The sequence below is a fragment of the Coregonus clupeaformis genome, unplaced genomic scaffold, assembly GCF_020615455.1.
Source record: "Coregonus clupeaformis isolate EN_2021a unplaced genomic scaffold, ASM2061545v1 scaf2714, whole genome shotgun sequence".
NCBI classification, from domain to species: domain Eukaryota; kingdom Metazoa; phylum Chordata; class Actinopteri; order Salmoniformes; family Salmonidae; genus Coregonus; species Coregonus clupeaformis.
Window position 1 is genome coordinate 5,897 of NW_025536168.1, and position 61,170 is coordinate 67,066.

General features: G+C 44.0%; 2 pseudogenes; one reads left to right on the plus strand and one right to left on the minus strand.

The window, feature by feature from the left end:
- The first annotated feature begins 9,183 nt into the window (after positions 1-9,183).
- On the plus strand, positions 9,184-15,119 carry LOC123489046 (annotated as a pseudogene).
- Positions 15,120-17,373: 2,254 nt separating this feature from the next.
- LOC123489047 lies at positions 17,374-60,583 on the minus strand (annotated as a pseudogene).
- Between the last annotated feature and the right edge of the window lie 587 nt (positions 60,584-61,170).

A 61,170-nucleotide genomic window follows, 5' to 3' on the forward strand; every position in this document is an offset into this window, starting at 1 on the left:
CGGGGACTTGCTTCCATTCCACAAGAGCATTAGTGAGGTTGGGCACTGATGTTGGCCGATTAGGCCTGGCTGCAGATCGGAGTTCCAATTCATCCCAAAGGTGTTTGATGGGGTTGAGGTCAGAGTTCTGTGCAGGTTCCCTCCACATCAAGTTCTTCCACACCGATCTCGACAAACCATTTATGTATGGACCTCGCTTTTTGCACGGGGCATTGTCATGCTGAAACAGGAAAGGGCCTTCCCCAAACAGTTGCCACAAAGTTGGAAGCACAGAATCATCTAGAATGTCATTGTATGCTGTAGCGTTAAGATTTCCCTTCACTGGAACTAAGGGGCCTAGCCCGAACCATGAAAAACAGTCCCAGACCATTATTCCTCCTCCACCAAATTTTACAGTTGGCACTATGCATTGAGCGTTCTCCTGGCATCCGCCAAGCCCAGATTTGTCTGTCGGACTGCCAGATGGTAAAGCGTGATTCATCACTCCAGAGAACAGCGTTTCCACTGCTCCAGAGTCCAATGTCGGGCGAAGCTTTACACCACTCCAGGCCGATGCTTGGCATTGCGCATGGTGATCTTAGGCTTGTGTGCAGCTGCTCGGCCATGGAAACCCATTTCATGAAGCTCCCGACGAACAGTTCTTGTGCTGACGTTAGCTTCCAGAGGCAGTTTGGAACTCAGTAGTGAGTGTTGCAACCGAGGACAGACAATTTTTACGCGCTATCGCTTCCGTTCTGTGAGCTTGTGTGGCCTACCACTTCACGGCTGAGCCATTGTTGCTCCTTGATGTTTCCTCTTCAAAATAATGACACTTACAGTTGACCGGGGCAGCTCTAGCAGGGCAGAAATTTGACGAACTGACTTGTTGGAAAGGTGGCATCCTATGACGGTGCCACGTTGAAAGTCACTGAGCTCTTCAGTAAGGCCATTCTACTGCCAATGTTTTCTATGGAAATTGTACGGCTGTGTGCTAGATTTTATACACCTGTCAGCAACGGATGTGGCTGAAATAGCCGTATCCACTAATTTGAAGGCGTGTCCACATACTTTTTTTATATATAGTGTAGCTTTATGCTCACTCTACCTAGTTGTATGTAATGTACAGTATGTAAACTTTGTTTAAACTCAGCTGTCTGTATTCTGTCTCTAAATGTTGTCTATCACTAGCAGCACCATATCACCAAGTAACATTTTGAGTATGGGTAAATGTACTTGGCGAATAAAGGTGATTCTGATTCTGTAAGCCTATATCTGTATAGCAGACCGAAGTAGCCTATCTGACAAGAATAAAGAAATGCATGTTGGTGTCGTAGTATGCAGCCGGCATATCGCGCGCTCTCTCTCTGGGGCTAGGTCTAAGGTTCTCTTCCTTTATATTTATATATGTTTTATATTAATACCATACAGTGGACGCCTAAGCCTATAGGCCTATGCATGCAATGCCCTGATGCATTTATTTCTCAAATCTCTGACAGCTGAACCAACCGTGAGGTGGACAATACCTGTTTTAGGAAAGTAAAAACCAATAAAATAATAGGCTATAAAGTTTTGTATATGCTACACATTGAAACACAAGGAATAGTGTTTTTTCATTTGTTATAAGCTGTTTTTAAGGATGTAAATGTGGCTCATTTGGCCAATATCCCTTGTTTATTGATGGCGTTGGCTGTTTGGCTGACGCCTTAATGGGTTAAGCACACAATGCATATCAATGACCGATACATTTCTTAAAATGTCTGATAAATTAATGCTCCATCATGCTGGAAAAGGCATTGTTCATCACCAAACTGTTCTTGGATGGTTGGGAGAAGTTGCTCTCGGAGGATGTGTTGGTACCATTCTTTATTCATGGCTGTGTTCTTAGGCAAAATTGTGAGTGAGCCCACTCCCTTGGCTGAGAAGCAACCCCACATATGAATGGTCTCAGGATGCTTTACTGTTGGCATGACACAGGACTGATGGTAGCGCTCACCTTGTCTTCTCTGGACAAGCTTTTTTCCGGATGCCACAAACAATCGGAAAGGGGATTCATCAGAGAAAATGACTTTACCCCCAGTCCTCAGCAGTCCAATCCCTGTACCTTTTACAGAATATCAGTCTGTCCCTTATGTTTTTCCTGGAGAGAAGTGGCTTCCTCGCTGCCCTTCTTGACACCAGGCCATCCTCCAAAAGTCTTTGCCTCACTGTGCGTGCAGATGCACTCACACCTGCCTGCTGCCATTCCTGAGCAAGCTCTGCACTGGTGGTGCCCCGATCCCGCAGCTGAATCAACTTTAGGAGACGGTCCTGGTGCTTGCTGGACTTTCTTGGGCGCCCCTGACGCTTTCTTCACAACAATTTAACCTCTCTCCTTGGAAGTTCTTGATGATCCGATAAATGGTTGATTTAGGTGCAATCTTACTAGCAGCAATTTCCTTGCCTGTGAAGCCCTTTTTTGTGCAAAGCAATGATGACGGCACGTGTTTCCTTGCAGGTAACCATGGTTAACAGAGGAAGAACAATGATTTCAAGCACCACCCTCCTTTTAAAGCTTCCAGTCTGTTATTCTAACTCAATCAGCATGACAGAGTCATCTCCAGCCTTGTCCTCATCAACACTCTCCCCTGTGTTAACGAGAGAATCACTGACATGATGTCAGCTGGTCCTTTGCTGGCAGGGCTGAAATGCAGTGGAAATGTTTTTTTTGGGATTAAGTTCATTTTCATGGCAAAGAGGGACTTTGCAATTAATTGCAATTCATCTGATCGCTCCTCATAACATTCTGGAGTATATGCAAATTGCCATAATAAAAACTGAGGCAGCAGAATTTGTGAAAATGTATATTTGTGTAATTCTCAACTTTTGACCATGACTGTATAGTATACATATAGAATAGGCTACATACAGTAGGCTAAAAAATACACTTTCCAGTGAAACTGACTCACCAAATGATGCGCTCGTGCCAATATCTCAAGAATCGCTCAAAAGTGTGTTAGGTTCTACAGAAAGATTAGTCTTCTCTTTTCAGCAGTAGGCATTCGCTTTTCAAACGGTAGGCCTAAAGTTTTTCTAGCGATTGTATTTAGAAATTTGTGAAAGGCTAACTGACAGATGCAACCAACCATAAAAACATAATCCATAGACGGCAGTTCCCATTCCAGTCAAGACTGGCAGCCATTGCTAGTCAAAGTGCCAGGGTTAGAGGTTCCAAAATCCTTCTATGGATTATATCTATGGCCGCTAACGCAACATGCTGTTCTATATTTGGCAAGCGCTGCCCAAATTGCAGCCTTCCCGACTGTGAAGTACTTGTGATAACTTAATCCACAGCTATTTTTTAGAAGATATTGATCCTCTGTAGCTAAATTATGCTCTCTGGTGTAATATTTATAATTATTTTATTTACAGTGCATTCGGAAAGTATTCAGACCCCTTGACTTTTTCCACATTTTGTTACTTCACAGCCTTATTCTAAAATTGATTAAATTGATTTTTTTGCTCATCAATCTACACATAATGACAAAGCAAAAACAGGTTTTTAGAAATGTTTGCAAATTTAATCAAAATAAAAAACTGAAATATCACATTTGGATATTCAGAGACTTGTCCGAAGCCACTCCTGCGTTGTCTTGGCTGTGTGCTTCGCCCCAGTCTGAGGTCCTGAGCGCTCTGCAGCAGGTTTTAATCAAGGATCTCTCTGTACTTTGCTCTGTTCATCTTTCCTTTGATCCTGCAGCTGAAAAACTTCCCCACCACCATGCTTCACCGTAGGGATGGTGCCAGGTTTCCTCCAGATGTGATGCTTGGCATTCAGGCAATAGAGTTCAATCTTGGTTTCACCCGACCAGAGAATCTTGTTTCTCATGGTCTGAGAGACTTTAGGTGCCTTTTGGCAAACTCCAAGTGGGCTGTCGTACATTTTCCTGAGGAGTGGCTTCCGTCTGGAGCTCTGTCAGAGTGACCATCACCTCCCTGACCAAGGCCAGTTTGGCCGGGCGGCCAGCTCTAGGAAGGGTCTTGGTGGTTCCAAACTTCTTCCATTTAAGAATGATGGAGGCCACTGTGTTTTTGGGAACCTTCAATGCTGCAGAAATGTTTTGGTACCCTTTCCCAGACCTGTGCCTCGACGCAATTCTGTTTCGGAGCTCTACGGACAATTCCTTCAACCTCATGGCTTGGTTTTTGCTCTGACATGCACTGTTAACTGTGGGACCTCATATAGACAGGTGTGTGCCTTTCCTAATCATGTCCAATCAATTTAATTTAACACAGGTGGAATCCAATGAAGTTATAGAAACCTCTCAAGGATGAACAATGGAAACAGGATGCACCTGAGCTCAATTTCGAGTCAGGTGCATATTTTTTATAAATGTGTTAACATTTCTAAAAACCTGTTTTCGCTTTGTCATTATGGGGTATTGTGTGTAGAATTTTATCCATTTTAGAATAAGGCTGTAACGTAACAAAAAGTGGAAAAAGGGAAGGGGTCTGAATACTTTCCGAATGCACTGTATGTCTGTTCAGACAGGAGTAATATAATTTTGCCCAAAAATAATTTATAGCAACATTTTGGCCAAATTATTAATATTTATCAGCACCCCTAGCACCCCTACTTCCCGCTGCTCTCTCTCTCTCTCTCTCTTTTCTCTCTCTTTATCTCTGTCTCTCTTTGTATCTATCTCTCTCTCTCTAAACTACTGCACTGACCTGCAAAAAACCCAACTCAGAAGGAACAGGGCCAGGAACTACATCTTCATTACTACCGCTCTCACTCACTGCCTTCTGGGCAACAATAAACCAAACGGCAATCAATCACTCGACATAATGACGAAGTGTTGAGCTTTAAATGTATCACCACCAAACATTAACGGTGTATTAAACTTCACTTGTAGTAGAGTTCAAGCCATGTCTTCAAAGTGACAAGTGGCACATAAACTGGTGCACGCACACACCATATACACGTTAGAAACATGTAATAAACGTGTAATCACCCAGACGGAATGTTGACATTTTACTTCCCGTTTCCTTACTGACCTGGTTGTCTGGGAGACGACCCTGTGGCAGAGAGAATAACCCACCTAGTTAAAAAAAAACATTCATTTCCCAACCAGATGCTCTGTCACACACTCACTCTTTACCTGTGTAATGGACAACACATGTCTGGCCCTTCTTTGGGAAAGTCCTTGCTGTTGAAAAGAAAACAAACAACAGTCAGTAGAATGTAGTGTGTATGTGTGTGTGGCAGGCTTTAATCTCCCTTGTGTGTGCGCAACTTTTACACCCTGCACCCTGATACAGTAAGGAGCTAATAGATTAACAATGCCTGGCTGGATTAAGTATGTCTGTGTTGTTGTTATGTCTGAGCCAGCAAAGCTTTAGCCTTATTCATGTATAGTAGACCTCTTTCCAACCTATTCAATCCTAATGTATTAATCATTTAAATAAATATATCAACTGGTTATTATTTATATAGTCCCAGAGACTTGAAGATCTGAGTGTGTGAAATGTCTCAAATGAGAGAAGGAAAAGGTGAGCGAGGGGATGCAAGGAGCCACAGATGAAAGGCAGAACAATACTTTGTCAGAGTGTAAGCATGTGGTGTACAGATGTATTGTAGGTTTTGTGTCTGCCGGAAAAACTTGATTTACCACAGAGCAGTGATTTCCTATGGGTCCTCTGTTGTGGTATTGGTGGTGTGGCAGACACTGTAATAATAGGATGTGTCCTAGCCATGACATGATTTGATTTAATGTTGTTACATCAAATCATTAGCTGGAACAATATCTTATTGCTTTTGCTAAAAGCATACACAAATGTAGCTATGCAGTTTTCTGGCTGTATGATAGCATTAGAATCTATCCTACTTCAAAAGATAGTTATTACCGACAAAAAGCAGCAATTCCAAGGCCACTACTAGTATAACGACCTGGTCTGAGAAGAAAGCTGGCTGGCTATAATGCCGAGAGTTCTAGAACGTCATCGGTCTGAATGTACAGACCGAGGGTCAGTGCAATCCGGGGTCCTTGGGACGTCCCTACCCTATAACCATTTTAAAAATGTCAACCTCACTGGTGTGGGGACGTCCCAGCGGTCCCGGATAGCATGGACCGTAATACATGCAGCCCCACACGTTATGGAGTATGTACATTTTTTTAAAACATTTAGTTAGTGAGTGCATACATTTTCATACTGGCCCCCCGTGGGAAACGAACCCACAACCCTGGCGTTGCAAGCGCCATGCTCTACCAACTGAGCTACATGTAACGTTAGGCCTAATAAAATTGTAACTAACTACTTTGCAACGGCTGTAAATCCGTTAAACGTTACCACAGTATATGATAATACTGCATTTCCCACAATTAATAAACATTTGCAGTACAACAATACAAAATCTAAACAGACGCCAAAATGTAGCAAAACAACTCACCATCTCCTGGGGATATTGTTTCAATTTCCACACCCATTATGATAAAAAGCCGACTGTGTTTGCTAAAGCATAAAATAAAGCAGGTTTGGTTTCTACTGTCTAGTCTATTTCGGTGGCTAAAAAGGTGCAAGCTGCGGCAATGCCGACCACTGATCCAGTTCACTCAACTCTGAGAAATGCAAGATAGCGTTTGCCTGGCTACCCAGAGTAGACGCCTTGCTCTGGCCAAACGCTACGCTACGCCACGCCCATGGGCGTTATGTCGCGTTCATATACTAGTCGGAACTAGGAAACTCGGAAATTTCCGACATGCTGACTGGTTGTAGTTATCCACGTGCCGCGTTCAACGAATCAGCAACTCGGAAATGTCCGAGTTTCTAGTTCCGACTAGAATATGAACACCGCATAAAACCAGCGAAATTATTGAGCGTGTTGTCAGGCTAAGATCACAGAGTTTCTAAACCCAGAGGCGCAACATCATGAGACTTCCGGGAACGCTTGCGAAACACACCAAACTGACCCGGCCGGGGTTTGGGGTTTGAGAAATCAATGAGAGAAGTGAACAAATCTTCCTTAGTTATTAATTTCTCGAAATCTAAAGGCACAACCTAGATTCGAGCCAATGTCTTAAATACTAACATGTTATTATTCCAACCTTGTGAAAGTGACAAACTGACACGTTTTCATTTTCGTCAAAAACAACTTTATATGGAAGGAGAGCCTTTGAGTTGACGGACTGCACATGCGCAGTTTGGCGTGAGACGATCATAGACCTGATTACGTATTTCTACCAATTAAGTTTATACACCTAATTGGTTTCTACATGAGCCTATGCTGCGTTCAAATGCTAGTTGGAACTAGGATATTCAGAAATTACCAACTTGCTGATTCGTTGAAAGCAGCATGTGTATAACTACAACCAGTTAGCAAATCGGAAATGTCTGAGTTTCCTAGTTCCGACTAACACTTGAACGTGGCATTAGCTAGCCAATGTCGCCATGACATCGCCTACAAGTGTGATCTGGGATTTACATTTACATTTACATCATTTGTGACGCTCTTATCCAGAGCGACTTACAGTATTTGTTTATTTTTCATACCCCCGTGGGAATCGAACCCACAACCCTGCCGTTGCAAACGCCATGCTCTACCAACTGAGCTACATCCCTGCCGGCCATTCCCTCCCCTACCCTGGACGACACTGGGCCAATTGTGCGCGCCGCATGGGTCTCCCGGTCGCGCCGGCTACGACAGAGCCTGGATTCGAACCAGGATCTCTAGTGGCACAGCTAGCACTGCAATGCAGTGGCCTTAGACCACTGCGCCACTTTTCTATTGGAAAATCAGTTTTAGCCAGTGGAGGCTGATGGGAGGACCTATAGGAGGACGGGCTCATTGTAATGGCTGGAATGGAATCTATGGAATGGTATCAAACACATCAAACACATGGAAACTACATGTTTGACTCTGTTCCATTCATTGCATTCCAGCCATTATAACGAGCCTGTCCTCCTATAGCTCCTCCCACCAACCTCCACTGGTTTTAGCCTATCTTCATACTGTACTGTCTTTGCTTGGATTGCATTAACATAGTCTTCAAAAACCTCAGCATTGAGCTACATGACCTCCTCTCAAATCTCGTCCTAGTCTCAGTTTTGGGGGACCAACGTTTACAGCGCCTGAGTGGACTGATCTGTGACTGAACACTGCTGTTGACAAGAATGCCCCTATGTGGTCAACACATAAAATACACCAGACTTCCTATAGACGTCTAATCCCATTATCAAAGACAGTCCTGAAGATAAACTAAAACTGCTTCTCCAATAGCTAGCTAACGGTGCTTTCAAGCCAACTGGGAACTCGGAAAAAAATTAGTTCAAATCATGACGTCATCGGGTCTAACAGTCGTCTCGAGCTGAATGGTGCGTGTGCTGGCTGTCAAATCAAAGGCACTACTTTGATATAAAGTTGTTTTTGACGAAAATTAAAACGTGTCAGTTTGTCACTTTCACGAGGTTGGAGTAATAACATGTGCCTTTAGATTTCGAGAAAATTAATAACAGGAAGAATTGTTCACTTCTCTCAATGACTTCTCAAATCCAAAACTCCGGCCTAGTCTGTTTGGTATCTTTCGAAAGCGTTCCCGGAAGTCTCGTTATGTTGCGGCTCTGGGTTTAGAAACTCTGCTATTATGCTTTTGTATTGCCTCGTTATTCAATTCCGGTTCATGATAGCAACTTTCACACCGGGAAAAGTGAAATAAACGTGGGAAATGTGATAAAGGTTTATGGTTTCTCAAGAAAACCGAGGCATGTAATTTGCAAATGCAAGTTTGTGCATAGAATTTCGTGACAGAATAATTTATTCGCGATTATATCAAGCTAGATAGCTACTTCACCAGCTTGTTCCTGCTGCCTTTAGTTGCTAGCTTGGTTATCTAGCTGCATGGGTTTGCTGGCTAGTCAAAAACGTTGACAGCTAACGTTAGCAACATAGCTAGCTAGTCAGGTAGCTAATGATTTTCTATTGTTGGGGAGCTAGCTATTGCAGTTGACGGCAGCAAATATTTGCTGTAATAGTTAGCTCTTCACTTTACCGTCATAGTTTAATTGCATTTGATGTGAACATAGCTAGCTATGACAATGTAATTTTAGTTGGCACAAAGTAATAATAACAATTTGAAGACCTGTAGTTAAAAGGGATTGATTGGTTGTCTCTCACTGCCAAATCCTTAACGTTACATATCTAGATCTACTTCTAGTGTAGTGACTCCTTGAATCAGTTGAGTTAGTTGAAATAGCTAGATTGCTAGTTAATACAGTTTGAACTCACAAGATACAACACTGATATCATTATTTGTCTTTAATGCCTTGAGGACTGGTGTGTAATATAACCTACCTGATCTGCAAGGCTAAGGTCATTCAGACTAATCAGCTCAGCACTGGCCCTGAGGTGTTACCTCCCTCAGGCAGAGGGGATTAGGGATTTTACATCACCAGAGATGCATGACAGGAGAGGCTTGTCCTATTCTTAGTGTAGGATGGCAGTTAAAGTAGCTGGAACTGGTATTCTGCACGTCAACATCCACCTCACTACAGATATCCTCTGCTCTCATCAATGCTATTGAATGAGTAATTGTTTCTTCTTCTTCAATGTTACTGATCAGTGAGTGATCATTTTTTCTCTCTCCATTTGGATTAGTCCATACTTGTCATTATGGAACTGGGCAAAGCCAAGTTGCTGAGGACAGGTCTGAACACGCTACACCAAGCCATCCACCCTGTCCACGGAATCGCATGGACGGATGGGAAGCAGGTGTGCCTCACCTCCCTCTACTATGCCAACGGCGACGTGAAATTCGGCGACACCAACGTCATTGGTCAGTTTGAGCATGTCTTCGGTCTCTACTGGGGCCCTCTGTGCTGTTCCGGCTCTCCTGCCCTGTTGGCCGTCCAACACAAGAAGCATGTCACAGTGTGGCAGTTGCAGCTCAGTGCTCTGGAACAGAACAAGCTGCTCTGCACTCAGACCTGTGAGATGAGCTGAACCTTTCCCCCTGCTGTCTGAGGGATGTGTCTGGCATCCCAAGATGGACATCCTTTCTGTCCTCACCAAGAAAGATGCATCTGTGCTGTTCTGTGTCCGTGTGGACAACCGCAGGGTGAAGGCTGATATTAAAGGCAGTGGACTCATCCACTGTGCCTGCTGGACCAAAGATGGCACCCGGTTGGTTGTGGCCATAGGAAGCGCCCTTTACTCCTACATCTATAACGATGTTCAGAAGAGTCTTTTAGCCTGCTCCTTCTGCCCTATCTTCGACGTGGGTGGGTACATCTGCGCCCATCGAGTCAACAGGCGAAGCCCAGGTGGCAGTGGCTACAGAGCTACCTCTGGATAGAATCTGCGGGCTGAACGCAGGTATAGCCTTCGACGTGCCCTCAGATTCCGAGTCCTCCCTACCTGGACATTCTTCTCCTATGGTGATGTTGGACGAGGATGGCTGTATAGACCCCCGCAGGAGGTCCTTTGACTCTGAGAGGTCCTACCTGTCCTGTTCTCCCTTCTGGCGGCCCCTATGGACCTCACCCACCTTCTGGCCAAGCACCGGCGCTCCGACCCCAGTCCACTCATACACCTGCGCCGCAAGGACCACCTGACCGGCTCCGGACAGGGATTCGTCTCACCTTATCCTGGTCACCTACGAACGGAAAGTCACCAGCACCAGTAAGGTCAGCATCCCTGGGATCCTGGTGCCAGACATCGTGGCCTTTGACTCCAAAGGCTCCACGGTGGCGGTGGCCTCCAACACGTGTAGCATGGTGCTCGTCTACTGCATCACGCCCTCCGCTATGCCCAATGTCCAGAAGATCGCCTTACAGAAGAACGAGAGGCCCAAAGGCGTCTGCTTCCTCAGTGACAAGACGTTACTTCTCATGATCGGCAGACAGAAGTCCAACGAACCTGCCTTCCTCCCCTCCTCCAACACGGACAAATACATCCTGCGCCTCGCCTCCAAGGAGATAGTCTACGACGGAGAAACCCCGGCGTCTCCCTCCCCGAACCGGCAATCCCCTGTTAATTTCTGCCCGAGGATTAGGCGCCACTCGGAGCATGTCTTCTCTAAAGAGGAGCAGCAGGAGCGTGTGGCGATCAAGGAGTTGGTGCTGCCGGGAGGAGGTGTAATCCAGTCCCATTCTCCAGGGAGCAGCAGGAGGAGGCTGGTGGAGGAAGTGAGGAGCCCGGAGCCCAGCTCATTCGACTTCCCATACTCTGACCTCTGTCGCCCCTCTGACCAACCCAACTCAAGCGCCTCCTCCATTACGGTCGAGAACTTCAACATGGAACCCATCAACCGGATGAGAGGGTCAGTGCAATCCGGGAGTCGAGTCCACCCTGCTCCCCATACTACAACCCTGGGGATAAGCCCCACACAGAGTTCCCCCACCTTGCCCAAGACCACCCCCTGACCCCCAAAGAGAAGGAGAGGAACCTGGAGCAGCTGTCTCAGAACATGGAGAGGATATTTTTCGCTTCTCTGAGGTGCAACAGTGTCTCACAGAGATCAAGGACTTCACTCAGAACGGGAAAAGGGGACTGGGGACTAGTTACCCCAATGCCTGTGAACCTCCATCACGTTAACATCACATGTCAGGTAGGGGTTACAACTTACAAGAGATTTTCAGAGGCACATTTTTAAGATAATGCATATTTATTGAAGACCTCACTTATTTAAATCATAGACCGCACCTATGTACAATAAAGTTACATAAGACACACAAAGGAATGTATGTAAATCACACAAATACATACTGAATGCCATACTGTAGGTAGGCCATACATGAAGCCCTTAGTCAGCATTCAGCAGATGTCAGATTAATGGGCTATTGTTAGCCTTGCTGGGCCTTGTCTGAAGGTGAGGAAGGAGATGTACTGTAACGTGCTCCCTGGGCTAGAGTCTGTAATCCACCATTGGCTTAAAATAGACAGCATGCTGACAGCACAGTGTGTATGCTATTATGGTGTTCCCAGAATAAGCGATAAAAGTACAGTTTGTGAAATGATGCCATAGTTGCATCCATCAATAACTGTCTGCATTCTTGAGGTCAGAATTGTACTAACTACCCCCCCCCCCCCCCTCACTCTCTCTCTCTCTCTCTCTCTCTCTATCTCTTCCCTCTCCATGCAGAAGCAGCTGTCTGAAAATGTGTTTATAGATGAGAGAAGACCAGTGTTGCTGTGTGAGGGGAAGCTGTGTCTGAAGGTTCTTCAGGAGCTCTTTAACCTCACTGTAGTGGAGATGATGTATGGTAGGCATCTAGCCCATGGGCTTTCCCCACACCAATAATAACACATGGTTGTGGACTTGAGATTATTTGTTTTCACATTATGTACACTCCCCTCTGTATTTATTTGGACTTCACTGTTTCATTTTTGGCTCTATACTCCAGCATTTTGGATTTGAGATCAAATGTTTCATTTGAGGCAACAGTACAGAATGTCACCTTTTATTTGGGGGTATTTTGATACATATCTGTTTTACCGTTTAGAAATTAAAGCACTTTATGTATCTAGTCCCCCCATTTAAATAAGCTCTTGGACAAATTCACTTAGTGTATTAAAGTAGTCAAGTTTAGTGTTTGGTCCCATTTTCCTAGCATGCAATGACTACATCAAGCTTGTGACTCTACAAACGTTTGTTTTGGTTGTGTTTCAGATTATGTTTTGCCCAATAGGAACTAAATGGTGAATAATAATAAAATAAAATGTTTCTGAACACTTCTACATTAATGTGGATGCTACCATGATTATGGACAGTACTGAATGAATCCCCTGTTATTGGTAATGGTTAGAAGTTAGCATTTATGGGGGGAAGGTATGATCTTTGTTCCTCTGTAACGTTCTCACTCATCATTATTCACGATTCATTCATGATTATTCATAATCATGGTAGCATCTTCAAATGGGGGGTACTAGGTACATAAAGTGCTTTCATTTCTAGACGGTAAAACAGATATGTATGAAAATACCCTCAAATAAAAGGTGACATTCTGTACTGTCGCCTCATATCAAACATTTGATCACAAATCCAAAATGATGGAGTATTGAGCCAAATGTAGATTTTTTTTGCTTCACTGTCCAAATAAATACGGATGGGAGTGTATATACCCCAGGCTTAATTCTACCAGTTATTTGAGGTTAAAGGTAGACTCAGCTATATGACATCATCATTCACAGCGGGGTGACTTCCTGCTTACCTGAAATCAACACAATTCAAATATGCAAAGACTGCCATTATTACCTCTTTCAATGTGGGCATGCCTCAAGAGGAAATTGGGTATAGTGGCAGTCTCTGCATATTTGAATTCGGTTGTGGATTTCTGTAAGGTCTGGGGCCAACATTTGCTGTCAAAAGACTTGTAGTACAAAAGGTTAAGTGCGGCTGTCTTTGCCCTATAGGAACCAAGAGGTAGGGTTGGGCAGTGTTTTCAGAAGTGTGTGTGTATGCGTGCATGGTTGTGTGTATGCCTACTACTGAATTCGGACGGGGATAGGGAAAAAGGATTTCACTCAGGTTTCCAGGAATCCATTCATATAAGAATAGGCCTATAACCTATATCCTCAGCCAATAGTCTAGACTGAGGAGCTACTCCAACACTAAGCATCTCGCAACTATATCAAAATAATTACAGTGTTGTTTCACTCCACATAAACAAACATACATGAATGCATTTTAAACAACAGTATTTGTCGATAAACAAAGTGCTTCAGTTAATGGGGGGGAGGCTAAATATGGGAGTGATTATAGGGTTGGCTTAGATTGAGGTTTAAAACAGAAGCAGCTTACAGTCCCACCACACCTTCCCTGTGTTAGTTCTGCTAATATACACTCTCAGCATGCTCCCCTCGCAACACACAGTATTTATAGAATATTTATAACGCCACCTCATTCAGGAGTTTCACTGTTTGGGTTATTACAGCAAACTTAGAGCCGGATGTTGTGGTTACTTTGATTCCAAAACAGCTGTATTAGATAGTAGACACTTGCTGAATTAAAAGCTTAGTACAATCTATTTGAAGGGATAAATTAATGTAATCTGTAACCAGGTTTCCATTCAACCATTTCATGCAGATGAATTACCTGACGCATAAAATAACTCACGACTGGGCTGATGGAAACAAGAAATGTCGGTCAATTTCATAAATGTCGACAATTTGTTCCTTCGACATGGTGGTATCTTTTTGTGTCGGTAAAATGTATTATGCGAGAAATAGCGATGGATACGCCTTTTGCGCAAATATTGATATAATAACCTTCATAGCACAGTAAACTTGGAGTCACGCGATGAGATCTTGTATGTGGTCTTCCCACTTGGGAAAGCATGTAGTTTTATTAGGCTACAGATGAAATAGTTATGATGAACTTCACAGGGTGGTGAAAGTTCATGGTGATGAGCTTGATGCTCCTTTCCAATACATATGGAGGGTCTTATTCTGGTGATATGATGATCGATGCTTGGCTGCCGTTTGACAACAAAAAAATAATCTTGCTCTTATCCATAATATTCTCATAATGTAGGCTAGCATACCGGCACTGTATCTGCGAGCTAATGGCTAGAGCTATTAAACACAGCCGTTTTTTGTGACAAAACCATCGGTAGAGTTGAAAATGCGATGGAAACACATACATTTTTAAGTACCTTTTATGTGCGCTACGACATCACGCACTGCTTCTTATCCGCAAACAAGGCAGTTTGGTGGAAACCGACCACTGATGGTAAAATGCGCATATTTTCTTTATGCGGATTTTACAATATTTGCTTGAAAATCTGTCACCAATTGGATGACTCCTGGTTAAATATAATTTAAACCGTCTTAAGCATGGAGAAAATAAAATATGTGTTCAATAAAAACTTCCTAAGCTAGCGCTTAAACTTGAAACTACTGTCTCCTGTGTGTTTCAGGTCCGTTGTGGATAGTCCTAGTGGCGGATGCAGAGGGCTTTGTACCCCTGACTTTTAAACCCAAAGAGGAGTTGACAGTGAGGAACGGCAAAAGGAAATCTCCCATCAGAAGCCCTGGCAGCCCAGACACGTGCCCCTCCAGCCCTGTCAAATCTCCCTCAAGCCCAGTTAAATCTTATGCGAACACAGAGACTTGAACAATGCCTCGCCCCAAAACAGACACTTCAGCATAGTGGGAGAGAGCACAGAGCACGGGGACTAGCATAACACACAGAAAATGTCAATGCTTTATGCATACATATCTAAAAACTGGATACAGACAGACTCAACCCCTCTGCATCTTCTTATGAACAAGCAGTACTGGGTGGAAAATTCGCTTTTTTCAGTTGGGGAATTATTTGAGACAAATGTACTTTTGAAAGTAGCACCTTTCAAACAATGTTTACATTTAGTGACTTTTGGAGATTATATTTGTCTTTTTTTGTCTTTGTATTATATGTACATCCGGTTCAAGATTAAGTAAAAAAATATATATATATCAGACCAATGAAGTACTGTAGTACAGTGTTTTGGCTGGCCTACTTCGGGAAAGCAGCCACCATATCCCAAAGAGATTTATCCTGTTTGTGTGTTGTATGATTGTATAATATTAAAACCCTCAAATGTTTAACATGGATAGTTTCATCACTTAACATATTATGACTGATTCTATTATAGTCATGGTTTATCCAGTCTTCCATCTAAATACAAAACAGATGTCATTAGAGTACCACCAGGGGGAATCAGTAGGCAGAGAATAGAGAATCCAACAGCCATTCCTGTTCAATCTCTTGACACAAAACCACACATCACGAAATGGAACCTTCCTCTACTAGCAGTAAACCCCCTATGTTTGAATTTACACTACCTTTCAAAAGTTTGGGGGTCACTTAGAAATGTCCTTGTTTTTCCATGAAAACATACATGAAATGAGTTTGAATAGGAACTTATAGCAAAATGCATAGGAAATGTAGTCATTGACAAGGTTAGAAATAATGATTTTTAATAGAAATAATAATTGTGTCCTTCAAACTTTGCTTTCGTCAAATAATCCTCAATTTGCAGCAATTACAGGCTTGCAGACCTTTGGCATTCTAGTTGTCAATTTGTTGAGGTAATCTGAAGAGATTTCACCCCATGCTTCCTGAAGCACCTCCCACAAGTTGGATTGGCTTGATGGGCACTTCTTACGTACCATGCGGTCAAGCTGCTCCCACAACAGCTCAATAGGGTTGAGATCCGGTGACTGTGCTGGCCACTCCATTATAGACAGAATACCAGCTGACTGCTTCTTCCCTAAATAGTTCTTGCATAGTTTGGAGCTGTGCTTTGGGTCATTGTCCTGTTGTAGGAGAAAATTGGCTCCAATCAAGCGCCATCCACAGGGGTATGGCATGGCGTTGCAAAATGGAGTGATAGCCTTCCTTCTTCAAGATCCCTTTTACCCTGTACAAATCTCCCACTTTACCACCACCAAAGCACCCCCAGACCATCACATTGCCTCTACCATGCTTGACAGATGGCATCAAGCACAATTCCAGCATCTTTTCATTTTGGTCTGTGTCTCACAAATGTTTTTCTTTGTGATCCAAACACCTCAAACTGTCGATAACACTATTTTTAATCTTCCTCTGTCCAGTGTCTGTGTTCTTTTGCCCATCTTTTTCTTTTTATTGGCCAGTCTGAGATATGGCTTTTTCTTTGCAACTCTGCCTAGAAGGTCAGCATCCCGGAGTCGCCTCTTCACTGTTGACGTTGAGACTTGTGTTTTGCGGGTACTATTTAATGAAGCTGCCAGTTGAGGACCTGTGAGGCATCTGTTTCTCAACCTAGACACTCAAATGTATTTGTCCTCTTGCTCAGTTGTGCACCGGGGCCTCCCACTCCTCTCTCTATTCTGGTTAGAGCCAGTATGCACTGTTCTGTGAAGGGAGTAGAGCCAGTATGCACTGTTCTGTGAAGGGAGTAGTACACAGCGTTGTACAAGATCTTCAGTTTCTTGGCAATTTCTCGCATGGAATAGCCTTCATTTCTCAGAACAAGAATAGACTGACGAGTTTCAGAAGAAAGTTATTTGTTTCTGGCCATTTTGAGCCTCTAATCGAACCCACAATTGCTGATGCTCCAGATACTCAACTAGTCTCAAGAAGGCCAGTTTTATTGCTTCTTTAATAAGCACAACAGTTTTCAGCTGTGCTAACATAATTGCAAAAGGGTTTTCTAATGATCAATTAGCCTTTTAAAATGATAAACTTGGATTAGCAAACACAACATGCCATTGGAACACAGGACTGATGGTTGCTGATAATGGGCCTCTGTACGCCTATGTAGATATTCCATTAAAAATCAGCCGTTTCCAGCTACAATAGCCATTTACAACATTAACAATGTCTACACTGTATTTACAATCAATTTTATGTTATTTTAATGGACAAAAAAATTGCTTTTCTTTCAAAACAAGGACATTTCTAAGTGACCCCAAACTTTTGAACGGTAGTGTATATGAAGCCATGGTTCAGTCCATCTACTAACCAACAGCATTTATTAAGCCCATTTGTCATCAAACCATCATCATATTCAGATACCATTCATAAATACCAGCAATGTCTGGCTAAACACAGCAAATAGTGATATACATTCATTTATATAAATTAGATAATCTTGTAGGTATATTCAAGATGGCTATACATTACACGTTCATGTGAAAATACAGGAACAAACTTAAAATGTTTACAGGAAAACATAACTATCATTATATCATTTCTCAGTGTAATATACACTAATGGACGTCATATTCCAGTTGGGGAACTGGAATCCGCCGCATGTGGAACTTCTCCTGTCTGTCCCATCCCTGGTCATGCATTACTCAGATCCTCCAGCGTTCTGGAGCTGATGCTGCCTTGTTTCCTGTAGAAAACAGGCAATAGTAACTTTTAGATTGAAGGTATGTTGGTATTTGACCCATTTCAGGCCATTGTGTGATCCAAATACTCTGTTTGGTAGCACTTCACTTAAGCATGCAGGTATAATGCATTATGATGAGTTTATAATGCATTGTAAGACGTCATAAGCATGTATCCCCCTTATATTGTCTTATACATTTACAAGAGCACTGTGAAGTTCTATCAACTTCTGACAACAGAGTTGTGGGTAACTCACCGTAGCTCTTCCAGACAGAGTTTGTTCCTGAGCCGGACATCCTCACTGATGGGGTAGAGCAGCAGTATGAGCAGGCCTGTTACGATGAAGGCCACTGGGGCGGCGCCGATGAGCAACTTCAGAGTGTAGGCTACTTGAGCAGGCTGCCTGCACGCCCCTGTGTCATAACCCGCGAAACCTGAAGGTACACACACACCTGTATCAAACACAGCAAACCTGTAGAGATATATACAGAGATACATACACGCACACACCAGTGTCATAACCTGCAAACCTATAGCGACGTATACCTGTATCATACCGATAGTTACACACAGTGCCAGTTTCATAAAGTATAATGGACTACAATGGAATGCATATACACTACCAGTCAAAAGTTTGGACACACCTACTCATTCAAGGTTTTTTCTTTAATTTTACTATTTTTTACATTGTAGAATAATAGTGAAGACGTCAAAACTATGAAATAACACATATGGAATCATGTAGTAACCAAAGAAAGTGTTAAACAAATAGCCACCCTTTGCCTTGATGACAATTTTGAACACTCTTGGCATTCTCTCAACCAGCTTCATGAGATAGTCACCTGGAATGCATTTAAATTAACAGGTGTGCCTTAAAAGTGTGGAATTTCTTTCCTTCTTAATGCGTTTGAGCCAATCAGTTGTGTTGTGACAAGGTAGAGGGGTATACAGAAGATAGCCCTATTTGGTAAAAGACCAAGTCCATTTTATGGCGAGAACAGCTCAAATAAGCAAAGAGAAACAACAGTCCATCATTACTTTAAGACATGAATGTCAGTAAATACGGGACATTTCAAGAACTTTTGAACGTTTCTTCAAGTGCAGTCGCAAAAACCATAAAGCAATATGATGAAACTGGCTCTCAGTTCTGAATATCTGTAATACTCTGTTAGTGTTTATGTTGTCTGTCTGCCTGACTCACTCGAGGCAGAGGGTGGACACTCCCAGGAGATGCCGGCAGCGAACTTGGTGAAGAACACGTAGAAGGAGTAGAAGATGGCCTCATAACCTTTACAGTGGGGGTTGGCCAGACGGAAGTCATCCACCACGTCTGGCAGCATCGACCTGAAACACAACAAACACACACACATCAATACTACATCAAAACATCGCCCATCAACAATTTATAGGCCTACCCCATCATCATGTTATACAACCAGCTTCGATGACTCCGTCTGTCTGATGAGGAGCAGTCTACTTATAGTGCTAAAGGATAAAATGGCTATAATAATGCTTATAGCGCAGAGATAAAAGGATCTGGTGAAATGACTGCTACTAATAACATGACTAGATGATGAAGCTAGCTGTAGCCGAGCTGCTCTGACCACAGAATGGGGAATCACCAGAAAAACAGACAGACAGAAATACACATCATGGTGACCCCACTGGATATACCCTGTCATTTAGAGAGTGAAGGGAAGGATGGAGGTGGGAGAGAGAAAGAGAGGAAGGAGGGAGACAGGAGGGAGAAGAGCACAGAGGGAGGCCAATGTGCTATAAACAACAGCAATAACAGAATGAAAGTGGAGAGTGTAGCCGCCCCCTGAGGTTTATAGACACATCTCATTCATCAACATGAGATCATCGCCAGGCGTGACTGTATCATGCCAGTGGGTGAATGGACAGAGAAACGGGAGACTGCTGCTATTTTTGGCACTGTTATGGCTACTTCAAACTGCTGCTGCTATTACTAGGATACTAATTATGTGACTGTGGCTATTTTTATCACACCAATGATATGTTTACTATTGTTACTGTAGCTACAACCACTGGCTAGTGCTACTACAACTACACTACATTTACAGACCTTTGACCTTTGTGCCAGCCCAAATCAATTGATCTCACCATGGTAAGAGGAGTGATGCGGCCACACTGAGTCCAGAAGAGACAGCCACTACGTAAGCTACGACCAGGTTAGGGATGAACACCAGCATCACTGTGAATGGCATGATCCACTGGACAGAAAGAGAGAGGAGTTCAAAAAGTTTATCCGAAAGTAATAACCTGTTCGTCCACAAGGTGGCACATTCTTATCATCAGTGGAATACCAATAGCACTCCGTCCCAGACTCTTACCGTGATGCCACAGAAGGCTAGCTGTCTTCTTGCCAAACCTCTCCAAAAACCACTGCCACAGAGGGATGCTCACACTGCAGATACCTGGGAAGAGAGATATAAACTCAGCAAAAAAATGAAATGTCCTCTCACTGTCAACAGCGTTTATTTTCAGCAAACTTAACATGTGTAAATATTTGTATGAACATAACAAGATTCAACAACTGAGACATAAACTGAACAAGTTCCCCAGACATGTGACTAACAGAAATTGAATAATGTGTCCTTGAACAAAGGGGTGGTCAAAATCAAAAGTAACAGTCAGTATCTGGTGTGGCCACCAGCTGCATTAAGTACTGCAGTGCATCTCCTCCTCATGGACTGCACCAGATTTGCCAGTTCTTGCTGTGAGATGTTACCCCACTCTTCCACCAAGGCACCTGCAAGTTCCCGGACATTTCTGGGGGGAATGGCCCTAGCCCTCACCCTCCGATCCAACAGGTCCCAGACGTGCTCAATGGGATTGAGATCCGGGCTCTTCGCTGGCCATGGCAGAACACTGACATTCCTGTCTTGCAGGAAATCACGCACAGAACGAGCAGTATGGCTGGTGGCATTGTCATGATGTTCGGATGTACCGATCCTGTGCAGGTGTTGTTACACGTGGTCTGCCACTGCAAGGACGATCAGCTGTCCATCCTGTCTCCCTGTAGCGCTGTATTAGGCGTCTCACAGTACGGACAAAGCAATTTATTGCCCTGGCCACATCTGCAGTCCTCATGCCTCCTTGCAGCATGCCTAAGGCACGTTCACGCAGATGAGCAGGGACCCTGGGCATCTTTCTTTTGGTGTTTTTCAGAGTCAGTAGAAAGGCCTCTTTAGTGTCCTAAATTTTCATAACTGACCTTAATTGCCTACCGTCTGTAAGCTGTTAGTGTCTTAACGACCGTTCCACAGGTGCATGTTCATTAATTGTTTATGGTTCATTGCAAGCATGGGAAACAGTGTTAAAACCCTTTACAATGAAGATCTGTGAAGTTATTTGGATTTTTACTAATTCTCTTTGAAAGACAGGGTCCTGAAAAAGGGACGTTTCTTTTTTTGCTGAGTTTATAATCTTTAAGAATATGCACTTTAGTCTATAACATTGTCTTTGGTTATGAGTATACTCAAATGTCATATAAAACCAATCACTGATGTCAATGGGAGATTTGTATGACATTTCTAGTTCCTCATGTTAGGATTAAGCCTTTCATGAGACAGTGGTCTGTATTATGTAAGGATCTTAACATTGATCTAGGTCTAATCTCTGTTAACCCAGAACCAAAATCTCATGATTAATAGTCTGTCTATGAGAGATTAATCTAGGTCTGAAACCAGAACTCACCAGGATGGTCAGTACGATGTTCTGGAAGTGGTCTCTCAGGTCCACTGCATACGTACAGAAAAGGACAAAGTTGCTCTGCACCAACTGGAAAACAGATCAGATATCACACACATTCATTCTTCAGAAATGATTCAGCATATTGAGCACTGTCCTATTCTCTCTGCCCACTGTGCCAAGTCACTGGAGAAGCAGCAGATTCATCCCTGCTATTGAATGATATATAATCCTTATTTTCTGTTCAAAAGAGAACAGCTTTATGAGATACAGCAGTTGAGAGGTTTGAGGAGGAATCTATCAAAGCTGTACTATAAAGCTCAGACTCCAGTGAGGAACTGTGGGGGCTTTTTACGCCCTTCAGAGAAGGCCAAGGATTTATAAAATAATTGTTGTAGTTTTAAAATATACATTTATTTTTAATTGCTATTTCATCTTTTCAATAATATTTCAATGATATTGTAATTCTATTATTATTTCCAATTATATTCTGATTTAATCTCTTCAATTTGTGTTGGATAGGAAAGGGTCAACACAATCAGGATTTTTCTTAGGTAGTCTCTGGGGAGATACATCTAAATAAATGGAGGTCAATAGGCCCTTTTCACGTGACGTCAGACAACTTCCGTTCTGCCGCGATGCAGGTTATGTTTACATCCGGTGTCGCTTAGGAGACGCTTAGCTAGTAGCACATCATTATGGAGTTCACCCAGTCCCTTTCACATCTGCCACCAATACGACTTAACGACGTAGAACGACTTGCTGACAAGTGGTCCCTTACTTCAAGATCGAAGCTTGATAAAGGCTACAAGTTCTTCGTTGAAGGTTACCTGTTTGATTATGAAGGTACGTGTTTATCTTTATTTAGCTTAAATTAGCCCTATGCTAGCGAAGGTTATGAGCTGACGAGTTTCTGTTTTGCAGCCTCTTTTTAATATTACTGCTGTTTGTATCAACCGTAAGATAAGAGTCAGTAATGTATTAATGGCTAATGCTGCGCCCTTTCTCCCAATCACTGTATTGAAACAGTCTCAAGTGTAGTTAACGGTGAGGTGACAGTGAGAGGGCGATGTTACAGGTCCATGAAGAAAAATGAGGAGGCTCATCGGCTTCAGGTTTCTCAGATAAACAGTTCTCTAACATTATGATAAGATAGGTTAAGATAGATAAGTTTTCTTTTGTTGTGTTTTGCTGCGGTTGCAGATTTAATAAGAATGATTCCACAATGTTCCACTGTGGATCAGTTTGTTTCTCAGTCTGAGCTCTGATTTTGTATCATTAAACTTAATACACAACGAAATTCTAACAAACCGATGTGGGTTGTTGACGGCAATAAAGACTGGGAAAGATTCTGTGATAACTCAAAATGTTCAAATTTTCGATAAGTGTTGGCACTACTTGTCAAAGGTTTCAGAACAGCCAATTTTTCTTAATTAAAAAAGAAATTGGGTTTTGAAAATTGTGTACAGTAGTTTATAATGAAAGCATGAAAAAATGTTTTGTAAGTACAGCACTAATTGTTATGTCTCTATGAACAGGTTACACTAGACTCTGCAGAGGTTCCTGTGGTACTCAATCACATGTCATGTTCCTGCTCTGCTGGGAAAGCACTATGTAATCACATAGTAGCACTTCTTTTTCAAAGTGCTCACTATGTTACCATGGGCTTTAAGACAGTGCCATTGCCTCTGTCATGCACCAGCGCACTGCAGACCTGGCACCGGCCTAGGACACAGGTCAGACATTATTTGTTACACTGATGCAGAACTTTGCAGTTTGTATTGACTTTTGACAATGTATTGTTCATCATTATTATATCACAGGGAATTGTACCAGAGGCCACCAATGATATGGCGGTGTGTAAACCAGCGGCTAAGAAAAAACAAGTGTCAGAGCTGGTGTGAAGTGCACACTGTACCGAGAGCCTATGATGGTGAGTCTGAATGAGCCCCCGCCTGTACTAGAGCACAAAGACTTTAGTGCATTTCTAAAATAATACAAACATAAAAGTGATTATTATTTGTTACTTTTTATATAGACTTTCAGTGGATATTTTTTATTTGTATTAGAAGCATGTACGAGACTGGATGAGTGTGGTTGTCTTTTTAGTGAAAAAGATAAGGTGGCATTTAATGAAATCTAAACTTGACATATCTCACTTTCATGCCAGGGCCTATTCCGGATCCTCACGTCATGGCCAGTGCTGAGAAACTGAAAGACATCCGTCCACAACCAGGGATTTGCAAATTGCTGCACGGGCTTGAGGGCCTTAATTTGGTGGACTCTAAATTTGGCCCTGTGCCATTTGGGTCTGTGCTTTCTTACCAGTGCCCTCTAGAATTAAGTAGAGATATTATTAAACACCCTGGTGCCAGTGAGTTTCCTCAGTTGCCTATTGAAGGTTACAACTTTAAATTTCCCATTGATTTTGAGCCCAACTACATACAACAATGTCATTTGGACAGCCTGATTGTGTCAGAGGAGATGTCTGCTGCTATTGAAGCAGAAACAAGAATGCAGTCAGAATGCCAGCTGTGGAGCCAGGTACGCAAACCCCGACTGACAGCCAGCAGATTCCGTGAAATATGCCATGTTCGTGGGAGTTGTCTGCCAAGCTTTGGCAACCCGCATTCTGAGAGGAACTCCTCAGACAGCTGCTATGAGAAGAGGGTTGGATCTGGAACCTGAGATACTGAGGCAATATTCTGATTTTTGTGATGTCTCTCTGAAACAATGCGGGGGTCATCATCCACCCTGATTCACCTCACCTTGCAGCCAGCCCGGATGCTAAAGTCTTCTGCCCAACAGAAGCACCACCATTTGGTCTTGCTGAGGTTAAGAGTTGCGATGTTGAAAATGTTACCCAAGTTAAACACCTGATCACAGTTAAAGGCCAGGCCTGCCTTAAGAAGAGCCACAAATACTACTATCAGGTTCAAGGCCAACTCGCCTTAAGCGGACTTCAGTGGTGTGACTTCATTACAGATACCCGCACTGACTTCACAGTTGAGAGAATCTTTAGGGATGAGGAGATTATCCACTCAATGCGACAGAAGCTTGATCATTTCTATTATAACATCTACATGGATGTCTTCTTAAGTTATAAAACATAAGGCAGAATTTTATGTGTAAATAGTGTTAAGGTAAATGTGGAAGGTGAACCTTTGACATTTTTTTCTTTAACTGCAAATTAACTTGTCATATACTGTATATCTCCTATGTACTGAAACACACATTTTGAAAAGGATTGTGATGTAAATGTCGACATGTTTTTCTTTAACTGCAAATGAACTTAATTGTGTTATATACTGTATATCTATGTATTGAAATACAAATTTTGAAAAGGATTGCGATGTTGTAAATGCTCTTACCAAAATCAAAAAGGATTGGAAGCAGTTGCTTGCAAACATATATTTAATAGTTCCATCAGTGCCATGACACATAAGCACATAACATGGTTAATAGTTGGATATTTTTACAATATATCACATTAGGTTCATTAATAGCTATGAAAAAGTTATTACCCTTAACAAAAACATACAGTATAACATTAGATCAATTAAATTACCAACAAAGTTAATTCATATTTACATTTTTTTGTACATACAATACAGTAAATATAAAAGTACTTCTATTTACAGCCCATCTAGCTTACTCAGGAAATATACAACTTCCAGTTGACAAAAACATCAGACTGGTTTGTCTCCTTTAATGTCAAGAGGTCCCTGATAGTTCGACATGAGGCAGCAGATGGCCCACAGCTGATTCACTGAACCCACTGTGGAAAGAGGAACAAGCCCATCCCAGATATGGTACTCCTTCACCCTCCGTATGGCCCTCTCGACTAAAATCCTCAGCCGGGCGATGGCCTGGGTCTTAAGAGTGTCCTCCCTGCTGAGCTGAGGAGATTTTACGGGAAGATACGGGAATTTCTGTTTGTTGTTTGAACAAAATGGTACACTGCAATAGCATCTTCTCGAAGATTGTGCCATGCTTCGGTGTTGGATGGGATACTGTTGCGATACAGACACCGGGAGAAAAGAAACAGCTAAATTAACATTCAGCTTTGACCAGGAATCAATATTTATCTAGCTATCATGCACAACAGTATTTGAATAGGTGAGTTACTATACATTCATGAATAAACTAACTGCCTAACAAAGGGTTAGATAGCTAGCTAAGTAAACTTGTTACATTACAGCCAGGCAGCAATGTAACGCTACCTTTTAACGTTATCGGGTATCTGGTACTAAGTTGTTGTTAGCTAACGTTAGCCCACTTTTAAGTAACTAAGGCAGTGAACAATTATGAATTAACAATACGTTAGCAAGTTACAAACCATTGCATATACGTAAACATTATTACTCTTAACTTTACTAATTTAACTTAAACGTACCTCAGAAGAGAAGTCTCAGGTTACGGCGACGGAAGTGAAGTTAACCTGCTACGCGGAAAGGCGGAAGTTAGATGACGTCATCGTGAAAAGGGCCTATTGAGAGTGTTGAATTTGGTCCAAGAAAAAATGTAATTGCTAATTTGCTATGTGAGGCTTATTTGATCGAATAGAAGTTTAGTAATAGTTAGGTTGTTACTAATGCACTGATAGAAGTGGAGCCTGTTGTCATAGAGATCGATAGAAGACTCATCATGAATATGTCTAATACAACAAAACATATAAGATCTCCTAAGCCTGTGTTAACCTCAGACCTTATTTTCAGCGTTTATCCCAAACCCTATTCATTCCCCATTCATTTCCCCCATAGGAATTGCTGCACGAACCAGAGGTAACTCATTTTTGTTTTTTAGGACTGCAAGCTGGCGAGCTCTACTCAACTGTATTAGCGCAGAATTTTAGAGTAAAGTGGAATCAATCAATCACATTTTGACTTGCAATGGATGGGACTGTTTTTACAAAAATGTATGGAAACTTCCGCCTTCTCGAAGGTTGACAGGTCACTGTGCAATAGAGAGCAATAGTAATGGCATATTTGTGTAGGCACTAACGGAGGCTAACTCCACCATGGCTCGTTGGCCAAAGCCTATAGGGAAATTAATGTTTTTTTTGCAGGATTTTTGGATAAACGTTGAAAATAAGGTCTGTGGTAAACACAGGCTTAGGATATCTTATATGTTTTTTGTTCTATGAGATAATGTTCATCAGCTAACATCACTTTTTGTGAATTTTGAAGCATTTATGTAATCAAAACAAGCACATAAAGGCTTCATAATTCACAAAGGTCATGTTAACTGACTGATATTATCTCATAGAACAAAATGTATAAGATCTGCTGTGGCGTGTATTCATGGGCCAAGGGAAGCCAGGCTTTCCCAAATATTCGACCAATAATAAATAATAATAAAATAAAAAATGTCTCTTTCGTCTATCTGTGTTTTCATAATTGTCTGTCTATTCGCAAGTGGCTGAATCTCACAGGAGAAATCATCCGAGCGAGGGAAACAGCGCCCCTCTGTCTCAGTATGTGTAGCCCATGCATCTGATACTGACTGGAACAAAAGAGTATGACATGTTGCCGCTATACCATTTGATTGATTGCTGCCAACAAGCATTTGGCCTCCTTTAATAAAAATAAAAATAATAATTAGCCAATCAGCATTGAGCTGAGCTCAACTGTGGGTTGTTGTCCAAGAGAGGCCAGTTTGGATTTGGATTCACACCAATCAAATCACATCCTAAGCAAAATGTCATCATTGTCAGAAAAACGTGTCTGTTTCTGGTCTGCTTGTGTTGATGTCCTGCAGTAGCTAGCTTGCTAAATCGGCCCTTTCCTAAGTCATGGATGGAGATGGGGATTTGGACCTGTGGTTTTGACTTAATTCTCTGTACAGGCCAATGATTATGAGCGTCAATTCTGATCCAACCATGAATTCATACACTACATGACCAAAGTATGTGGACACCAAAATCATGGGCATGAATATGGAGTTGGTCCCCCTTTGCTGCTATAACAGTCTCCACTCTTCTGGGAAGGCTTTCCACCAGATGTTGGAACATTGCTGCGGGGACTTGCTTCCATTCAGCCAAGAGCATTAGTGAGGTCGGGCACTGATGTTGCGTGATTAGGCCTGGCTCGCAGTCAATGTTCCAATTTATCCCAATGGTGTTCGATGGAGTTGAGGTCAGGGCTCTGTGCAGGCCAGTCAAGTTCTTCCACACCGATCTCGACAAACCATTTCTGTATGGACCTCACTTCGTGCACAGTAAAGGGCCTCCCAATCTGTTGCCACAAAGTTGAAGCACAGAATCGTCTAGAATGACACTGTATGCTGTAGTGTTAAGATTTCCCTTCACTGGAACCAAGGGGCATAGCCCGAACCATAAAAAAACAACCCCAGACCATTATTCCTTCTCCACCAAAATGTACAGTTGGCACTATGCATTCAGGCAGGTAGCGTTGGACTGGCATCCACCAAACCCAGATTCATCCGTCGGACTACCAGATGGTGAAGCATGATTCATCACTCCAGAGAACGCTTTTCCACTGCTCCAGAGTCCAATGGCGGTGAGCTTTACACCACTCCAGCCAACGTTTGGCATTGTGCGTGGTGATCTTAGGCTTGTGTGTGGCTGCTAGGCCATGAAACCCATTTCATGAAGCTCCTGACGAACAGTTATTGTGCTGACGTTGCTTTCCAGAGGCAGTTTGGAACTCGGTAGTGAGTGTTGCAACCCGAGAAAAAACTATTTTTACTCACTACGTGCTTCAGCACTCGGCAGTCCCATTCTGTGAGCTTTTGTGGCCTACCACTTGCGGCTTAGTCATTGTTGCGCCTAGACATTTCCACTTCACAACAGCACTTACAGTTGACCGGGACAGCTCTAGCAGGCAGAAATTTGACGGACTGACTTGTTGGAAAGGTGGCATCCCATGACGGTGCCACGTTGAAAGTCATTGAGCTTTCAGTAAGGCCATTGCATGGCTGTGTGCTTGATTTTATACACCTGTCAGCGACATAGCCAAATCTACTAATTTGAAGGGGTGTCCACATACCTTTGTATATATAGTGTATATTGTCCCACTGGCCTGAGACAATTGACGTTCAGATGTAGCCTAGTAGGCTCACGTTAACTAGCTAGCGAGGAAGTTAGGCTAGTAAGCATTTTAGCTAGATAGCCAATGACAACAAAAACGAATAGCGTACTGTATGACAGAGACATAGACCATTTTGCCAACATGAAAGAGAGGAGGATGGCATTGGCGTTCAACTACTCTACACACACACACACACACACACACACACACACACACATCAGTATGATGGACAGCCACATGATATTTAGCAACAGTGATTGGCCTAAGTTGTTTTTGGTATCTTTAAGTTTGTTATCAGTGTATTAAACTAAGCATATACAGTGGGGGAAAAAAGTATTTAGTCAGCCACCAATTGTGCAAGTTCTCCCACTTAAAAAGATGAGAGAGGCCTGTAATTTTCATCATAGGTACACGTCAACTATGACAGACAAATTGAGAAAAAAAAATTCCAGAAAATCACATTGTAGGATTTTTAATGAATTTATTTGCAGAATTATGGTGGAAAAATAAGTATTTGGTCACCTACAAACAAGCAAGATTTCTGGCTCTCACAGACCTGTAACTTCTTCTTTAAGAGGCTCCTCTGTCCTCCACTCGTTACCTGTATTAATGGCACCTGTTTGAACTTGTTATCAGTATAAAGACACCTGTCCACAACCTCAAACAGTCAACACTCCAAACTCCACTATGGCCAAGACCAAAGAGCTGTCAAAGGACAGCGGAAACAAAATTGTAGACCTGCACCAGGCTGGAAAGACTGAATCTGCAATAGGTAAGCAGCTTGGTTTGAAGAAATCAACTGTGGGAGCAATATTAGGAAATGGAAGACATACAAGACCACTGATAATCTCCCTCGATCTGGGGCTCCACGCAGATCTCAACCCTTGGGGTCAAAATGATCACAAGAACGGTGAGCAAAAATCCCAGAACCACATGGGGGGGACCTAGTGAATGACCTGCAGAGAGCTGGGACCAAAGTAACAGGGAAGCCTACCATCAGTAGGCACTAAGCCGCCAGGGACTCAAATCCTGCAGTGCCAGACGTGTCCCCCTGCTTCGGGTACATGTCCAGGCCCGTCTGAAGTTTGCATTTGGATGATCCATAAGAGGATTGGGGAATGTAATGTGGTCAGATGAAACCAAAATAGAACTTTTTGGTAAAAACTCAACCTCGTCGTGTTTGGAGGACAAAGAATGCTGAGTTGCATCCAAAAAGAACACCATACCTACTGTGAAGCATGGGGTGGAAACATCATGCTTTGGGGCTGTTTTTCTGCAAAGGGACCAGGACGACTGATCCGTGTAAAGGAAAGAATGAATGGGGCATGTATCGTAGATTTTTGAGTGAAAAAAACTCCTTCCATCAGAAAGGGCATTGAAGATGAAATGTGGCTGGGTCTTTCCAGCATGACAATGATCCCAAACACACCGCCCAGGCACGAAGGGGTGGCTTCGTAAGAAGCATTTCAAGGTCCTGGGCGTCTCCAGATCTCAACCCCATAGAAAATCTTTGGAGGGAGTTGAAAGTCCGTGTTGCCTGTGCGACAGTCCCAAAACATCACTGCTCTAGAGGAGATCTGCATGGAGGAATGGGCCAAAATACCAGCAACAGTGCGAAAACCTTGAAGACTTACAGAAAAGCGTTTGACCTGTGTCATTGCCAACAAAGGGTATATAACAAAGTATTGAAACGTTTGTTATTGACCAAATACTTATTCACCTAGGATTTGCAAATAGAATTCATAGAAAATCCTACAATGTGATTTTCTGGAGAAAAAAATTCTAATTTTGTCTGTCATAGTTGATGTGTACCTATGATGAAAATTACAGGCCTCTCTCATCTTTTAAGTGGGAGAACTTGCACAATTGGTGGCTGACTAAATACTTTCCCCCCACCCACTGTATAGCCTTGTTGATTGATGATGTTTAAAGGTTGTTTGTTGAAATGGTGCTGGAATAGTGGAGCAGTTCTCCTGTTGTCTTTGTGTTGACTTGTGGTAACTCCGTGGTTCTAAATCAGTAGCTGTTTAGTAATCTGTCAAAAACATTAACTTGCTTGACCATGCTGCAGGTCATATAACTGTTTGTTACATGCAATATTTGCTATGTGGACATCACCAGACAGATGTTGCTGTCTGGTTTTGTGATGAAACAAAACAAAGAAGAAACAAAAAAATTATGCCACTGTGTGACTTTGTCTTTTGGTTGCCACAGCTTTATTGTATATCACGGTGGCGTATGAACGAATGGGTTATAGAGCAATAACGCAATTATCACGACATAGGTTGTAATATGGCTTTTTGGCTTGGCTTCCTCAGTGATATTACCCACGCACCGCTCCTGCTCCTAAGCCTGTGTTAACCTCAGACCTTCTTTTATGCGTATTACCAAAACTCCATTCTTACCCCATTAACTTACCCATAGGCTTTGGCCAATGAACCAGAGGTAGAAAATTCAAACTTATTTCAGTTTTTTAGGACTACAAGCTGGTGATCTCTATTATAGCAAACAGTCGTTTTCTCATGGTCTAGCAAGCTAGCTTTTGTTGCAGGCTAGTGTGCAGAGGCTGCCGCGAGGTGTTATCGAAAAGGAGTTGTTGCTAATTTGTTAGCTTCACCCTTTTCAGATTAACTTTCAACAAAGTTAAGTTTCAAAATGATCATCATCTGGTGAGTGGAACTGTGTTTTTAGTAGACACATTTTTCTTCATTCAAGTGGTTACAAGTGGTACAGTGCCTTGCAAAAGTATTCATCCCCCCTTGGCATTTTTCCTATTTTGTTTGCATTACAACCTGTAATTTAAATTGATTTTTATTTGGATTTCGTGCAATGGACATACACAAAATAGTCCAAATTGGTGAAGTGAAATGAAAAAAATAAGTTGTTTTCCCAAAAAAATTCAAAAAAAATAAATAACAGAAAAGTGGTGTGTGCATACAGTGGGGGAACAAGTATTTGATACACTGCGACGATTTTGCAGGTTTTCCTACTTACAAAAGCATGTAGAGGTCTGTAATTTTTATCATAGGTACACTTCAACTGTGAGAGACGGGAATTCTAAAACAAAAATCCAGAAAATCACATTGTATGATTTTTAAGTAATGAATTACATTTTATTGCACTGACATAAAGTATTTGATACATCAGAAAAGCAAACTTCATATTTGGTACAAAAACCTTTGTTTGCAATTACAGAGATCATATGTTTCCTGTAGGTCTTGACCAGGTTTGACACCACACTGCAGCAGGGATTTTGGGCCCTCCTCCCATACAGACCTTCTCCAGATCCTTCAGGTTTTTGGGGCTGTTACGCTGGGCAATACGGACTTTCAGCTCCCTCCAAAGATTTTCTATTGGGTTCAGCTCTGGAGACTGGCTAGGCCACTCCAGGACCTTGAGGTGCTTCTTACGGAGCCACTCCTTAGTTGCCCTGGCTGTGTGTTTCGGGTCGTTGTCATGCTGGGAGACCCAGCCACGACCCATCTTCAAATGCTTTCTCTACTGAGGGAAGGAGGTTGTTGGCCAAGATCTCCCGATACATGGCCCCATCCATCCCTCCCCTCAGTGCAGTCGTCCTGTCCCCTTTGCAGAAAAAGCATCCCCAAAGAATGATGTTTCCCACCTCCATGCTTCACCGGTTGGGATGGTGTTCTTGAGGTTGTACTCATCCTTCTTCTTCCTCCAAACACGGCGAGTGGAGTTTAGACCAAAAAAGCTCTATTTTGTCTCATCAGACCACATGACCTTCTCCCATTCCTCCTCCCTGGATCATCCAGATGGTCATTGGCAAACTTCAGACGGAGCCTGGACATCGCTGGCTTCAGGGGGGACCTTCTGCGTGCGCTGCAGGATTTTAATCCATGGCGGCGTAGTGTGTTACTAATGGTTTTCTTTAAGACTGTGGTCCCAGCTCTCTTCAGGTCCAATGACCAGGTCCTGCCGTGTAGTTCTGGGCTGATCCCTCCCCTTTCTCATGATCATTGATGCCTCGAGGTGAGATCTTGCATGGAGCCCCAACCGGGGGTGATTGACGTCATCTTGAACTTCTCCATTTTCTAATAATTGCGCCAACAGTTGTTGCCTTCTCACCAAGCTGCTTGCCTATTGTCCTGTAGCCCATCCCAGCCTTGTGCAGGTCTACAATTTTATCCCTGATGTCCTTACACAGCTCTCTGGTCTTGGCCATTGTGGAGAGGTTGCGAGTCTTTTTGATTGTTGTGTGTGGACAGGTGTGCTTTTATACAGGTAACGAGTTCAAACAGGTGCAGTTAATACAGGTAATGGGTGGAGAACAGGAGGGCTTCTTAAATAAAAAGCGAACAGGCCTGTGAGAGCCGGAATTCTTACTGGTTGGTAGGTGATCAAATACTTATGTCATGCAATAAAATGCAAATTAATTACTTAAAAATCATACAAATTGTGATTTTCTGGATTTTTGTTTTAGATTCCGTCTCTCACAGTTGAAGTGTACCTATGATTAAAAATTACAGACCTCTACATGCTTCGTAAGTAGGAAAACCTGCAAAATCGGCAGTGTATCAAATACTTGTTCTCCCCCACTGTATGTATTCTCGCTTTGCTATGAAGTCCTAAATAAGATCTGGTGCAACCAATTACCTTCGAAGTCACGTAATTAGTTAAATAAAGTCCACCTGTGTGCAATCTAAGTGTCCACATGATCTCAGTATATATACACCTGTTCTGAAAGGCCCCAGAGTCCACAACACCACTAAGCAAGGGGCACCACCAAGCAAGCTGCACCATGAAGACCAAGGAGCTCTCCAAACAATATCCAAGGGACAAAGTTGTGGAGAAGTACAGATCAGGGTTGGGTTATAAAACAATATCTGAAACTTTGAACATCACGGAGACACCATTGAATCCATTATTAAAAAATGGAAAAGAATATGGCACCACCACAAACCTGCCAAGAGAAGGCCACCCACCAAAACTCATGGACCAGGCAAGGAGGTATTAATCAGCCGAGGCAACAAAGAGACCAAAGATAACCCTGAAAAGGAGCTTGCAAAGCTCCACAGCGAGAGGGTGGAGTATCTGTCTATATGACCACTTTAAGTCAGTAGCTACACAGAGCTGGAGCTTTACGGAAGAGTGGCCAGAAAAAAACATTGCAAAGAAGAAATAAGCAAACACGTTTGGTGTTCGCCAAAAGGCATGTGGGAGACTCCCCAAACATATGGAAGAAGGTACCCTGGTCAGATGAGACAAAAATTTACCTTTTTGGCCATCAAGGAAAAATGTCTGGTGCAAACCCAACACCTCTCATCACCCCAAGAACACCATCCCCACAGTGAAGCATGGTGGTGGCAGCATCCATGCTGTGGGGATGTTTTCATCCGGCAGGGACTGGGATACTGTTCAGAATTGAAGGAATGATGGATGGCGCTAAATACAGGGAAATTCTTGGAAACCTGTTCGTCGTCCAGAGATTTGAGACTGGGACGGAGGTTCACCTTCCAGCAGGACAATGAACCTAAGCATACTGCTAAAGCAACACTCTAGTGGTTTAAGGGAAACATTTAAATGTCTTGGAATGACCTAGCCAAATGCTCAGACCTCAATCTAGTTGGAATCTGTGGTATGACTTAAAGATTGCTGTACACCAGCTGAACCCATCCAACTTGAAGGAGCTGGAGCAGCTTTGCATTGAAGAATGGGCAAAAATCCCAGTGGCTAGATGTGCCAAAGCCTATAGAGACCTTATATCCCCAAAGAGACTTGTAGCTGTAATTGCTGCAAAAGGTGGCTCTACAAAGTATTGATTTTGGGGGGTGAATAGTTATGCACGCTCAAGTTTTTCTGTTTTTTGTTTTATTTCTTGTTTGTTTCACAACAACAAAATGTTTTGCACCTTCAAAGTGGCAGGCATGTTGTGTAAATCAAATGATAAACCCCCAAAAATCCATTTAAATTCCAGGTTGTAAGGCAACAAAATAGGAAAAATGCCATGGCGAGTGAATACTTTCGCAAGCCACTGTATACAAGTGATTGTCCCGACTTTCAAGAACCCTAAGCTAACAAGAGCAATGTTGTTTCGCTTTAGGGATTGCGTAGTCAGGACAATCCTTGTATTCACTTTGAATACCACTTCAATCCCTTGTATACCACTCCAGTAAAACATCAACTGTAGATTTTTGTCTAATGTCTGAGGGCTGAAAAATCCTTATTGAATATTTGTATTGGGTATTTCTAAATTAAACATTTTATATATTTTACAAATGCTTGTATTGAACTTTTATTTTTAGAGTTAAATACTGTATGTCTGTTTTGAGTATTTGTTGGCTAACCCCCTTTTTTTGTCAATATTATAAAAAATATTATTTGTATCACTGTTCTGCAACATATGCTTAAATTATTTAAGTATTTCCTGTGCTAGATCTAATGGATAATGTTTGCTTTATAAATATTGTTCTATGTTCTGAATCTAGAAAAACATGCTAAAATGCTAACGAAATTAGCCCTGGAGCATTATATAGCGCTATAAAATAAAAATACGTTTTGAGATTTGTGTCGCATATTTGAATATTCTAATGATAGAATTAAACAAGGCCTTTAAACACTTGTTGGACGATACATGTAAATATGAAATGCCTTTTATGATGTCTGACGGAGTTAAATCCAGTTAGTTGCATTCTATTAAGAATTAAAACATTGTTTTTACGTGTGATAGCAGATACTTTGGTCTATCAAAATATATATTTCAAACGTTGTAAATATTAAGACAAATATTTCTTGAAAAAAGTAGAGATTTTCCCATCTGTTAAGAATCCCTGAGCTATATCTCAGAAAATAACTTGTGTGTGAAACATTGTTGCATTTAAACTTTAGATCACCGGTTACTTTGTGTGATAAACGTGAAAAAATATATTTGTAATAGGAAGTAAAATTATACATTTCGATTGGGAAATGCTTAGCCTAATTTTGTGTTTTTATATTATATATTGGGACCTACTGGCTTATTATGGCTGAGTGAATGGGCTGCTTATTCTTTAACATCATGCTGTGTGTGACTGCTATCTTTCTATCAGCCCTATGTGTTTTACAAAAAGTGTTCTCCCCCTACATGGGGTGTGTTGGTATTACGGACTGTGACGTGATGAGCTTGGACACAGGAGAAGAGAGAGAGACCAGCAGAGAAGAGACCAGACGAGGAATCAGTGGTTTAGGATAAACGTAAATACTTTACTGAGAATTGGTAACAGAAGGATCTCAGTAATACTGGGGAAACAACAAACACTAGAGCTAGAAAACTCACTCGGGAGACAAACGCACATGGCAAGCGAATCGAAGCTTCTGCAAAGGGAAACAGAAAACACACCTCTCTGCCTCTCTAACCTGGTGGTCCCTGCACGCACCACCCACGTGGAGTTCAGGTCTCAGGCAGCCTCTGGAACTGCCGTTCTGCTGCCAACAAGGCAGAGTTCATCTCAGCCTATGCTACCCTCCAGTCCCTCGACTTCTTGGCGCTGGCGGAAACATGGATTACCACTGAAAACACTGCTACTCCTACTGCTCTCTCCTCGTCTGACCATGTGTTCTCGCATACCCTGAGAGCATCTGGTCAGCGGGGTGGTGGCACAGGAATCCTCATCTCTCCCAAGTGGACATTCTCTCTTTTTCCCCTGACCTATCTGTCTATCTCCTCATTTGAATTCCATGCTGTCACAGTCACTAGCCCATTCAAGCTTAACATCCTTGTCATTTATCGCCCTCCAGGTTCCCTTGGAGAGTTCATCAATGAGCTTGACGCCTTGATAAGTTCCTTTCCTGAGGATGGCTCACCCCTCACAGTTCTGGGTGACTTCAACCTCCCTAAGTCTACCTTTGACTCATTTCTCTCTGCCTCCTTCTTTCCCTCCTCTCCTCTTTTGACCTCACCCTCTCACCGTCCCCCTACTCACAAGGCAGGCAATACGCTTGACCTCATCTTTACTAGATGCTGTTCTTCTACTAATCTCACTGCAACTCCCCTCCATGTCTCCGACCACTACTTTGTATCCTTTTCTCTCTCGCTCTCCTCCAACACTACTCACTCTGCCCCTACTCAGATGGTAATGCGCCGTCGCAACCTTCGCTCTCTCTCTCCGCTTTACTCTCTCCTCTTCCATCCTATCATCTCTTCCCTCTGCTCAATCCTTCTCCCTCCAATCTCCTGATTCTGCCTCCTCAACCCTCCTCTCCTCCCTTTCTGCATCCTTTGACTCTCTATGTCCCCTATCCTCCCGGCTGGCTTGGTCCTCCCCTCCTGCTCCGTGGCTTGATGACTCATTGCGAGCTCACAGAACAGGGCTCCGGGCAGCCGAGCGGAAATTGAGGAAAACTAGACTCCCTGCGGACCTGGCATCTTTTCACTCCCTCCTCTCTACATTTTCTTAATCTGTTTCTGCTGCTAAAGCCACTTTCTACCACTCTAAATTCCAAGCATCTGCCTCTAACCCTAGGAAGCTCTTTGCCACCTTCTCCTCCCTGCTGAATCCTCCTCCCCCCCCCCCCCTCCTCCCTCTCTGTGGATGACTTCGTCAACCATTTTGAAAAGAAGGTTGACGACATACGATCCTCGTTTGTTAAGTCAAATGACACTGCTGGTCCAGCTCACACTGCCCTACCCTATGCTTTGACTTCTTTCTCCCCTCTCTCTCCAGATAAAATCTTGCGACTTGTGACCGCCGGCCGCCCAACAACCTGCCCGCTTGACCCTATCCCCTCCTCTCTTCTCCAGACCATCTCCGGTGACCTTCTCCCTTACCTCACCTCGCTCATCAACTCATCCTTGACCGCTGGCTATGTCCCTTCCGTCTTCAAGAGTTGCACCCCTTCTCAAAAAACCAACACTCGATCCCTCTGATGTCAACAACTACAGACCAGTATCCTTTCTTTCTTTTCTCTCCAAAACTCTTGAGCGTGCCGTCTTTAGCCAACTCTCTTGCTATCTCTCTCAGAATGACCTTCTTGATCCAAACCAGTCAGGTTTCAAGACTGGTCATTCAACTGAGACTGCTCTTCTCTGTGTCACGGAGGCTCTCCGCACTGCTAAAGCTAACTCTCTCTCCTCTGCTCTTGTCCTTCTAGACCTGTCTGCTGCCTTTGATGCCGTGAACCATCAGATCCTCCTCTCCACCCTCTCCGAGCTGGGCATCTCTGGCGCGGCTCACTCTTGGATTGCTTCCTACCTGACCGGTCGCTCCTATCAAGTGGCGTGGCGAGAATCTGTCTCCGCACCACGTGCTCTCATCACTGGTATCCCCCAGGGCTCAGTTCTAGGCCCTCTCCTATTCTCGCTATACACCAAGTCACTTGGCTCTGTCATATCCTCATATGGTCTCTCCTATCATTGCTACGCAGATGACACACAACTAATCTTCTCCTTTCCCCCTTCTGATAACCAGGTGGCGAATCGCATCTCTGCATGTCTGGCAGACATATCAGTGTGGATGATGGATCACCACCTCAAGCTGAACCTTGGCAAGATGGAGCTGCTCTTCCTCCCGGGGAAGGACTGCCGGTTCCATGATCTCGCCATCACGGTTGACAACTCCGTTGTGTCCTCCTCCCAGAGTGCGAAGAGCCTTGGCGTGACCCTGGACAACACCCTGTCGTTCTCCGCTAACATCAAGGCGGTGACCCGATCCTGTAGGTTCATGCTCTACAATAATAATAATAATAATAATATGCCATTTAGCAGACGCTTTTATCCAAAGCGACTTACAGTCATGCGTGCATACATTTTTGTGTATGGGTGGTCCCGGGGATCGAACCCACTACCTTGGCGTTACAAGCGCCGTGCTCTACCAGCTGAGCTACAGAGGACCACAACATTCGTAGAGTACGACTCTGCCTTACACAGGAAGCGGCACAGGTCCTAATCCAGGCACTTGTCATCTCCCGTCTGGATTACAGCAACTCGCTGTTGGCTGGGCTCCCTGCCTGTGCCATTAAACCCCTACAACTCATCCAGGATGCCGCAGCCCGTCTGGTGTTCAACCTTCCCAAGTTCTCTCATGTCACCCCGCTCCTCCGCACACTCCACTGGCTTCCAGTTGAAGCTCGCATCTGCTACAAGACCATGGTGCTTGCCTACGGAGCTGTGAGGGGAACGGCACCTCCGTACCCTTCAGGCTCTGATCAGTGCCTACACCCAAACGAGGGCATTGCGTTCATTCACCTCTGGCCTGCTGGCCCCCTACCTCTGCGGAAGCACAGTTCCCGCTCAGCCCAGTCAAAACTGTTCGCTGCTCTGGCACCCCAATGGTGGAACAAGCTCCCTCATGACGCCAGGACAGCGGAGTCACTCACCACCTTCCGGAGACACTTGGAAACCCCACCTCTTTAAGAAATACCTGGGATAGGATAAAGTAATCCTTCTACCCCCTTACCCCACCCCCCAAAAAATAAATTAAAAATATAATAAAATAAATAAATAAATACATATTGTAAAGTGGTTATCCCACTGGCTATAAGGTGAATGCACCAATTTGTAAGTCGCTCTGGATAAGAGCGTCTGCTAAATGACGTAAATGGAAATGGAAATGGAAATCATAATTAGTGATAGATCACACCTGACTGTCATTATTGTCTCTAGGACGGTCTCTGCCGCCCTCTGGTGACAGGTGGAACCATGACACGGTGTGACGATCCCGGCTGTCTGAGTCGGGTCCTGTCTGGTGACTAGTGTTCCTGCTCGTATTCTCCAGTTTCCCGAGGGTTCGGGAACGCTCCGGGGAGCGCTCTGGTTTTCCGCACCTGCATCCCATCAGCAATCTGCACACCTGGTCCTGATCATCACCCCTTCTTAGGCTCTGGCCCAACATCCAGTTCCTGCCGGATCGTTAGCCATGAACAGTATGTTTGTCAGCGTATCAGCCTTTGAGTTCTAGCGTTAGTTTTGTTGTTTTGCACCTTGTTGATTTGCTGTGTACTCACCTCCGTTTTGTTCTGTCTGCAGTCTCTCACCCGGAACCTTCACCCAACCTCTGCCTGATGGTCGGCGGCTGCCGAGCCAGTACCGACCAACCACTGCACCCTCAACAACCCATCCACGCCACCCGCTCTGTTCCCTGGATTATTCAGCTTCACTCGGACTCTATAAATAAACACTCACCTTTGTCTCACGTACCGTGTCCTGGTCTGCTTCTGGGTTCTGGCTTAGTTAACCGTGACAGAACGATCCGGCCAGTAATGAACCCAGCGGACCTGGACTCTGTTCGCCATGCTATTACCCAGCAGGAGAAGATGTTGGGCCATCATAGCACGGTACTACAGGAGATCGCGTTGTCAGTTCGGAACCTTTCTACCGGTCTGACGGAGGTCCAGAACCAACGCAAGTGTCCGGTGGAGGATCCACTACCGGTTTCACCCATCTCGCCTGCCGCTTCTGAAGCTGTGTCCATCCGTGAGCCCAAGGTTCCGACGCCGGATAAGTATGAGGGAGAGCTGGGAAGATGCCGTTCCTTCCTTATGCAGTGTGGACTAGTGTTCGATCTACAGCCCTACTCTTATGCCACAGACAAGGCTAGGATAGCCTTTGTGATTGAGTTGCTGCGTGGTCGAGCGCTGGAGTGGGCTTCAGCCGTTTGGGAACGACAGGATCCCTGCATGGCTTCATACCAGGGGTTCACGGCCGAGATGAGGAAGCTCTTCGACCATTCCGTCCGAGGGAGGGACGCAGCTAGGCGCCTGTTTTCGCTTCGCCAAGGAACTCGCAGCGTGGCCGACTTCGTGATCGAGTTCAAGACGTTGGCTGTGGAGAGTGGGTGGAACGAGGAGTCTCTGCAAGCGGCCTTTTACCAGGGTCTGTCGGAGCAGCTCAAGGATGAGTTGATCTCCTATCCGGAGCCTAGTGACCTGGACAGCTTGGTAGCTTTGTCTATTCGGGTGGATAATCGAGTCCGAGAGCGAAGGAGGGAGAAGCAATGGGTCCCGTCCAACCGATCAGCTTCTCAGGATCCAGTCGGGTCGTCCAAACTGCGCGGCTCGCTAAAGTTGGGAGGACTTTTAGCGAGCCAGTTTCGACCTCTCAATACCTCTGTCAGACCCCGTTTCCCGGCTACCCTTATGAACAGGAATCAGAGCTTAGCGATTAACGCTTTTATCCGATTCAGGTGCCGATGGAAGCTTTCTAGATGCCGAGTTGGTGGAACAGCTGGGGCTTTCCAAGGAGCAATTGCCGGAAGCCATTGAAGCTACCACTCTGAACGGCAGTAGTCTGGCACGTATCACGATGAGGACTGAACCGGTTAAGATGCGGTTGTCGGGGAATCATTCTGAGATGATTTCATTCTTCATTCTGCCGTCTTCCCATGTTCCTCTGGTCCTTGGATACCCCTGGCTGAAGGAACACAATCCCACGTTCGATTGGGTGACGGGCAAGGTAACGAGTTGGAGCCTTGATTGTCATCCTATCTGTCTCAAGACTGCCTGCCCCCATTCGGTTCCCAGTCAGGTGATTGAGGCTAAACCCCCAGATTTGTCCCTGGTTCCCGAGACATATCACGATTTGGGGGAAGTTTTCAGTAAGCAGAAGGCTCTGTCACTCCCTCCCCACCGACCATATGATTGTGCCATCAACCTGGTCCCTGGAGCTGTCTACCCCAAGGGAAGGTTATACAGTATCTCCCGACCTGAACGTGAGGCGTTGGAGACCTACATCAAGGAGTCCCTAGCTGCTGGTCTCGTTCGTCCCTCGTCATCACCCCTGGGGGCAGGATTCTTCTTTGTGGGTAAGAAGGATGGCTCTCTTCGACCGTGTATTGATTATCGGGGGTTGAATGACATCACGGTCAAGAACAAGTATCCCCTGCCCTTGATGAGTTCTGCCTTCGACTCCTTACAGGGTGCTACGGTGTTCACCAAGCTAGACCTACGCAATGCGTATCACCTGGTCGGATCAGAGAGGGGGACGAGTGGTTGACGGGTTTCAATACACCGATGGGTCACTTGAGTATCAGGTGATGCCGTTTGGACTGACCAATGCTCCAGCGGTATTCCAGAGTATGGTGAAACGACGTCCTGAGAGATATGATCGGTCTCTTTGTGTTTGTTTACCTGGATGACATTCTGATCTTCTCGAAGGAACCTTCCGACCACGTCCAGCATGTCCGGCAGGTTCTGCAGCGATTGTTGGAGAATCGCCTGTTTGTGAAGGCCGAGAAGTGCGAGTTTCACGCCCACCACGACATCCTTTCTCGGGTACATCATCTCCAGGGGAGAGATTAGGATGGACCAGGAGAAGGTTAGAGCGGTTCTGGAATGGGCCCAGCCCGGTACGAGATTGCAGCTCCAGAGATTTTTGGGGTTTGCGAATTTCTACCGCAGATTCATCCGGGATTACAGCCGTGTGGCCGCTCTCCGTTAACTGCCTTGACTTCCAGCATCAGGACCTTCAAGTGGAATCCGGAGGCGGATCGAAGCGTTTCTGGATTTGAAGAGGCGATTCACCAACGCACCGATTCTCTCTCAACCGGACACGGCCCGTCAGTTCGTCGTTGAAGTGGACCGCGTCTGATGTGGGAGTTGGCGCCATCCTGTCGCAGCGATGCTCCACGGACAGTAAACTCCATCCCTGCGCCTACTACTCTCGTCGCCTTTCCGCCTGCGGAGAGGAATTACGATGTGGGTAACCGGGAGCTTCTCGCGGTGAAACTTGCCTTGGAGAGAGTGGCGCCACTGGTTGGAGGGGGCGGAGCAACCGTTTATGGTCTGGACGGACCACAAGAATCTTGCTTACGTGCAATCGGCTAAACGTCTCAACTCCCGTCAGGCCAGGTGGGCGTTGTTTTTCGGACGATTCAAGTTTGCCCTGGCGTTCGACCGGGATCTAAGAACGGCAAGGCGGACGCCTTGTCCCCGGATGTTCTCCAAGACGGAGGAGAGTGGGTCCAAGACCGAGACAATCCTCCCCGGAACTGCGTCGTAGGAGCAGTTATGTGGAAGATTGAGGAGGAGGTGCTGGCGCCCCTTCGGACTCAGCCCGGTCCCGGTAACGGTCCACCGGTCGGTTGTTTGTGCCTGAGTCGGTTCGTCCTGCTGTCCTCAAATGGTCCCACGCCAGCAAGATGGCTTGTCACCCTGGCGTGGCTCGGACTATGGCGTTTCTTCGCAGACGTTTTTGGTGGCCTGCCATGGCCGAGGATACTCGGGGTTTTGTTGCTGCCTGTCCAGTGTGTGCGCAGAATAAGAGTACCAATCGGCCCAGCTCTGGACTACTTCACCCCCTTCCTATTCCCCGGCGACCATGGTCGCATCTGGCCCTGGACTTCGTCACGGGGGTTGCCCGCTTCTGAGGGGAACACGGTCGTTCTGACTATCGTGGACAGATTCAGCAAGTTCGCCCACTTTGTGCCAATTGCCAAGCTTCCCTCTGCCTCGGAGACGTCCGAGATCCTGGTTAGGGAGGTTTTCAGGGTCCACGGTTTGCCCAGTGATATCGTTTCCGACCGTGGCCCTCAGTTTACCTCTGCTGTCTGGAAGTCCTTCTGTTTGGCCATTGGAGCTACGGTCAGTCTCACATCTGGTTTTCACCCCCAATCCAATGGTCAGGCGGAGAGAGCCAACCAGAAGATGGAATCAACGCCTACGCTGTCTGGTCTCTTCCAACCCCACCTCCTGGGCCTCTCAGTTGCCTTGGGTTGAGTATGCCCACAATACTCTTCCTACATCTGCCACTGGGATGTCTCCCTTCCAGTGCCTGTATGGCTATCAACCTCCCCTGTTTCCTTCTCAGGAGAAGGAGCTCTCAGTGCCTTCTGTGCAGGCCCATATTCGGCGTTGCCACCGGACCTGGCATCGGGCCAGAAAGGCACTCCTTAGAGTTTCGGACCGGTATCAGCTCCAGGCGAATCGTCGGCGGATTCCCGCTCCCACCTATACCATCGGAGATAGGGGTTTGGTTGGCCACACGGGATCTTCCGTTACGGACTGAGTCTAGGAAGTTGTTGCCGAAGTTCATTGGTCCGTTTGTGGTGGAGAAGGTGATCAATCCAGTGGCAGTTCGACTCAAACTACCGAGGACGCTCAGAGTCCATCCCACCTTTCATGTCTCCTGCCTCAAGCCTGTCTTCCTCAGTCCTCTGTTGCCTCCTCCGCCTCCTCCTCCTCCTCTCGGATGATCGGAGGTGGTCCTGCCTACACGGTGCGTCGCATCATGGATTCCAGACGGCGGGGCCGGGGTTTCCAGTATCTCGTGGACTGGGAGGGGTATGGCCCTGAAGAGAGGAGTTGGATTCCGCGCGACAGGTCCTGAGACGCAGACCTCATCAGTGACTTCTACCGCCTCCATCCTGGCGCTCCGGGAAGTCCGCCCGGTGGCGTTCGTCGGAGGGGGGTACTGTGACGATCCCGGCTGTCTGAGTCGGGTCCTGTCTGGTGACTAGTGTTCCTGCTCGTATTCTCCAGTTTCCCGAGGGTTCGGGAACGCTCGGGAGCGCTCTGGTTTTCCGCACCTGCATCCCATCAGCAATCTGCACACCCTGGTCCTGATCATCACCCTTCTTAGGCTCTGGCCCAACATCCAGTTCCTGCCGGATCGTTAGCCATGAACAGTATGTTTGTCAGCGTATCAGCCTTTGAGTTCTAGCGTTAGTTTTGTTGTTTTGCACCTTGTTGATTTGCTGTGTACTCACCTCCCGTTTTGTTCTGTCTGCAGTCTCTCACCCGGAACCTTCACCCAACCTCTGCCTGATGGTCGGCGGCTGCCGAGCCAGTACCGGACCAACCACTGCACCCTCAACAACCCATCCACGCCACCCGCTCTGTTCCCTGGATTATTCAGCTTCACTCGGACTCTATAAATAAACACTCACCTTTGTCTCACGTACCGTGTCCTGGTCTGCTTCTGGGTTCTGGCTTAGTTAACCGTGACACACGGACACTGTCCTTTCAGCATCACGAGCCTGTTACACTCACATCCTTTGACGTTATCACTGTTGTCGCTTTTGGTGATAGCGTGATAGTGATGGCATTAGGCTGTGCAAGCAGTGTGGCTGTTGCTGCTGGTAGCATTATCTGTATGGGTGCTGTCTCTGTGAGTGGCAGCCAAAAGCGTGGCTCAGCCTCAGGCATGTTTGATTCAGTGATGCTATGTTTCTGTTATTATTCTTGATTTTAGAGTTTGGTACAACGTGTTGGAAGATAATAGAGATTTAATAGAGGTTCCAATATGGTTCACACTGACTCAACCAACCATGTGATCACAATCATGCAGAAAGAGTATCACAGAACTGAGCAGCTGAATGTAGGGAGAATTCTCATAATGATAGCAATAACAATAACAAGATATTACATAATAGTAATATGATAATGTGCTGTCGGACTGTCTATCAGTTGGATTTGGAGCTGAGAGAGAGATGCTCTCGGGAGTATTTACTCAAACACACTGAGTGCTCTGTTTCTATTGATCAAATCAACATTGAACGGCAGGCAGGCTATATCTGGAGCCATTCTGAACGAGGCAGCCATAACAGCACATTATCCACCCATTACCATCCCAATGTGTGTCATGTCTGAGAAGAGGTGTATTAGTAAAGTTGTGCCTACCTGAATGGCAACAGAGATGAAGAGAAAGGCAGCAGTCAGAGTGAGGTAGGGACTGTGTCGCATCACCAGGATGAAGCCCTTGTGGAACGGGATCTGCTTCTCCGTCTTCGAAATGTATGGATCTGTGCGAGGAAGAAAAGGAATAACATTTGAAAGTGTCAAAGGAGACAGTTTCTTTGGTTTCTGTCTTTTATCCCAACCCTAAATCTAGCCCATGAAGCACCACACATTCTGTGATGAGAGAATATACAGTAGCATGAGTGAGACACGTATGGGGGATTTCGCCTCCAATCTGGCAACCCTGTAGCTGCCCCTGCATTGCAGCATTGCTATGCTCTGTCTGTTCCACAGGGCTTGCCACTACAGAGAACCAGAACTAACAGGTTCACTGGTGGTGAGGTCAGCAGTTCACTGACAGCCTCCATGTGCATGAAAAACAAGATGTATTATTTTTTTAACCTTTATTTTAGCAGGGAGTCCCATTGTGACCAAGGTCTCTTCACTTTTGCAAGTGAGCCCTGCATCTCACAATTGCACAGAGATATGGATGGTAGATTCTCTCCTTTTACACTTAATACTTAATAATTTATTCTTATTTTTTCCCCTGAGCTGGATAATCATTGGATAAGGATGGAGCTAGCTAAATAGTCAGTTCAGAATAAGGCTAAACTGCTTACTGGTACTTTGCAAATGAGGTTAGAGTGAAATATGAGAGGGGGAAGAGAGCACACACACTTGCTGGGGAAAAGTGTGCACAAACACACACACACACACACACACATGCACACAAAACACACATACATACACACACACAGACTCACCATCTCTCTCTTTGACTCCCAGGAACATGACCACAGTGCAGATGAGAAACACTCCTCCTATCACACCAGCAGCAATCATATACACCTCCTTCTGCAAAAGGATAAAAGAAAAAACAATCATATACTGTACACCTCATTCTACAAGGGAGGATAGAGAGCATATAAACTTATTCAGCAAAGGCAGGAAAAAAACAACAGTGTAAATCTATCCTTTATTTGTTTATTACACTACTCTTCCTTGGGCCCACTATCAATCTTTAAAGCATTTGGTTACAGAAGGAGCACATCTGTACTGAGCCTTTCTCAATTTCCATTTTGTAACTCCACCCAAATACTGCACTTCAACCGTTATCAAAAAGTCACATTAGAAGATATCGATGTGTTTGTTGACCCTGTCATTTTACGCTAGCACTCCTTAAATCGCTCTAGCAGATACCAGATCTCATAAATCACTGAACAGATTAGATAAAAGCATAGACAGAAAAAAATCCTTAAATACATCCTACCAAAATACTATAGAGTCTTGAAGATTTCATGTTGACCCCAACAGGAACTGCACTGCCCTAAACAACTCTGGGCTTGTTTGCCATTTTTTCCAGGCGGTGCAGCAAAGTGGTTTATTATTATTTATTCACATCAAACGTTCCGCCAATTTCTGAGGGACTGGAGAACTCGCCCAGATGAATGAGCCACCTCACCCGCGAACTCAGAGGAATCTAGTGGTGACAGTGCTCCAAGTGTGTGTGTTTGTGTGTAAATGCTCAGCATGGCTACAAAGGGTCCTGCGTGGTTAGAGAGCCGAACCATCTGGGTTTACCCAAAATCATTTGAAAAGGCACCACTTGAGCCCCTGAATAGCCGCGGCGTGCCCGAATCCAACACGGAACAGTTTGGGCTGGAGCCCGCTCGCCGCGTTTTGCCCATGAACCCATAAACCACCTTTGCATTCACAAGATTCACATCAGGGTCTCTGGGTTGTCTCAGTGATGTTTTCATTGGCTATATGTACAGTATACTGCTAAGGAAATGAACAACCAGTTCAATTCAAATGTAATGTTCCGGTCTGGGTTTGGCTGGAAATAGATGTTCAATATTGTTAGTCCCCTAATCCCAACAAACTACATGTCGAGTTTGGGGTCTGGGGTTCATTCAGGTGTTTTTGAATGTGATAAAAATAGCCTTAATCACACACAGACTGTGGTCACCCCCTCAGTGTGGGGAGGAGTCTCTTATTTTAGGGAAGGGGTTTGATGGCTGATGTCAGGGAGGAAACCCCTTTTTGTGGTCAGTGCCAAGGGAGGGGAGGAAGCTGGGGCATCCTATGGTCACTTCAAACCCAGGATGATAAATAATATATGTCTATAAAGCCCTCTTTAAGTTGGTACATGGTAAGACTAAATCTCACCGCTAGACAGTCTACAAACACAAACTTCCTATTCATCATATTCCTTTAAGTTTCAACACGTCACTATTTTCATACTTGTTGACCTTCAACTGGTTTCCTGTTTGTTTCCTTTCAACTTTGAGACTTTAAAAAAGGAAATGAAAAAGTGAAGTTAAAGGAAAAGATGCCCCTGAAAGTGCAGCCCTGAGGTAGTTGAGGACACTACTGTCACTTACAGTTATTTTCAAAATCGGAATACCATGGTAACACCCCAGGTCAGGTTGTTTGTTGTCGCGGTGACACTTACAGCATGTGACAGGAAGTCCTGGGAGTGAACGATTCTCTTGACGATCTCGGCCCCACTGCCGTTGCCTAGGTGACCGGTGGACATGTTGTGGTGGGGGCAGTGCTTCAGGGTGTGGGCGCTTGCCACAATCTGACCCTGGATGGCAGCGCCAACTAGAGTACCCAGCACCTCCAGGGTCATACCTGCAGTATAACATATTTTTTACAGTATTAAGTACTATCAAAACAGAATGACAGAATAGTGCTTGAATTTTATTAAACAAACTAAGGTCTGTTTAATAGTGACCTACGATAGGCTGTGGCTGAGTCTCTCTCCTTCTGGTCTGTACTGAGAAACATGGTGAGGGCAGAGTAAGGCACATGGAAACACTGGGAAACACAGAAGAAACACAGAGGACATGATTAGATATGGTTAGATATAGGACAGAGGGTCAGAGTCCATATCATTTCCACCTTTTGGGGATATTTTATGCTGCATGTTCCACTCAAGACGATGATTCACTGCAACATTAACCCTTAAGAGCACCCGTGTGTCAATCTAAGTAACATCATAATAAAATCCCCATCAAAATCTGTCAATTTAAGCTAGAAATATACGTTTTTGTCATAGGCTGCTACTCAATCCACCGCATCCGTCTATGTCGGCCTTCCACATATGTGGTGGAAAGTGGGCGAGCTACAGGGTTGTTTGTCAGACCATGAGTCGTCCCGAAAATCAGTCTTCTAATGAAAACATCTGTAGCATCCAAACCGTTTGGGCAACAAACTAATATGACTCCACTATGGAAAGGGGAGATTCTCACAAACAAGATGGTATTCTCCATTTTGTGTCACGGGACTTATTTGAAGGTAAGCGGTACCGGTTTAAAAAATACATGGAAAGTATGGAGGTAGTTTTGTGCCCAAAAAAAAAAGGTGTTAAATATGTGTCCAAAAAACACAAATATTTCCTTAGCTTTCTTATATCTCCTCTTCAAAACCTTATCCCTTATGATAAATTTTTTGACTGTCTTTTTTGCCATTTATGAATGTGTATTCAATGTGTTTCTATGGGCTATAGTAGTAAAGGCCAAATTTAGTAGATCAGTCAGCAACCCTAGCCTTCGCCTTCAACCCCAGCCTTTCTTCTCCTTTGTCATTTACACAACAGCTCAATCAGCGACCGAACAACTCACCGAGCGTCCAAAGATATGACAGAAATAAACACTGCCATGAAAGACTGTCCCAGCCCTTCTCCTTCTCTTCGGCCCAGGGCGGGATGGAGGGAAGGAGGGATGGAGGGAAGGAGGGAAGGCCAAGCATGTCATTTGTGGGGCCTTGTTGTAAAAACACAATTTATAGAACCCAATTTGACCAGAGCTTTGCCTCACGTAGAAGGACTTACAGTGGTCATCAAATCATGATTGAATGATTACACTGGCCGGTGATGTACACTACCTGTTTTTTTATTGTTACTACTGTAGGGCCTTAAAGTGATAGCAGCTGTTTGTTCTCAGTCTCTCACACACAAAGACAATGAAGGGAAGCTAAAAGTGGCAACCAGCATTTACCCACCCAGCGGTCTCTGACAGGGCCGAGTGTATACTTATCAAGTAGTTAGAATGACGTCATTATAGGCCATCGCAATGTGGCTACGATGGGCAGTGGTAAACATGCTCTGTAGCATATGTGAAAATAGATTAGAGAGAGAGAGAGCAGAGGAGAGAGAGACATTGCAGAGAGAAAGAGAACGAGAGAGAGAGAGAGAACGAGAAAAAAGAGAAAAGGAGAGTGAAAGAGAGGGAAAGGGTTTGAAGCTGTACCATAGTAACAAAATAAACCTAAATAAACACACTTGTTTGAGGTGAACTATCAAAAGGGTTTTGTTTTATGACATGTTGGCTCTGCTCACTATAGTATTGTGTTGGGTTCTGCAAGTCATCTCTGCTTATCTGTATATTTTCTGGCAGATAGAAAGCTGTATCCAGGAACAATGGTAGTTGGGTAAACAAAGTCAGTGTTGAATAGTGTTAGATAAGATACTGTATCTGAGAAGGAGGATGTAAATGGTTGTCCTTGTGGGCCAACGTTTATGTAGTACTAGCAGTAGTTGGTATCTGGCTGGTACTTACAGTGATGAGTGTCTGGTAGAGGCAGTAGAAGCCCAGGTACCAGATGAATCGTCCGTTTGTGAAGGGAGGAACGAACCACAGGTAGAAGTAGGAGACCACCACAAACGGAGTACAGCCCACCATCCTACAGAGACAAAAAGGGAGGGCAGGGTTATTGTTTCTTATTGCATATATTTTTTTGGTTTGTTGGTATTTTACCCCCTTTTTCGCTGCAACTCCCGTACGGACACAGGAGAGGCAAAGGTCGAGAGTCATGCGTCCTCCGAAACACAACCCAACCGAGCCGCACTACTTCTTGACACAGTGCCTGCTTAACCCGAAAGCCAGCCGCACCAATGTGACGGAGTAAACACCATACACCTGGTGACCGAGTCAGCGCGCACTGCGCCCAGCCCGCCACAGGAGTCACTAGTGCACGATGGGACAAGAACATCCCTGCCGGCCAAACCCTCCCCTACCCTGGACGGCGCTGGGCCAATTGTGCGCCGCCCCATGGGTCTCCCAGTCACGGCCAGCTGCGACAGAGTCTGGACTCGAACCAGGATCTCTAGTGGCACAGCTAGCACTGCAATGCAGTGCCTTAGACCACTGCGCCACCCGGGAGGCCCTTATTGCATATCTTAATGGCTATTGTTTGAGCAAACATTTTAGTCAAATTTGGTATAATTTTTTATTGTGAAACTCTGGCCTCATTATGGGTTTGTGCAATGGATAAAGACATGACAGTTTATCTCAGCAGGCTGGTTTAGACAACTATGTATAAAAGCCTGTAAACCTGTTAGGCCAGTGATAGATTGATGGTGTGTGGGCTGTTTTAGGTGCGATGGATGGTGTGTTTGTGAATCTGAAGGAATCCGTTCTGAGTTAGTGTGGCGGCACAGTGGGAGGACGGGAAGATGCAATATGCCACAGAATCGCTAACTCGCATGATCATGAGCATTATTCAGGCACACGCGCACACACAGGCATCTCAGGACATAATAATTATTCTGCATTGTGCAGTTTGGAGGATATGGGGAGCTGTGTTGTCTATGTATAATTCATCCAGATACAACTTGTACATACTGTATCATTATGGGCTAAGGGAACAGCTGTGTGTTTCACTGTGGAGATAGAGATATATATATATATATAGAGAGAGAGAGAGAGAGAGAGAGAGAGAGAGAGAGAGAGAGAGAGAGAGAGAGAGAGAGAGAGAGAGAGAGAGAGAGAGAGAGAGAGAGAGAGAGAGAGAGAGAGAGAGAGAGAGAGAGAGAGAGAGAGAGAGAGAGAGAGAGAGAGTGGGGAGGTTGTGGACTAGTGCACTTTCCTCCAGTCCTCAATAACTATATCATCTATAACCACTGAGTTATACACGAATAGGCTCTAATTCTTTCCCACTAAAGCAACATAGACTAGGAGCCGAGGACGGACACCCCAAAAAACTAAGCTATATCTTAGGTTCATCTGATAACATCTACTCAGTATCTGTACATCATAGAGTTCACACTTAGGAAAACATCCTTATCATAAAGACTCAAGACCAACGAATGCTCTGCAGCTGTAGTGTCAACTAAGTAAATATAGTTAACACAGCTAAGCATGCTTTTGCTAGCTCAACCACATCCTCTACGCACCACCCCCAAATAGCCACAGTCACGTTGTTTTGGTGACAATGCCAAAACATTTCCAAAATGGACCTGAACTCTAACCTTTGACCTGATAGGACCCCAAGGTGTTTGACCCCCATCCTCATACTAAACCCCACCCCCTCTGCTCTTGTTGCCCTAACTCCAGACCTGTCCTGCCCTGGAATTCAGTTTAACTAAGAACAGATAGAAAGTAAATTGTATGGATTTTTTTTCTATTAATAATGTAAAATTAGCATCTTCTTGATGCAATTAAAGCCTTAAAGTCCGGAAAAACTCCAGGGTTGGATGGCATACCAGTTGAGGTATACCAAACCTTTTTTGATGTACTCAGAGGACCGTTATTAGCATGTTTTAACCACTCCTATAAAAATGGTAGATTATCAGATACTCAACAAGAAGGTCTGATTTCATTATTACTGAAACAGGACCCAAGTGGTAAATATAAAGATCCAGTCCATTTAAAAAAATTGGAGGCCCCTTACACTTCAGTGTTATGATGCAAAAATTCTAGCAAAATGCATAGCGCATAGAATTAGAAAGGTATTGTCGGATATTATTCATCCTTTTTTTTACATGGACGATACATTGGAGAAAATATAAGACAAGTACTGGAAACAATAGAACACTATGAAAAATCTGGGAAACTAGGCCTGGTACTCATAGCTGACTTTGAAAATGCTTTTCATCAAGTACCACTGGAATTTATAAATAAATGCCTGGAATATTTCAATTTTTGAGAGTCTCTTATACAGTTGGTTAAAGTTATGTATAGTAACCCTAGGTGTAAAATAGTAAATAATGGCTACTTCTCAGAAAGTATTAAACTGTCAAGAGGAGTAAAACAAGGTTGTCCACTATCGGCATATCTATTTATTATGGCCATCGATATGTTAGCTATTAAAATGAGATCCAACAATAATATCAAGGGGCTAGAAATCCAGGGCTTAAAAACAAAGGTATCATTGTACGTTGATGATTCATGTTTTCTTTTAAATCCACTATTTGGATCCCTCCACAACCTCATAGAGGATCTAAATACTTTTTCTAACCTCTCTGGATTACAACCAAATTATGATAAGTGTACTATATTATGGTCTGACGGTGATGTGGACATACTCGGTATTCATACCCCAAAATAAATAAATGATCTCACTACAATACATTTTAATAGAAAGTTAGCAAAAATAGATAAGATATTGCTACTGTGATGGAAATTATTATGTTTGTGCTTTTCTATTTACCAATTTCTATGTTCTATGTTTGTGCTTTTCTATAAACCAATTTCTGTGTTCATGCAAGTGACTGATTGAACGAACCCTCACTATAAGTATCTGAAATTTGGCAGTACGCCCAGACCCTTGTTTTGATATCTCAGTTTCAACGTCTCAGCTTAGAGAAGAAGCCTTGTGAGGTATTGGTCTGTCACATGAATAAGGCAAACGTTAATGATTAATTAATCATGAATAAGCTAAATCATGCAAATATGACTTGTCTGCAGTATATATGAGAACTAACGGGACTGCCCCATTAGAGCTTCTGACAGATGTTCACTATGGTGCATTAAGTTTGTTGGAACCTCTCCAATAAACAATGATTCATTTTAAGATTGACTTTGAGTGTCCCTGTGTAAGGATTTCCACAACACTACCATTGAAAATAAAATACCTGTCTATTTGTGGAAAAATCACCCTGATTAACTCTTTGGTCATATCCCAGATTACCTATTTGCTTATGGCCTTGCCTACACCCTAGTGACCAGTTTTTTTAAATTATATGAGCAAAAAATATTCCATTTTTTTTTAAACGCCAAGCCAGACAAAATTAAATGGGCATATTTATATAATGAATATGAACTCAGAGGGCAGAAATTATTAAATATTAAAGCATTAGACCTCTCACTAAAGGCTTCAGTCATACAAAAGTTATACTTAAATCCAAACTGGTTCTCTAGCAGATTAGTAAGAATGTCTCACCCCATGTTCAAGAATGGCCTTTTTTACAACCTCTCACTTTCAGTTATTTGTATATGAAATAATCTCCAAAATGTCCCTATTTTTAAAACAAGACAGAGAAAGTTGGTTGCAATTTCAGTTTAATCTGCCAGAAAAGACAGAAGAAATAATACAACAAATATTGTAGTTAAACTCAAATATACTAATTGATAAAAAAAACATTATTTTGGGAAAAAATGTTTAAAAAATGTATAATCTTTGTAAATGATTTCATAAATAGGACTGGTGGAGTTATGTCACACATGCAGCTAACAAAAAATATATGGAAATGTCTGCTCTACCCAAAATTACAACCAACTAATTGCAGCATAACTGCAAAAATGTCCCCTGCATTAAAGACCAAAATTGGTTAAAGACAATTGTGGTAAATAAAAAAGTACACCAGTTTCATTTAAGGACAAAAAAAATGACAGCTGTGCCATATAGATTTCAAAATAGTTGGGAAGAGATTTTCGATGTACCGATTCCATGACACATGGTTTATGAACTGATACGCAAAACGATGCCAGATTCAAAACTTAGAATTGTTCAATTTAAATTAATATACAAAATTCTTGCTACCAATAGAAAGTTATATCAAATCAAATTTTATCAAATAAAATTTTATTTGTCACATACACGTGTTTAGCAGATGTTATTGCGGGTGTAGCGAAATGCTTACAGTATATGGGGGATACAACCATCCCAGCTCTGCAGATTATGCTGCGAAGAGACAGAATCATTAGATCATTCGTTTTTGGTAATGTCCATATGTAGATAGTTTTTGGTCGCAGGTCTAGGAATGACTAAAGAATTGCTATATTTACCTGGAGCTAACTCTGCAAATAGCACTGCTGGGTGATTTGAAAAGTCATAGTCAATCGATCAATAATATAATAATAATTTTAGCAAAAAATGTATCTTAAATTTACAATCTGTAGAAACTATGAGAATAGAAAGGTTTAGAACTTTTGTGAAACATCACAGCACAGTTGAAAATATATGGCAAATAGAAATAAAAAATGTATGGTGTTAAGAGATAGATGGGAGGGGTTGAGTGGAGCTGAAGGGTGGGACTAAAAACAACAAGATAACTAATGTAAAATATGCTATGTCTGTAAAATGTACAGTGGGGAAAAAAAGTATTTAGTCAGCCACCAATTGTGCAAGTTCTCCCACTTAAAAAGATGAGAGAGGCCTGTAATTTTCATCATAGGTACACGTCAACTATGACAGACAAATTGAGGAAAAAAAATCCAGAAAAATCACATTGTAGGATTTTATATGAATTTATTTGCAAATTATGGTGGAAAATAAGTATTTGGTCACCTACAAACAAGCAAGATTTCTGGCTCTCACAGACCTGTAACTTCTTCTTTAAGAGGCTCCTCTGTCCTCCACTCGTTACCTGTATTAATGGCACCTGTTTGAACTTGTTATCTGTATTAAAGACACCTGTCCACAACCTCAAACAGTCACACTCCAAACTCCACTATGGCCAAGACCAAAGAGCTGTCAAAGGACACCAGAAACAAAATTGTAGACCTGCACCAGGCTGGGGAAGACTGAATCTGCAATAGGTAAGCAGCTTGGTTTGAAGAAATCAACTGTGGGAGCAATTATTAGGAAATGGAAGACATACAAGACCACTGATAATCTCCCTCGATCTGGGGCTCCACGCAAGATCTCACCCGTGGGGTCAAAATGATCACAAGAACGGTGAGCAAAAATCCCAGAACCACACAGGGGACCTAGTGAATGACCTGCAGAGAGCTGGGACCAAAGTAACAAAGCCTACCATCAGTAACACACTACGCCGCCAGACTCAAATCCTGCAGAAGTAGACGTGTCCCCTGCTTACAGCAGTACATGTCCAGGCCCATCTGAAGTTTGCTAGGAGTGCATTTGGATGATCCAGAAGAGGATTTGGGAGAAAGTCATATGGTCAGATGAAACCAAAATAGAACTTTTTGGTAAAAACTCAACTCGCTCGTGTTTGGAGGACAAATAATGCTGAGTTGCATCCATACCTACTGTGAAGCATGGGGGTGGAAACATCAAGCTTTGGGGCTGTTTTTCTGTAAAGGGACCAGACGACTGATCCGTGTAAAGGAAAGAATGAATGGGGCCATGTATCGTGAGATTTTGAGTGAAAACCTCCTTCCATCAGCAAGGGCATTGAAGATGAAACGTGGCTGGGTCTTTCAGCATGACAATGATCCCAAACACACCGCCCGGGCAATGAAGGAGTGGCTCAGTAAGAAGTCCTGGAGGTTGGCCTAGCCAGTCTCCAGATCTCAACCCCCATAGAAAATCTTTGGAGGGAGTTGAAAGTCCGTGTTGCTCAGCGACAGCCCCAAAACATCACTGCTCTAGGGGAGATCTGCATGGAGGAATGGGCCAAAATACCAGTAACAGTGTGTGAAAACCTTGTGAAGACTTACAAAAAAACGTTTGACCTGTGTCATTGCCAACAAAGGGTATATAACAAAGTATTGAGAAACTGTTGTTATTGACCAAATACTTATTTTCCACCATAATTTGCAAATAAATTCATAAAAATCCTACAATGTGATTTTCTGGAAAAAAAATGCTCCTTTTGTCTGTCATAGTTGACGTGTTCCTATGATGAAAATTACAGGCCTCTCTCATCTTTTTAAGTGGGAGAACTTGCACAATTGGTGGCTGACTAAATACTTTTTTCCCCCACTGTATACAGGTTCAGAACTTTTGTGAAACAGCACAGTTAAAAATATATTGCAAATAGAAATCAAACTGGATGGTCTCAGAGATAGATGGGAGGGGGGTTGAATATGGACTGTCGTTTCTCATTGCTTATTTGAGCTGTTCTTGCCATAATATGGATTTGGTATTTTACCAAATAGGGCTATCTTCTGTATACCAACTGATTGGCTCAAACGCATTAAGAAGGAAAGAAATTCCACAAATTAACTGCTTTAACAAGGCACACCAGTAATTTAAATGCATTCCAGGTGACTACCCTCATGAATCTGGTTGAGAGAATGCCAAGAGTGTGCAAAGCTGTCATCAAGGCAAAGGGTGGCTACTTTGAAGAATCTCAAATCTCAAATATATTTTGATTTGTTTAACACTTTTTTGGTTACTACATGATTCCATATGTGTTTTTAATAGTTTTGATGTCTTCACTATTATTCTACATTGTAGAAAATAGTAAAAAACTTGAATGAGTAGGTGTGTCCAAACTTTTGACTGGTACTGTATATATCGCAATATTAAAGCTGATCTAACAGATAGAAAGAGAGAAAAAGGGGATTATAGAGAAAGAGAGAGATAGAGAACTGAGAGAGAACGAGGTAGAGAGGAGGACAGAGAGAACGAGGGAGAAAGAGGTAGAGAGAGGTAGAGAGTGGTGAGTTCTGGTACACTCCAGCTCTCCCTGTGACACAGAGGCCCTGTCCTTAGTGATTGTTCAGCCCACAAAAGAGAGAGTGACAGGGCTGCCTAGCGCTGGGGCTGGGGTTGGAGCCTGCTGCTGTATAGGCTGGTCATGGGAGGGTTGAAAAGGCACAGTGACTGAATGGAACAGTTATAATGTTAGAATAGACTATTAGAATGTTCTGTAAGATGGGCTCACAGGATGGGCAGTAAAAGGGGAAGTAGGGCAAAACACCTGCACCCAGGCAGACACACACAGAGACTGAGACCAAAAGCAAAGGAGAGAATTTCAGCTCCATCACACTCTCAGAGAGTCCAAGTTTTATCTAAACGTTCCTCTCGGCTGGCTTGCGGGCTCCTAACATAACAAACAGAGTAGTACCCAGGGGTACCAACCGGGCGCAGCCATAAACCACACACACAACCGGGCACAGCCCCGGTGTTCTGCCACAAACTGCTCAGGACACAGATACTGATCCCTTTCTGTCTGTCTGTGATGTCACAACCCATGTCCAGGGACTTCCTGTCTGACAGTTAGAGGGGGGTTTCCCCTTCAGGAGTTAACTGAGGGAGGGTCTGGCTTTCTCACGGTGCTGATTTTACATTTTGGTCATTTAGCAGACGCTCTTATCCAGAGCGACTTACAGGAGCAATTAGGGTTAAGTGCCTTGCTCAAGAGCACATCGACAGATTTTTCACCTAGTCGCTCAGGGATTAGAACCAGCGACCTTTCGGTTACTGGCACAACGCTCTTAACCACTAAGCTACCTGCCGCCCCAGGTGATGATCATCACACACACACAATCGGGCAGGGCCACAGTGTTCTGCCACAAAAACAGTCAGGACACACACACAGACATACAGTGGTAATCAAATCCAGTAATGCTGTGATCTGGTCTCTCTCCAGCCTGTCAGCTTGTTCAGTAATCTATGGCTTATAGAGCTTACACATCACTACCTCAGTCACATCAGAATCCGGCACTAAGTACTCAACCAGTACTTATTGTAAGTGAGTTGTGTGTCAAGCCAATGCGTTTACACAGCTTTGAGCTGACACACAAACAACCTTTAGAGCTGACACCTAGGGTTACAGTTAAGTTTTGATGTGGTGCTTTTGGTAAACACTCTGCAGGTCTACAGTTATAAGGTACAGCTGTGGTTTACAAATATAAAATAAAAATATTGTATTTTGTCATATGCTCGAATACAACGGGTATAGACTTACCCGTGAAATGCTTGCTAAAGACCCCATCCTCAACGATGCAGAGTTAAACAATAATATTTGTTTTTAAATAGTAACACAAGAAGAATAAAATACATATATATATACAGGGAGTATGCAGAGGTATGAGGTATTTGAGGTAGATATGTACATGAAGGCAGGGTAAAGTGATAGATAAGAATAAGAATAAAGAACACAGTAGCTGCAGCATATGATGAGTGTGAAAGTGTGTTTGTATGTGTGTGTGTGTGTGTGTGTGTGTGTTATGTGTGTGTTATGTGTGTGTACGTAGTGTCTGTGAATGTGTGTGTGTGAGTGTGTGCATATAGTGTGTATATACTGTGTATATACTGTATAGTATTGTGAGTGTGCAGAGTCAGTGCAGATAGTCTGGGTAACCATTAATGAACTATTTAGCAATCTTATGGCTATTTAGAAATCTTATGGCTTGGGGTGTAGAAGCTGTTTCGGCGCCTGTTGGTCAGAGAGCCAATGCTCCGGTACCGTTTGCCGGAGGGTAGCAGAGTGAACAGTCTATGGCTTGGGTGCAGTCCTTGGCTATTTTTTCAGGCCTTTCTTTGACACCGCCTGATATAGAGGTCGTGGATGGCAGAGAGCTTGGCCCCAGTGATGTGTACTGGAGCTGTCCGCACTACCCTCTGTAGAGATTTGCGGTCGACGGTGGTGCATTTACCATATCAAGTGGTGATGCAGCCAGTCGGGATACTATCGATGGTGCAGCTGTAGAACATTTTGAGGATCGAGGGCCATGCCAAATATTTTTAACCTCCTGAGGGGAAGAGGCGCTTTTGTGCCCTCTTCCACGACTGTGCGGGTGTGTGTGGATCAAATCCTTAGTGAAATGGATACCAAGGAACTTGAAGCTTCCAACCCGCTCCACTACAGCCCGTCGATATGGATGGGGGCGTGCTCTCCCCTCCTCTTTCTACTGTAGTCCACGATCAGATCTTTGGTCTTATTGACATTGAGGGAGAGGTTGTTCTGTCATGGCACCACACTGCCAAGTCTCTGACCTCCTCCCTGTAGGCTGTCTCATCGCCGTCGGTGATCAGCCCTACCACCGGTCAGAATTCAGCAAACTTGATGATGGTGTTGAAGTCATACGTGACCACGCAGTTGTGGCTGAACAGGAGTACAGGAGGGACTAAGCACACACTCCTGAGGGGCCACCATGTTGAGGGTCAGCGTGGCGGAGGTGTTGTTTCCTACCCTCTACCACCTGGGGGTCGTCCCGTCAGGAAGTCAGGATCCAATTGCAGAGTGAGGTGTTCAGTCCCAGGCTCCCTAGCTTGGTGATGAGCTTGGAGGGACTATGTCTGTGTTGAACACTGGGCTGTAGTCTATGAACAGCATTCTCACATAGTTATATCCCCTCTTGTCCAGGTGGGGAGAGGGCAGTGTGAAGTGCAATTGAGTTGTGTCCTCTGTGGATCTGTTGGGGCGGTATACGAATTGGAGGGGGTCCAGGATGTCTGGGATGGTGGTGCTGATGTGTGTCATGACTCAGTGACCAGCCTTTCAAAGCACTTCATTACAGATGTGAGTGCTACAGGGCAATAGTCATTTAGGCAGGTTACCTTGATGTTCTTGGGAACAGGGACAATGATGGTCAGTTTGAAACATGTTGAGATTACAGACTGGGACAAGGAGAGATTGAAAATAGTCCAGTGAAGACACTTGCCAGCTGGTCTGCGCATGCTTTGAGAACTCGCCTGGTATTCCGTCTGGCCGGCGGCCTTGCGAGTGTTGACCTGTTTTTAAAAAGTTTCACTCACATTGGCCACGGAGAAAAGCTTTAGTATAATCCAATAGTGTCCAAATGTGAAGCCTAGCACTTACAGGTAGCATTTCTCAGAGTGCATACAAACACTAAGGTCTGTGGTCCTATGGAGCTGCTCTGCTGTTTTTTCCCTTGGGAAACCAGGTGTGTGCACTCTGTGCAACCAGTGATCGATGTGTGTATGGCCTCACCAGGGCATGAGTCTCTGCCTATCCTGGTCCACTTGCTCTTGGTGATGAAGAAGCCGACAACAGGGTCGGTCATGGCTCCCCACGCCCCTTCCTATGAACAAAACCATGGAGGCCTGGAACGAGGTTGATCTGAGGAGGAGATAACAGAGGGATGGAGTTGAAGACACAGAGAAGGAAAATAGGGAAAGAGGGAAAAATAGGGAGAGAGAGGGAAAGAGAGAGAGAGCGAGAGCGGAGCGCAGAGAGAGAGAGAGCGAGAGCGAGAGCGAGAGCGAGAGCGAGGAGCGAGAGCAAGGAGGAGAGGAGAGCGAGAGCGAGAGAGAGAGAGAGAGAGAGAGAGAGAGAGAGAGAGAGAGAGAGAGAGAGAGAGAGAGAGAGAGAAAATAGGAAGAGAAAAAGAGAGGGACACACAAGCACACACAGATGTGTTACCTCAAGGGCGACATCCAGCAGGTGATTTGGAGGAAGAATGCCGTAGCACTGCCGGCCACCTGATTGGGTGCTCCTCCGATGGCGAAACACAGTTTACTGCAGAAAGACAGCCTCTGGTCAGCACAGTCTATGGATTGGCAGAAAAATATCTGAGAGAGTGACGAGTTCAGTTAGGCCTATCACTCACAGATTTCATGAAGTGCATCATCTGTGAAATAGGCAAAGAAATGATAATGCAAAGCCCTTTATGAGATACAGTTGACTACTGTGCCTTTCTTTACCGTGGTAAAGACAAGAATTATCGTTTGTTAGCCATGGCTACGGTGAGCCTAAATATTAGCCTCAGATAAGATACAAGCAGGAAAAAATCTGAAGGTGGAAGCTATATTTGTGGTTAAGGAATACAGATTTTCTAGCAGAAGAACGGAGTCTGTGACAGCAGGATGCTGGATTTATGATGAACTTAAAAATCGAACCATTATATCAGAGAGAGAATTCTATCTTTGATTCTATTGTCCACCTGTGATGTCCACATGCCCATTTAGCTGACAGTGCGATACAGAAGTATGTCCTCATGTCATAGACCATGACTAACTTCCTTGTCCAAATAGTAGTGAAATAGATGTCCAAATATGACTTGCAACATTGTTTAGTGAAGCACTATCCATGAGATAGAAGGGTAATCCTTTATTTGGATAGTCCCAAGTAGATGGTTTTATAGATGTTCAGTAGATGT